This window comes from Adiantum capillus-veneris, chromosome 4 (assembly GCF_014529385.1).
Source record: "Adiantum capillus-veneris isolate H3 chromosome 4, ASM1452938v2, whole genome shotgun sequence".
Taxonomy (NCBI): Eukaryota; Viridiplantae; Streptophyta; class Polypodiopsida; order Polypodiales; family Pteridaceae; genus Adiantum; species Adiantum capillus-veneris.
In genome coordinates, this window is record NC_140934.1 from 38,826,617 (window position 1) to 38,898,705 (window position 72,089).

General features: G+C 41.2%; 1 protein-coding gene across 1 annotated transcript; it reads left to right on the top strand.

The window, feature by feature from the left end:
- The first annotated feature begins 32,803 nt into the window (after nucleotides 1–32,803).
- Nucleotides 32,804–37,338, top strand: LOC147459002 (uncharacterized). The gene is made up of 7 exons (XM_086510391.1): nucleotides 32,804–32,970; nucleotides 33,066–33,153; nucleotides 33,340–33,578; nucleotides 33,930–34,192; nucleotides 34,307–36,275; nucleotides 36,490–36,557; nucleotides 36,645–37,338. The coding sequence occupies exons 1-7, from the start codon at nucleotides 32,902–32,904 to the stop codon at nucleotides 36,703–36,705; spliced, it is 2,757 nt and encodes a 918-aa protein (XP_086366517.1). The 5' UTR covers nucleotides 32,804–32,901; the 3' UTR covers nucleotides 36,706–37,338.
- The last annotated feature ends 34,751 nt before the right edge of the window (nucleotides 37,339–72,089 follow it).

Here is a 72,089-nt window from a genome sequence, read left to right on the forward strand (position 1 = left end):
AACTCACACACACCTATATACAGTGAAATGGTAGGGATAGCCACAGTGTTTGGATGATTTTGGTAGGGTGGGTTAACTCACTATGGCAATTATGGAGAGCCAAAAAACGGCTATCATTAGCCCTCCCCCAAGATGATGGTATATTCATGTACCATCATAGAGCATCTTTTCCAAAGAGAGTGCTTCAGAGTCCTTGACGAGGTCTTCATTGTTTGGCCCCTCAGAATTTTGGTTTGAGTTACACTCATGCTTCACGGAACAATACCTACATGAGATAGCTGCCTTTTGACAGATCTTTGGTAGATCCTTTGGTAGAAGGCGACTCAAATAAGGCTTCAAGCGATACCCGTTTACCTTCCTGGAGTGCTCTTTCCCATTCAAGTCCATAAGTTGATAGTAACTTGAATTGAAAGCCTTCTTAACTATGTATGGCCCTTGCCATCTAGTTTCAAATTTGGCATCAAAACGATTGTCGAGTCGATTGTCATACCTTAGCACAAGATCTCCTTCATTGATGCCTTTGTCCTTTAGTTTCTTGTCAAGCTTCTCCTTCGCCTGCATAGCTTTCCTCTTGTAGCACTCGTTTGCTGCTTCTCTTTTCCAATCAAGCTCAGCTAAGGTAAGAAGTTGATCCATCCATGCTTCTTAATCATCTTGTGCTGCTTTGCCATGAAGTCGTATTGTTGGGATGTTGAGCTCAATTGGTTGTAAAGCCTCTTGACCATAGACCAACTGAAATGGTGTAAACTCCGTGGCTTCCCTATATGTGGTTCGATACGCCCACAAGGCACCATCCAAGAAGTCATCCCACAACTTTGTCTTGTTTCTCACCATCTTTCTAATGATGTCTGCAATGACACCATTAGCTTTTTCTACCAGACCATTGGATTGGGGATAGTAGGGTGTACTATGACGATGTAGAATGTGAAGTTCTTCACAGACCTCTGTGAGCAAGCCCTTTCTAAACCCTGGACCATTATCAGAAACAATCTCCAAAGGTGTGCCAAATCTACAACAAATGTGAGTGTAGATAAATTTGCTCACTGTCCTCTTAGTTACCTTTGCCACACTTTGTGCTTCCACCCACCTAGTCATATAGTCTACCGCCACTAGAATGTAGAGTTTACCATTTTTTGTCCAAGGGAGAGGAACCATAGCATCAATGCCCCACTTTTCAAAGGGTCCATTTGCAAGCACGATTTGCCTTGGACCATACACCAATCTTCTATTCCCATTTACCTGACAATTGTGAAAACTTTTACACCAATGTTGGACATCCACATGCAGACTTGGCCAAACATACCCCGCAAGCAAAATCTTCTTCACAGTTAACTCTTGGGCAAAATGACCACCACATGCCTCTTCATGCAAACCTTTTAGAATGGCTGGAATCTCCTTGATAGTTGGTACTCTTCTGCACACTTGATCCTTCCCTCTTTGATAGAGGGATCCTTCTAGGAAGAGATACGCGCTTGCCTTTTTCATGAGTCTCCTCTTCTGAGCCTTCGTGAAGTATTGCGAAAACTCACCCTCCAAAATGTAGCTAATAATGGGAGTCAATGACTCCAATCCTTGGTATCTCGGTTGCTTGACAGTTGCTGCCACCATGATGACCTGCACTTCTTTCTCAACACATGTAACTGCTTGTTGTGCAAGTAAATCGGCATCTTCATTTTGTTTCCTAGGAATATGATTTTGTTGCACTTCTTCAAAGTGATTAAACATCCTACGAATGGCATGAGCTTTTGTCCGTAAGCTTTCATTCTTGCATGCCCAAATGCCTAAAATCTGTTTAACAATGAGAAGTGCATCTCCCTTTACCATGAGACGTATCCCTTGGCCAATGCACATTTTCAAACCATGAAGTAGTGTGTCGTATTCTGCTTCATTGTTGCTAGTTGAACCTGGTAGATTGACCTTCTCTTTCATGACCACCTCCCCACTTGGGTTGAGCAACACTAGCCCTCCCCCTGCTTTTCCTGTGACTCGTCGAAAAGCTCCATCAAAGAACAAGGTAAAAGCATTAGGAATATTTTTCGGTGGTGGAAATGGTAGGGTCTTTATTTCAGGCACCTTATTCTCCTTCTCATGTACCCTATAAGTAAGGATCCCTGCCAATTGTGCATGCACACTATCTTCTACCTTGAAAGAGTATTGGGACTCTTGCAATTCCATAATCCACTTTGAGATCCTAGTGCTAAGATTCATTTGAGATGACACCCAAGGAAACAAATTTTCTGCAGTGAGAATTACAAAAGGTTTTGGTAGCAAGTAGGATCTAAACTTTCTCATCGCAAACATGAGAGAAAGCATCATGAGTTCTGCCTCTGTGTAGCCTCTCTCCAAATCATTCATGACCCTACTAGCAAAGTAGATGGGTCGCATTCGGGTACTATGGGGATCTTGTTGTAGCAAAACCGCTCCAATTGTTTCTTTCCCAACACTAGAGCTAACAAAGAATGTGTACTCCCAACAAGGAGGCATGAGTGTTGGTAGTTCTGACAGGATGACTTTAATGTTACAAAAGTACTCTTCAAGCTCATCAAACCATGCAAATTCTACTTGTTGTGTCAACTTTTGCAAAGGATGAAGCAACTCCGAAGCTAAGTGAATAAAGCGTGACATATACTTCACCTTTTGAATGAATGAGATGACCTCTTTGAGATTCTTGGGTGATGGGAGCTCAATAAGAGCCTTTGCCTTTGAAGAATCCACCTCAATGCATTTATAGAAACCTTGTGACCAAGCAAGATCACTTCATCCTCACCTATGTGGCACTTGTCGGGGTTGAGTTGACCTCCCATGTCATAGAGCTTCTTTAAACCTTCTTCTACCCTTTGTAGATGCAATGATTTTGAGCTATAAATGCAAAAATCATCAATAAAAACCCTAATGGACATTCCAAAGATTGTTTGAAACACCATGTTCATGAAGCGTTGGAAAGTTGCAGGAGCATTTGTCAGGCCAAATGGCATGACTCTAAAAGCATAACAACCCCAAGGAGTGATGAAGGTTGTTTTCAATTGATCTTCCAATGCGATACCTATTTGAAAGTAACCGGAGTAGCCATCACACACAGTGTACTTCTCATGACCAGCTACCTCATTTAGTATCTCATCCTGAAATGGGAGGGGAAAGTGATCTCTTTTTGTTGCCTCATTAAGTGGACGGTAATCCACACACACCCTGCACTTGCCGTTTTTCTTAGGAGTGACAACAACGGGAGAGACCCACTCTGAATTCTCCACTGGATAAATGAAACCTGCTGCTAGAAGCTTTCTTACCTCCTTGAGTAAAGCCTGCTCCTTGATGACTCCTAGCCTTCGTAGCTTTTGAGCCTTAGGTGTGGCCTCTGGCTTCAACTCAATTTTGTGTTGAACAGCATCTACTCCACGCACATCGGTGAGTCTTTAGCAAAAAGCCTCGGAAATTTCCCTAGCACACATTTGAACTCCTCTCTTTCGTCCTTTGTAAGTGTTGTAGACAACATACCTTCTAACATTCCTTCATCTTGCACATTTGGTTCTCTTGAGTACCTACCTCTTCCAAACCTCGAGAAGAGGTCTCCTGGTTGTTTGGCTTAAACCTTACTCCCATGACTTCGATGGAAGACTCCTCTTCAGTAATGCTGCCGCTACTTTCTCCTTCTGAAGTGCTATCGGTCCAGCCTTCCTCCGTCTCACTTTGAGATGATTCTTCATGGAGCTCCTCTTGACGTTGCTCCTTCATGTCAAAGACAACCTTCTTATGATTGTCATTCTTGAAAATTAGCTTTCCACTCTCCCAATCCTGCAAAGCTCGCATTTTCATTAGCCATGGTCTCCCTAGGATAAATGGATAACCATTTCCTTTGGTAGACATAACATAAAAATCCACCGCCTTCTTAATGCCAAAGGCCTCTACAAAAACATTTTTACAAATGCCTACACACCTAGCTTTGCTATTGTTTGCCATCTTGACTTTAATTTCAGGTGTCTCATGGATGTGCATGCCTAGTTTTTGCATGAGTCCCTCTGTCATGATGCAAATTTGTGCACCCCCATCCACTAGACCTTTCCTAACCAATCTTCCTTTGATGTAACAATCTAGCAGAGGTGTAATATCCTCATTCATTTTAGCATTTGCAATTTTTACAAAAGGCACACTCTCTTTTACCTTTCTCCTAGTGCTAACTGCCTTTGTTAAATCCCTCCTAACTTATGGGCATAATGCAAGAAACTGAGGCCATGTGATATCAGGACCCTTACCTCTCATGTCTTCCAACAAGTTGTATGGAGCCATACCATGTCCAAGAGGGAAGTCTTGGAGATTGATACGACGTCGAGTCCTCTTAGCTTCCTTGGTCTCCTTTGCCTTCTTACCTCGTCCATGGTCACTCTGTGATGTGACACCTTCTTTCTCCTTCCCTTTTCCACGGCCACGCTTAATGCCATTTGCTTCCATGTCAACCTCTTTTGAATTTGTCACCTCTACCACATGCACATTTGGGTCAAGCAAAGGTGGAACTCCTTCCACTCCTTGTGGAGGTGGTCTAGCTCCATTTGGGGTTGTTGACTAGTTCCTTCACCTGCATTCATCACTGGGTAATTCAAGTTAGGTCTTCCTGTCTCCCCACGGGGCCAAGGACAATTATACATCCCATGTCCAGACTCTCCGCAATTCCAACATTGTAAGACTCTCCTAGGTCGTGGATCTCGCTCTTCAGACTTCCTTGCTTGTCCTTTTGGACCTACAGCTTGTGCAAGGTGAATTGACAAGCTGATTAAAGATTCATTTAACTTCTCAATCACTTCCGCCGTTAGCTCAGGAAGCTCCCTAGATGTTGATGCTTGTGACTTACCTTTGGGTCTAAGACCTTCTATTGGAACCTCTCCCCTTAGGCACTTGAGTTTCCTATACTTCTTGGAAGCTCTAATTTCAGCTGCATCATAGGTGGTAGGTGCATCTGCCTCCACCTTTACCTTAAGATCAAGAAAGAGTCTAGCTATGAATCTCTCCTTCTTTAGAAATTCTGCACCATCACAAGGGTTAGCAACATTTCGTATCCATAGAGCCCAAAGACGTAGAAACTCTTGCTTGTACAAGTAGTAGTCATCTAAATCTTTTTGCTCATGAGAAACAATGTCTTGCCATAGTTTTTGAGTGTTTTGGGGATCAAAGAAGTATCTCTTGAAATGATTCACAACTTCCGTGTAATTCCCTTCAACTTCCTCAGGCAAAGAGTCAAACCAAGTGCTAGCATCTTTCCTACGGACCACCTCAAACATCTCTACACGTTCTTGATCAGTTACTATCCTCTTGATACGACAAGACATCTTGAAATTTGCTAAAAATAATTCTGCATCCTCTCCAGGCTCTCCAAAAAAAAGAGAGTATCCGGACATTTGGCGTTGGCTTTCCATTATTATGAAAGATTACAACATGAGTTGTAACAAGGGATACAATAGAAATTTAGAACCACTCGCCTGCAAATGAAGAAGTAAGAAAGTACCACTCTAGGTTTTCTTCTTCAGCTATCCAAGCTTCAATGAGGTCTCGATTTATTTGATCAAAACAAAAGGGTAGACTATTTATGAGCTCTAAGAAGGGTTGAAATTCTTCAAAGCTAAGACGATATACAAAAATATCTAAAACTTCATTTTCTGGATCTAGAAGAGCAACCACGTCCCAAGTAATGAATTGCACTTGCTCTACAATTCCCAATGCACAAGCGGTTTGTATAAAAACTAGATCTTCATGCTCGTCGAAGGCTGTGAGAAAGTAGCAATTGACTAGGAGCTCCTTTCCTTCGAGTTCCACATAGTCGGAATGAGGCAACCTTCTCACAATTTCATAAAGAACATCCTCCGCAAGTCCAATCAAGCTTGCAAGATTTAAAGACTCCACTTGTGCTACAAAACTCCTGGACAAAAACTCCTTAGGATTATGGTTAAATCATTCATAAGCATCAAGATATTTACAATGTCTCTATGAACAAAGTGTCATAGAAAGTAGAGAAGGATGAGAATTTATACAAATTTGCAATCTTCTCGATGCTCTCTTTATTAAGACGAGCCCTAAATAGCTCCCTATCTCCTTTGTTGAAAGTGAAAGGAAGACTATTAATAAGACGCAAATGAGGGAAAAATTCACCAAATGTGAGTCTATGAAGCATGAACTCTGGCCGCAAGTTTCCTGAAGAGTCTTCCTCAATGGTGAAATGCACTCGCCAAACACCAAATTTCACTCTATTTACCAATCTCAGGGCACACACTATTTGGATGAATGTACGGTCTTCCTTAGTGCCCAATAGCAAAAGGAAAATGGAATCCACACGCAGGACCTTTCGTCTTAGCTTCACCATCCTCTTGTTATGATGGAGACGCTTTACTACCTGCTCCTGCAACTCAATCGGTAATAGAGCTAGATCTCTAAGGATTGAATTTTCACTGCACACACACTCCTTGTTAGAACAAATGATCGTTTTTTTGTTTTTGTAACAAACGTGGACAAACAAAAAGCCAACATACACACTATTTTGTTTGGTTGCACTTCATTTTAAAATAAAATGAACACATGTACATCAAAAGAAGTGTGGTAGTTGATGAGAGGTAGAATGACAGGTTGTGGAGATGCAAGAATTTCCCCTGTTCTTTCAGCCCCAAACATAAACACCATACGCTGCTGAAAATGTATCTTTCTACTAAGTGCAATATTTATCCTAATATGTGGTGTGAAGTAAAAAGGGAAAATTTTTGGGCCATTATCCATGCTCTATACATAACCTAATCCCAAAAATAGAACAAAGATATATACATCGAAACTAAGATCGTACCTAATGAGAGGCAAAATAAAAGGATTTACCGAAGCGTTTATTTCGGGTAACCTAAGAGAACCTAAAATTCTACAAATTACTCCTTGAAATTCCAACTTAGTACTAACAATTATGTGTACCTTTTGCCTTGCAATCGGAATGAAAGGATCATACAAATTCTCGTGATTCATGCAAGCTACTTGATTATGCTAAAGGTTGAGCCTTCACAAAACATACACAACCGTCCTCCGTGGGCGCACCAATTTGAGGCGGTCCGGGGCGGGCAACAAGAAGAGTAGCCTCTAAGCACCCTTGTAGGCTCCTGTGCTGCTCAATTGGGTTGAGGTTGGAAAAAACAACAAACACACACACAAACCAACAACCTAACCCTACACAAATTTGGGGCACCACCTAGTTTTGGATGCGAACTAGGACGCGTAGAGAGAGAGAGAGAGATAGTGCTCGGGGTGCTTTGAAATGTATCGGCAATGATCAAGCAAACACAATTATATATGTAAGAAAGAGAGAGAAGAGGGAGGGGGTGCTTGTTGCATTAATACCTTCTTACAAATCTGTCATGACCGATCAAAGTGAGATTAGTATTTGTTCAACATAGCTTGAGTAAATTTCACCACGACACATCACAAGAAAAGCCACCCCAATCACTGTCTTAAGGCCAGGGGAGTCCTCTCCACCCTGTTGCCCTCTTACAATATGTGGGATTTATGGCTAAATTGATGACAACACCCAGACACAAGCTATCAAGAACTAAAAATATCACCAAGACACTTACACATCATTGTTGTCCATTACTTCACGTTGGAAGAGAGACAAAGTATCCAAGCTTAGTCCAAATCCACCCTCCTTGATTCAGCAAATGTTGGGCTTACACTAGTAGGAGGAATGATAGATTTTCCACTCTCAATTGAATGATGGCTCTCTCTCTTACAATGGCATAGAGTTCCGGTGCTAATCACCCCTATTACAACACATGCACAAGCATACGACAATGAGCTTCCACTCAAGAGCTCCTTCTAGAGAGGTTGAGCTTGGCTTCTCAAGCTATAGCATAGTTCTCTTGCTTATGGCTCTCCCTTTGTGCTAGCTACACCCTCCTTTTATAGCAATTTTGAAGGCTAGGGTTACTCCTCTAACCATGGTTGGGTTAGATTTTCAGCACTTATCTAATTTCTTTTGCTTGGAATTATCAAGAAGTTGGTGTGGATAGATGAAGAAGAGACAAAGGAGAGAAGTGGAGGTGATAGGACTTTTAATAGTAGGTTAGTGTTAGTAAATTTGTAGAGTTAGTATTTTTATTAATTTACAAATGGAATTGGATATTTACAATGGAAGTATCCATATAGGATACAAATAAGGAAGAAAAAACTCTTAATAGGTAAGAAAATATGGATTTCTTACAATGTTGATGCTCTAAGTGTCTTGAGTAGGGTCAATTTTGACGCTTGTTGACGGTCCACTAGCTTTGACGGTATGTTTTTTCTCCACTCTTGACCTTCCTTGGGAGCCAAGGTAAGTGAACATGAGTAATCAATTACCATGATGCTGTCTTTCAAGAGAAGAGGCTGAATTTTGTGGTTTCTTTTATAAATATGGGTAATATGGAAGAGAAAAAATGAGACTAGGTGGTCAATTTTGGAATGGAAGTGTGTGTAGGAGACATGAGTTCACCATGGTTTCTCTTATTCTTCAAGGTTGAGAAGAAGGTGAGTAGGGTGCAGAGAGGAGTGGTGAGAGAGGTGGGGATGATGAGTGGAGAGGTGTGTGTGAAAGAGGAAAATGGTAAAGTGGAAGAGGGAGTGTGGCTGCATAGCATGGGCAAACTGGGGTCCACCAATAAAATCATAGCTCACAGCTCGTAGCTCAAAAAAATATGAAAAAATTTGAGGTGAAATTTCAGCTCACGAGCTACAACTTTTGTTTGTATCACCTTTTCAAATTCGGGGAGCATGTGATCTTTAAAAATTCAGCAAAACCGGCTGTTTTTTCCATTGCACAAGGTCCTTGTGAGGTCCTTCTTTGGATGATTCTTTTGAATACCTCCAAGAGTGAGCTCCCCATGGTGCATGCATGCATTCCACATACCCTTGACCTTATTTGGTAGGTCTATAATTGAAGATATTGTTGAGATCATGATATAAGTGAATAGTACAACTAAGAAAATCAAATATTGAGGGGTCTAAAAAAATATGTACATGTCAAATATAAATAATATAGGTGGAAAAAATATAAAGGGGTCAAAATAAATCTCTCTCATTCTCATTCTAAGTCCCCTAACTCACACACACCTATATACAGTGAAATGGTAGGGATAGCCACAGTGTTTGGATGATTTTGGTAGGGTGGGTTAACTCACTATGGCAATTACGGAGAGCCGAAAAACGGCTATCACTAGCATACATAATAGCATAATAATGAAGATGGAGAAGATGGCAAGATCAAGCATTGAAGCATGGCTCTTGGTTGGATTTGCACTCCATAGCCAAGAGCATTGGTGTATGCTCTCAACTTCTCGAGGAGCTTGGAGAAGGAGATGGAGTTCTTGCACTTTGCATAGCACACAATGAGAGTTTTTGTGAGTGTGTGTAGGTGAGTATACCCCCTAAGCAACCCCCTAGCTTGCTTGGATTGACCCCCCTTGTAGCTCATGCTTGAAGCTCATTGGACCCCTCCAGGCCTAGCCAATCACAAGTAGGAGGAATTACAAGCAACAAGGGTAGACTTGGGACAAGTGACCCCCTTTCCCCTTTGAGAGAAAGGACTTGATAAAAGCAAAATCAACTAATTTAATCTCCTTAATTATCATTGGACCCCTTGGGTGGCCAACCAATAGGCTTCAGGCTCACCATGAGGGCAACATGAGGAGGAACTTGACAAGTGACCCTTTTGCTTTCTTTGTACCATGCATGCCTTGTGCGAGTGTGTGGGTGTTCTCTCTCATCCCCCCTCTTGTAGGGCTTGCCCCCTCCTTGTAGGGATTGAATCTTGACCTTTTGACACCTCAAGCCCCTCATGCATAGGCCCAGTTCCCACCAGAAGCTTGGCCCTTGAACACTTTAAGCTTGGGCTGGGTTCTCACCTCAAGTGCAACCCTAGCATCTCAAGCATTACAAGCATCTCATCAAGCACCTCAATCATCAAGCACCTCAAGCACCTTAAGCTTGGACCGGGTTCCCACCTCAAGCTCAGCCCTAGCTTACCAAAGGTCAAAGGAATTTTACACTAACTATTGGAGGTCTTCAATGAGCTAACCCGTAGGTCTTATGCTCCATTGGTTAGCCTTGCTCTTTGATAGACCATCTCTCATTTGGGTTGGTTAGATATTAGTTTTTATGAAAATTTTTGAATTGAGAATAGCCATGCACAGCTACTAAATCTCCACCATATCTTGGTATGTAAGCATCAAGGGTACACAATCATTCCAGGTATGCTCACAAGGAAAGGCCACACATTGGTACAGGGGTACATGATGCTCAATAGGCACAGCCTCATGCTGGTGCAGGGGGAGAGAGAGAGAGAGAGAGAGAGAGAGAGAGAGAGAGAGAGAGAGAGACATGCCAAGGACCAATGACTGTACTATCTCCAAATGGATACACCGTGATCCTCAACATCCCTCGTGCTTGAGACCGACACCAAGATAGGACTCCTCCTGCTCTTTGCTGCCAACTCAAGGGGATAAGAACATTCACTTATCTCATACAAATCCCTTAGCCCCAAATACCTTTGCTTACCATTCCAACTCCCCAATCGAGGTCATCACACTAACTTTGAACTCAACCTTCCACGGTCAACTAGTGGGAGTCCTCTAATTCACCCTTGGTTCAAGGTTACTGACCGATTTTTTTTTGTTATGACCTCGTTTCCAAGTTTGACTCCCGCTCCGTAGATCGAAATCTCTTTCCCCCGATCTTGACTTAACTAAATGGACAACATAAAATTGGGTTTAACTTTTTGGCCAACAAATTAACCCTCCAAAATCCACCCTCCCATCGAGCCGTTTGGTAAATGCACTTTTCCAAGATAGTACTATGATACTAGAAGATATTATTCTAAGCATGTCAATCCAAGAATACATTTCAAGCATTTGGAAGTAGTATGCAAACTGTTGCATACCCTTGCAAGTGTGCATTTATCAGGTCGTTCCCACCTTTTTTCCTTTATATAATATTTTACTTTGTTTTTCCTTTAGTATACTATAGTTATCTAGTTATCTTCGAAGCAATAACATATACTTCTTCAGGCATATCCCTATCCTCATCCTAGGGCTCGGGAAGCTTATCTCCTCTGCCACATGTGCAGGTGGCACCTTTACCTAATTTTCAATTCTTTTTTTTTTGGCTTCTTTGGGAAAGGCTTACAGAATTACTCTAGTTTATGTTCATTTTTTTATAATTAATCCGAGAAGTAGAGCAAATGTCCAACTGATGAGGACAATTGCGAGATAGCCCATTTAGATTCCTAGCCTTTCCAAGGTTTATTTTTACCAAACAATTAGAAAGGTTTCTTAATTAATCACATCCTTCCTCCCTTTTCCAATCCCTTTTTGGATCCACTTTCCTTTCTCCATTTCCCTCGGCATTAGGCCTACCCGGACTAGGCCGATGTCTAGACGCATCCGCGAGTCTCACCACCTGGCCGAGACACACTCCATCCAATCCCAATTCTAGGGATTTGAATGAGCCCAAGCTCAAAATATAGACCAACAGTTATCATTCCGAGTTATAATCTCTTAGTTTATATTTTCTTTTAATCTCTACTCAAACAAAATCTTAAGAAAATAACAAGTCTCTTGGAAGTTAAGGTGTCATCTTGATACAAGTTTCAAGTTAACCCTATCATAACAAATCCCATATGTTTTCTTTGCATCACTTGCCATCCATGGGACATCTATATGAAAGCAATGGGATTTTTATGTTCAAGTAGCACGGTCGTCACTTCCGTGAAGCTATCCCCTTACTCCCCCCCCCCCCCATATCGCGATTGCAAAATAAATTTGAAGGAATACAAATTTGAAAAGAACAATGCATATGCTCTTTATGATGATATTCGCTTTAGTGTGGGTCATGAATTGCAAACATAGAACTTTAGAGTGCACCAACTTACAATCGCAAACTTCTTTTTAGGGATTATGCAAGAGGCGATGCTAGATTGTAAGAGTAGAACCATTCAATGAATGATAGTATAAAAATAAAAATGCAAAGTTTCTAAGAGTGGATATGCTCGTGTAGTGAGAAATGCGTGTGTAAGGGAGTATGCATGCTTAATTAAACCTTCTTAATATGGGATTTAGGCTTACCTCTTCTACTGTGGAGAGGATTACTCACGTATCCATTAGAGGTTTACAGATTTATTTATTTTTTTCAAATTGAGAAGAGGGAAGGGAGGGAATGACCTTATGGGAAATCGTCTTTCTCAAAAAACTTCTTTTGATGATGCTAATTTACCCTAATTGCATTACTTAAACAAAACCTTGCATATATACTTTTTAGATGTTATTTTCTCATTTGAATGCATAGTCAAGAAAAAATTGTGAGCCTTTCATGAGGGCATTTTATTTTCTTGAGAAATTATAATGGATCTTTGGAAATTATGGTTAGTCCCAAAAAAATCCATAACTTGATTGACTATGGTTTATAACATTTAACTCCATTAAGTAATTCAATAAAAAGAGTAACTTGGAAAAAAATAAGAGATTGTTGTGGGGATTTAGGGATAATTTTACAAATTATTCATCAATCATCATGCACACTACTTAGATAGGTATGATCTCCAGTCACCTATGGTTAAAGAGATTGCTTTCTACTATCTCTATGTCATATTAGTCTGGTAATCTAAAGAAACTTGAAATAACATCGGGTTAGTGGTTAGAAACACGGTTAGTAAGTATTAGAAAGGAACCATAATTAGAAAGGAGCAACAAACATAAGAAGTTATGTCTTCTTCCTAAGCAAAAAGGCTTGCTTATGAAAATGTGAGAGCTTAAGCATGAATGTAAGTAAATCTCTTTTAAGAATGAGCAACAACAAGAGACCTTACCTTAGTGTGTGTGTGTGGTAGGGTCTTCTCCTTGCTTTGGAAGAGTAACAAAGAAGTGTATAGATGTAGCCGGATCTTTTTCACTTCCCTTTGCTTGAAGACCACCGATTGGCTACTTTGCAAAATTAGAGAATGGCAAAAAGGAAAGGGAATTCAAGCTATGGAAAGCTTGAGAATTGGAGAGAGGAGAGGTACAGTATACTAGCAAGTTGAATTGGGATTTTGGCCATGGATTTTTTTGGAGAGATGTGTGTGTGTAGGAGGTATGTCTAAGAAAGAGGTTTTGCTATGGCTTCATCAAGCTTAATCTCAAATTTTCACTTTCAAAAATGAGAAGAGAGTGTTGAATGAGTAGAGAAAGCCTCCTTTTATGCTTATTTTGATAAGGGCCTCAACTTATCTTGATAAGTTATTTTTACTTATCTTAACAGCCTTTCTTCCTTTTCAAAGCTTCTTCAACAAGCTTCCTACTCACCTCATCCTTATCCATATCTTCTCTTCCTTTTTCCTTTTTCTAAAAGCTAATTTCCCATTGGTTATGCCCCTATTCCCATGACATAAGCCCGAAATGGTTGGGGGATAAACTTTAAAGCTTGAAGTTGGCCCAAATTTGGCGCGAATATTTTTATTATTCGTTTACTTTTATTATTTTAATTTAATTTTTTTGTTCTTTTGAGTCAGTGGCTTAGATGTGTTGGCCATGCGTAAGGTCTAGGAGAAGGCCCTTACAAACCTCCCAACAAAAAGAAAGAGTTGTCCTCAGCTCAAAACAAATAAGAAAGGTGGTAAATCTTCATCCGCAAGTTAAAATTCTAACTTCTAGGTATTGCTAATTTAGTTTTCACTAGCTGGCTCGTCTATATAAGACGCAATCTATTCTCATTTCTTACAGTATTGTGGCCTTCGTCTTTCACTTTTCTTTCCATCTCCTTGTCAAAATTTCTTAAGGATTGACTCTTTGCTCATTACCTTACTTTATGGATCGGTGGCAAGAGTTGATTTTATCTAAGGCCATTCCTCATCTCCATCAAAGCAAGTGAATCCATGAGGAGAGATTTTGTGGAGCGATATGAGCGCCTACTATTCCCTCACTTGGGAACTTTAGTAGCTCAAACCAAATGGTGGGCGTTTTGAGGTATAACAAGGGTGACCCTTTGGGGTCGGGATTACTTTCACAATAATGTTGGCTTGGCTGTGGTTATTGAAGCTATGGGTTTGGGTCCTCAATATTACTGTGTAATGAGGTCAATGCATCTGGGTTTTTCTGAATGAGTCTTTTTGCTTGCTTAGTTCCTTCCTCATCAAAAGATATTTATTTATCCTCATTTTGGTTTACCTCTTATATGGGGACCTTTAACTTCTCACCTCATACTAGAGAAATCAGTGTAACAATGTCACATCGAATTCTTCCTATGGATGAAAGGCCTGCTTGTGATAGTTGCTTTTGTGATGATGTGATGGATGGTCTTATTGACTTGGAAGAAAATATATCTTCATTGTATCTTTTTAACAAGTTCAACGTATATTAAGATCTTGGTTATTTTCTTGAATACTTTTTTCTTTGATTTCTCTTGATGGCTACAGTTAATTTTGCTCTTAGTTTTCTGTATCTGGTATGTTGTATAAGTCCTTGAGAGAATTTTGAACATAACTAAATCTATTTATATATTTATTTTTGTAATTCCATACAGTGATCCAAGCTACAAAATTTAAACGATACTAATCTCGATATTAAGTAGCAAAAACAGTCAGGTTACATTGCTTGGAAGACACAAACGTTCAATAAAATAGAGCTTGTAGTGGTAATTACATGGGCTGGTAGGGTTCATTTTGAGCACAAAAAGAGAAAAATACTCATCAAAAAAGGTGAGGAAACTGAGAAGTAAGGTGTTCCCAATCTTTCATAGAGGCATCTTCAATGGGATAGCCCTTTCACTAGACCAAAACCTCCCAAATTGCTCGGTGTCGTAGCTTTCGCTCCTTAATGTCTAAAATTTGCTCTCGCTCCATCTGAAATTCTTCCAGTGTGATAAGAATAGTATCCTCATTATTTAGGATGTGAAGGGGATCTGCAACATATTCTTTTAACAAGCTAACATGAAAGACATTGTGCACATGCAAGTGAGGGGGTAAAGCGACTCCGTAAGATTGGTCCCCTATCCTTTTCAAAATCTCAAAGGGTCCACAATATTTATATTCTAGCTACTTATATTTTTCCAATTTGAGTGAACTTCTCTTTGGTTTGACCCTAAAGAAAAAATTTATCTCGTATCTTGAAAATCCTACGAGATCTATGCACATTAGCTTAATTCTTTTGCATGTCACTTTCTCTCTTAAGGTTCTCCCTTATTATTTGGATTTGGCAATCTATTTCAAGTGTATTCTTTGTTGCAGACCACTGGGAGACTTGGGTCGGCCATCTTGAGAGGAATGAGATAATCTTGTCCATAAAGAGCTTGGGGCATTCCTAGGCTTCTACGGTAGGAACAATTATAGGAAAATTCCACTAAGGATAAATATTTGATCCAAAGACGAAGCTGTTGACTACAATATGATCTCAACATATCTTCTATGACTTGATTAACCATTTTAGTTTGTCCATCTGTCTCTGGATGATAGGTTGAACTTAGGTTTAATAGAGTACCTAAGGATTGGAACATGGCCTTTGAAAACTTGGAGGTAAACTTGGTATCGCGATCACTAATTATCCTTGCAGGGATTCCATGTAATTTGATAATTTCTTTTACAAAAACTTGAGCAATATCATCTGCAAAGGCAGTGGTTTTGACTACGATAAGGTGAGCTACTTTGGCAAGTTTATCCACCACCACAAAAATTGAATCAAAATTTCTAGTAGTCTTAGATAACCCTATTACAAAATCCATATTGATGCACTCCCACTTCATTGTAGGTATATCTAATGGTTTCACCTTCTAGCATATCAAACACTTCTTAACATACTCTAAGGTATCCTTTTTCATCTTAGGCCAATAAAAATTTTGTTTAAGAGAAGCAAACATTTTGTGATAACTTGGGTGAGCTGTAAGGGGAGTTTCATGAGCTTCCTTTAGAATTTGCATCACTAAGCATGTAGGTATGCACAATCAATTCTTGAAGAATAAAAGTCTATCTTGAATAGAGTAGTCTTCCAGATATCTTTTCTGAACTTGATCTTGGATTTCTTGAATCAATGGACCAAATTGATCATTAGTCTGGAGGGCATTTTGAACTTCCTTTGGTAAAGTTGAATGGACTAGCAAGATGGCAAGGGCCACTACCTGTCGGCTTAGAGCATCCGCGTCTTGATTTTCCCTGCCTAGTCTAAATTTGATCTCAAAAGTGAACTCTTGTAGATATTCAACCCATCATCTTTGTCGCATATTGAGATCTGGCTGGGTGAAAATCCACTTGAGACTTTTGTGGTTGGTAACAAGCTCAAACATTTGAACTAAAAGGTAGTGTCTCCACTTCTTGAGGGCATTAACCACAACTAGTAGTTCAAGGTCATGGATGGGATAATTCTTCTGATGAATCTGAAGTTGTCACGATTTATAAGCTATGGGATGGCCTTCTTGCTGTAGGATCCCACCTATACCTTGTATGCAAGCATCCACTATCACCTCAAAGGTTTTTTGAAAATCTAGAAGTTAGAGAGCATGTTCACTGGCCAAGACCTCTTTTAATTTGTTGAATGTTGTATCTCTTTTATCAAACCAGATAAAGGGTTTCTCTTTCTTAGTGAGTTCAGTGAGAGGACCTGCAATGAGTGCATTATTTTTTATAAATACTCTACACCATCTTGTAAGACCAAGAATCCCCCGAACTTTTGAAACAAACTTGGGAATGGTCCAGTAGACTACAACTTCCACCTTAGCTGGGTTGGGAGAAAGACCATCCTTAGAAACTATGAATCCCAAATAGGCAGCCTTCTCTACAAAGAAAGAGCATTTGCTCTGCTTGGCGTAGAGTTGGGCTTTTTTGAGAATTTCCAAGACATGGCATACATGATGGTCGTGATCTTCTCTAGTATTTGAATATATAAGGATTTCATCAAATAATACTAGAACAATATCATCTAACCATGTCTTGAAGAAGTCAGTCACTCATGAAACGGTTAAATGTGGCAGGGACATTAGTCAGGCCAAAAGGCATGATGGTGAACTCATAATGCCCAAACCTTGTGTTGAAAGCTATTTTTATCCTCCTTTTTTATCCCAACTTGGTAATAGCCTGACCTGAGATCAATTTTGGTGAAATAGTTAGCACCACCGATTCAATCAAGTAGCTCATGTATGAGAGGCAAGGGATACTTGTTCTTAACAATGCACTAATTTAGGCCTCAAAAATCTACGCAAAGTCTGAGCCTCCCATCTTTCTTCTTTTGGAAGAGCATAGGAGCACCCCAGGGAGAGACACTAGGTTTGATGAAACCTTGCTTTAAAGGCTGATTCAATTGGTTCTTTAGCTCTATGGTTTCAGAAGGCAACACCTTGTAGGGGCTCCTTGCTATTAGCTGGGCACCAAGAATGAGCTCAATCTCGTGCACTAGTTCCCTAGGCAAGGGAGAACTTGTCAATTCCTCTAGAAAAATATTTTGATATTTGTTTAGCTATTTAGGCTCTGATCCTTTTGATGCGGACTCTAATTTATTGAGCCTTATAGCATAAATTGAAAGTCATTTCTTTAGCCCCTCAATTAAATGACTAGCCTTGACCACCTTCAGGGAATCTTTCCCTGCTATGCCTTGTACTAAGACTTGTTCGCCCTTTGAGTTTGAAAAAGAGATGCTTTCTTCACCACAATGGATGTTTACTTTATTTGCACTTAGCCAATCCATCCCTAGGATTCCTTCAAATTGGCCCATCTTTAGGATTGCAAATCTGTTGGGTTGAATGACCTTCTAATTGAAAGGATAGATCTACCGTCTGTTCATTTGTCAAGATGGTGGATCCAGTTGCTAGAGAAACCCATAGCTTACGGCATGTGGGTTAAAAGGTGACTTGCAATCTTTTTACAGTGTTAAGTGACAAAAATAAATGTGAGATCCCAAAATCAATAAGAAAGGAAAGAGGTTTACCCTCATACTCTCCCTTAGTCTCAAGAATGGAAAATTGTTGATTTCGGCCACTGGGATCCAAGGCAGCATAGATGTGGGCTTGTTTCTCCATCTCATCCTTTACTGAAATGAAGTTCACCGTTGATGTCCTAGGTGGGTTGTGTCTTGAATGTGTTGGATTTCTCCCTCTTGTTCAAAAGTTTTTGAATTGTACCCATTGATTGGGTGGATTCAGAAGGTTAGCATGGGGGGTCAAATTACTGGGGTCATTTCCTTTAGGACATTTGGCCTTCTTATGACCAAAATCTAGGCACTTGTAGCACTAAATATTCCTTTTACTTTGAGTGACTGGAAGGATGTTCACATGAACAAAGTGTGGTGGCGGTTGGGGTGGGGTAGCTATCTTTTGTATGAATGGTACCTTGGTTGCTTGACAGGGCTGATGAGGGTAAGAAGGAAGGTCCCGTTATTGGTTGTAAGACCTCCCTTAAAAAGGCTCTTATGCTTTGACTTGGCCCAAATTAGAGCGGTAGGTCGAAGAGACTCTACTTCGGGAGCCAAATCTCCTCCAAGCCCAAGGATGAAGCCACTTAACTTTTGTTCCTATGTCATGAGAGGAGCATATCATGAAAGCCGAACAAACTCCTCATAGTAAGCTTCGATAGACCTGTTCTTGAAGTTGCATGAAAGTAACTCATTCATCTTAGTGGTGGAGTAGTCTAGGGGGAGATAACGTTCCTTGAGATGATGCCTTAACTCTTCCCAACTCTGAGTCACCTCTGCTACTTGGCGTGTAGGAATTAGGGTTGCAAAAAAAAACACACAGCTTAAAGAAGACGAAGGAAGCTCAAGGCACAAAATAGAGAGTGTATTTCTTAGTGTGCAATGGAAAGATAGATAGCCCTAGAATGATGGGTGTATATACAATGCACAGGGGAAAAACCTCCTCGTGAGGCAAAAAATGCCTCGGCGGTCCTAAGTGTGTTCACACACATCACTGCCACATGTATATGGTAACAAATTCCCCCTAGAGTGATGCGGTGAACAAGAGCTGGCACTTGAGTAAAGGGAAGTGCCATGCCCTGAGGACATGATCAGTCCACAAAGGGGAGTAGGCCCAAAGCTTTGCAAAAAGCTTCGAGACAATGCCTTTGTGAAAGATCTGTAAGGTTGTTGTGTGTTGGCACATAAGCCAAGTTGATCCCTCCTGCTAACAGCCTCTCCCTGACATAGTGGTAATGCACCTCAATGTGCTTTGTGCAAACATGAAAACTAGGTTCCTTGCAACTGCCAATGCGCTTGGATTGTCATTGTAGATAGTGTTGGCAGTGTCATGTCGAACACCCAAATAGCCCTAAGGCGTCTAAGCCATACACACTCAACCATAGCTATGAAGACTGCCCTGTACTCAACCTCACAACTAGAAGTGGCCACAATATGTTGCTTCTTGCTCAACCATGATATACATGAACTGCCAAGCATGAAACAAAAACCACTTGTGGACACTCGCGTGTCAAAACAACCAGCCCAATCTGAGTCCCAAAAAGCATGTAAATATGGCAGCAATGATCCCCCCTTGGTATAAAACTTTCTTGACAAAACCGCGAGGCTATGTTACATAAACTTCCTCAAATATGTCACCATTCAATAAAGTAGTAACAATGTCTTACTGATGTACATCCCAATCAAAATAAGATGCCAATGCATATAGAAAACACATAGTACTCATACGACAAGTGGGAGCAAAAGTCTCTTCATAATCTATGCCTTTTTGTTGCGCATAACCCTTTGCAACAAGTCGAGCCTTATAGCGATCAATCTCACCATCCGGCTTGCGTTTTTCAACTCGTAAACCCACTTCATACCAATGGCCTTTTTGCCAGGAGGAAAATCACATAAAGTCCATGTGTCATTTTTTATAAGTGCATCATATTTTGATTGCATGGTAGCCATCCAATTTTTTGAATTCGATGAAGCATTCGAGTTGTGAGGCTGAGTAAAGGGCAGTCTTCACGGATCGATCTCACCATCTGGCTTGCATTTCAACTTGTGAACCCACTTCGTACCAATGGCCTTTTTGCCAGGAGGCAAATCACATAAAGTCCATGTGTCATTTTCTATAAGTGCATCATATTCTGATTGCATGGCAGCCATCCAATTTTCTGAATTCTTTGCTTCATCAAAAGATAGAGGTTCCTCAACATCATGTAAGCTAGACACACCCAAAGCATAACAATCCGATGCATAAGATGCATGTAGAGAGCCTGAACCAGTGTGACTAGACAAAGGTGCATCCAATTTACTGTCACGCAGAGTATGCACCAGCCATTTTGGCATACCTCTAGCCTACTCATTCTCAGTCCTTTCCTCATAAAGTACATCATGTACATCTGCATCAGTAATAGGCTGATCTATAACATTTTTAGAAACTCCCATAGGTTGTACAACTGCCTCATTGGAGTTTACTTTCGAACTTCCACCACTAAAAAGAGGCAAGAAAGTGTCATAAATGTCCTGTGAGGTGACATTATTGTCTCTAGTACATGACAGCAAGGGTTGGACCAAATCTTCCACAAACACAACATCCCATGAGAACAAGATACGCTTTTTTGCGGATGATACAACCTATAACCTTTTCTTTCAGCACTTCATAACACCAATGTCCGTATGAAGAGCGTTGAAGGTTCCTGTGAGACTCTTGATTGGTTGTTCCTCAACAAAGACGGATATCTATGACAACACCAAAAACTATCAAGTCAAAAACAAATAACAAGCGTTTACAATCAGCAACTAACAATGTTTTACGACTTACAATGTATTGGGAAATCTTTTGAGCTTCCATTCCTCAAGCGCATGGAATGCCAAGAGTACACATGTTAAACAATGGCCACTGTGCCATTGACTCTATGGTTCTTGAAACCAAGAAGTTTCCCCTTCCAATGTTCGTCAAGGTTGCCACGGTTTTGAACTCGATGAGGCCTGATAGCTATACAGGTTGCATGAAGATCCAAGATCCTTTAGAAAACACCTGCAACACACATTCCCCATCAGAATCCCTAGTGTTATGCAAGCAAACCACCTCTATCTCATCCTTTGGCTTCCTTGAAGTGGAGGAGGTTGACATGGTAGCACAAGAAGAAGAGTTGTGGTGTTAGAGAGAGAGGCATGTTGCTTCAGGAACGAAATGAGAAGGAATGGTTGAATAAGAAACAAAGGGGAGAAGTAGTTCAAATGGGTGGTGAGGATGAAAGGGGGAGACAGGTCGTGCAACTATGGAAAGCTTCCATTTGTGATGTAGCTATGGAAATCTTGGCGGGAGGGGGAGAAGTGGCTCAATGGGAAGCAAGGGGAGAAGAAGTAGTTCAAAGGGATGGTGTGGATGAAAGGGGGAGACAAGTGGTGTAGATATGGAAAGCTTCCTCATGTGCTGCAACTATGAAAAGCTTGGAGGCAGAAGGAGAAAGAGAAGAGAGAAGAGGTAGAATAGAGGGTACTGCTAAGAAATGCAGATTTTTGTCAAAGAAAATAGTTTTTTGACCATGTATTTGGTTATGAAAGCTTTTGGAGAGTAAAAAGTGAGATTTAAAGATTTTATTTTTTTTTGAAATTTTAGGGTTACTTTATGGGCGCCCATGAAAATGGAGGGGAACCCCCCCCCCCCCCCCCCCCCCCGCTTTTCCCCCTTCTCTCTCTTTCTAGGGGACAAAGCTATAATTAGGGGAACAAATATGCCCCAATGCCTCCTATTACCCTAGCTTTTGAGAGGGTATAGCTGTGGCCACCACCCTCTTCCTATTGGTCCATGCTTAATCACCCCTTAATCTAAAGGGCCCTTTTGGGGTTCATATTTTTCCTAATGTAGCACGCTACAGATGATAAAATCAACGAATCTGCATACCCGGTGAATTGCACAAGCACATAATTGAAGCTATACATGATATGAGAGAGAGAGAGAGAGAGAGAGAGAGAGAGAGAGAGAGAGAGAGAGAACATAGACACTGGGTGCAATCTCCTCCATGCAAGAGAGTGAGCATTTTACTCTTGCACGTATTTACTTATAGCTTTCTTGAATGCTCAAAATGATTATAAATTGTCCGCGCAGACATGAAGTGACCATAGCTCATAAAGAGCTCTTAATAATACAATATCAATAAACTTGGTATCCTTTTTCATTTTCCATAGACCAACCCTCACTTGCCACCTGTCACCTGAAATAATATATATATATTGCAAGGAGGACCTTTCCACGATAAAGTGATTAAGAAGCTGACTGTCAATCATATGGTTGTTCATAAGAAGTCCACTGTATAGTATCCTCAAGCCTATGGGTAGGATGAGAGTAGCAACAAAATTCTTCCAAGACTTCTCAAGAAAATAGTGGTAGGGAATAAGAAGAACTAGGACGAGAAGCTAGATTCAAGTATATGTGCCTTTAGAATACCATACAAAGTCTCAACATGATTAACATTATTCAATCTTGTATATGGAATGGAAGCAATGATCCCAATGGAGTATGTAGCTCCAAGTTTAAGTATTGTTGTGGAAAACAAGCTTTTCCTAGAGGACTTAGAAATTATAGAAATTGTTGACATCAGATCAAGATAGGATACAAGCATCATATTTGGCAGAGGTTATCCAAAACAAGAAACAAGCTTTGATCAATAGAAATGTAAAGCTCAAGGTTTTTGATGAGGGTGATTGGGTATTTCTTTACAGCTCTAAATTAGGACCAATATAAGGAAAATTAATGTTGAGATATGTACATCCTTTCAGAATCAAGAGGACATGTCTGAGAAGGAGTTTCAGAAGGCAATTAATGGCTATAGACTCAAAAAGTATTACATGGCAAAGGCATATCACATTGAAGTTGGGAAACCTTTGGGATAAAGTGTTGGAGAATCTTTAAAGGATTATTACTTGAGTCTACATGACAAAAATGATAATTATTACTCTAAGGCATATAGAGTAATGATAATTAGAATCTTTAATGGCTATAGACTCAAAAAGTATTACATGGCAAAGGCATATCACATTGAAGTTGGGAAACCTTTGGGATAAAGTGTTGGAGAATCTTTAAAGGATTATTACTTGAGTCTACATGACAAAAATGATAATTATTACTCTAAGTGGATACAACGAGAAGGTGTTTTGTGGATTTTCAATCCTTTCATGCAAGCAAGTAAACACACAAAAAGAATCTATATGTGCATTCTTGGACATGGTTAGGAAAAAGCAAGCTGTCCACAAGTCACCTAGGAACAAATAGGTCATGGTGCATGAAGACAACCCTTATGTGCTTTTGGAGGAAGAGACATCATTGAAGAAACAGATATCGACACATGCAAACTATTCAAGAGTCTTCCTAGAGTCCAAGGTAGCCATATACCTCTCCCTTTCTTCACATAGAGCATGCTTGCAAACAATAGGGTTTCTTGACTTTGCAGATCTACCTTGGGAGGCATGGAAGTAAAACCATCATGTAGGTCAGTAGTTCAAGGTTTTTTTAGAATAGTGACGGGTTCTTATCATGTGGAGTTTTTTTATAACAAAGAATTAGTTTCACATGTCTTTGACTTACCCTTGGATGACAACACAAAGTTTGACAAAGTTCTACTTGAACAATGGCCCAAGGAGTTGGTAGTCAAGAAAGGAAGGCAAAATATTTCCTCCTCATGGATCTTAAATCACAGTAGAAAGGAGGCAATATAAATGGTTTGCAAAAAATTCCTTTGCTGATTAAGGGTGACTACATGGCAAATAGAAACTACACACTCCTCTATGTTGTAGAAAGGGGAAATTGGTGTCCAAGAGAAGGATTTTCTAACGAAAAATAATCTCAAAAATAAGGTAGACAGATAGAAGGATGGTGGGGAAAAAAATCTAGACTTCTTATTGCAATCTTTTATAAAGTGAAGCAACTTGAATTTATGCATGGGGAGAATTTTCATACAAGGATAGTACCTTACAAGATCTCTTTGAAGAGAGATAACATGGACTAGGAAAGTGACAATGCAATCCTGTCAACAAGGACCAAATTGGATTCTGTAGCAACCAACATAGATCTGCACAGGATCTTATGAAGGCTAGATACTCAAGGGCTGAATAATTAGACAAGGTAGCATTGAAGCACAAGTGAATGATGAATCCCTTGTTTGTCATGGAAAAGGGTTGTGTAGGTGTTTTTAAGAGATAGGGAAGGAGAGAGCTTAAGCTCTTGCAAACACACACACACACACACACACACACACACACACACACACTTGGTCACTATACTCTACTATGTTTGCTTTATCCTTCACACACACACACACACACACACACACACACACACACACACACAAAATCTTTCACTGGACAAAAAAAAGCTTAGCTGATAAATATTTCAGGATCCCTTCATCTACACCTCTATTATGCCGCCCATTACATGATCACGCAAATAGCTGTCACAGTAAAAGCAGGTGTTTGGACGCTCAGCTAAAGGTAGTATATGAGTCGCCAAGGCTACCCCATACTCCCGAGTGCGGGGAGTACAATTAAAATATCCTCTTAGCTGATGACCATAATTACGGTACAAGAAAATCTTATGAGGAGGAAGAAACTGGGCTAGCAAGTATAACCGATCTGAAAAACCTTGCTTTATTGAATGTTCTATGTGATAATGTTGTGGCCCTAGGCCCAGTGCCTCAGTAACCATCGCCAATCGGATATTGTTTTTGAAATGCTCACGACCCCAAAGAGTCACACGCGTCACTCGGTCCTGATATGTCCACCACTTAGTTTGGGAAAGAGAGGTTCCTAACTGCGAAAATAAATGAAGTTCATAACGGTGTAAGGTTTCTCTCCGAGTAGATACACTTGACATATAAAGATGTGCAGTTGCTATGGAAAAAACCTGTTCTTGACTGTATGCCATAATTTGTTAGATACTCCGGGTTAGCAAATTAGCTGAAGATGCTAACTCCGGAAAAGTTACTCTGGACTTGGTTTTTGTAAATATATCACCCATCTTTTATAGACCCACTTTATGACTCCTAGACCAGATTGGAAATAAAATGGATTTACCAAAAATTGATTAAACTCTCACCGTTAAGATTGGCGCATATTTTACCCTAGTGGATAGTTGAATGACATAAGCTTACTGTAGAGTTGGGGAAGTAGGTGTAATCCTACTGTATATGATCATCCAAGGCTTGGTACAATAAACTCGTAACAAATTTATGGACCGGGTATTGACTACGGGAATAGATTGTTATCTATTGCAATTGGGTATGTGGTGAACAATATGAACTATCCTTGCATTTAAATTAATACTATATTTTCATTGTACAAAAATGCTATGTAGCAGGGTTGGTTACACTAGGTGTGCAAATTGGCTGGAGTTGCTTCGGAAAAGTTACTCTAGACTCGATTTTTTAAAAAACATCACTTTTTCTTTTATAAACCCACGTTACGACTCCTAGACCAAAATGGAAATAATAATATAGACTACCCGATAGTGTTTAAATCTCTCACCTTTAAGATCAACACATCCTAGTGGATAGCAGTATAACATGAGCTTACTGTAGGGTTCGGGGAAATATATGAGAAATGCTGTGCATGATCATCCAATGCTAGATGCAATAACTTGGACCGGGTATAGACTATGGGAATAGAATGTTATTTGGGCCATGGTGATGTGGCGGACAATTTGACCTGGCCTTGCATGTAACATTAAAACTATCTTTTACATCCTTTTTTAGGGTACATGAAAAGGCTCTGTAGTGGGTTTAGTACTCCCTACATTAATTGATCGTGCCTCTTGCTGCACGCTACCGCCTGTACTGGGGTGTGGGTCTACAGCCGAATAGGGTAGCAGAAGTAGTGTGATAGGGCCTGTAACAGCCGGATCTTTGGCTGGGGGTAATCCCTGAGGAAATGCCCTTATTAGCGACCTCGATTGAAAGTGACTTGTACAACTTGGTGTCGCGTCTTTTGCACATGGGCATCAACATTTATAAATGACTCACAAGGTGAGTACTCATACTCACTTAGCAGTGTTTTCCGTTTTCACCTCTGTGTGTGTGTGAGTTCAAAACTGTGTGAGTGATTATCTGCTGAATGCTATGGGCTCAACATGCCAAAAAAATCTGAGAAGACGATTGTGGAGGCTTCCTCGGCTCCTAATCTACAGGTTAACATAAATCTGTTTTGCTCTTGAGTCTGTTGAAAGATTGTCTGAGCCGAAAGATCTGGCTGTAGCTTATTTCTTTGGAAAATGAAAATTTTGAAAATTTGCTCAATCTGTCCTCTGAAAATCTGTTTCTTTCTTGTTTATGGTATTTAGCTCATATTGGTAAGAATCATTGGAATTTTACTATAGGTTTACTTAATAACAGATGTGAAGTAGTGATTCTCTAATAATGTTAGATTTTCGTGGAAAAAGCGGTGTGGCAAATAAAGTTTGGGTTCTAAAAACGGTTTTTTAGCTGAGATTACTGCCAGGTTTTGAGGGAATGACTATACTGATTACTATGGCATGGTGTCTAAATGGAAATTGGTATTTCCATGAGGTTTTTTTACTTCTCAAAAGAAGGTAAGCACTTATGTAGTGGGTACTTCAGGGCTCTAAATAAAAGTTGGAATTTCATAGAAAAATTAACTTAAAAATAAACTCAAAACAGTGAGCCTGATGGTTTGGTTACCTTGGTAAGTTGGAAAACAAATTGAATTGTAGCACTCTAGATTATGTAACAGATCTTGGATTGATTTTTTTAAGAACAAATGTCTATTTTACTGAATTAACTAAAAGATATTCTAGAATTACTGAATACTTTGGGTGTATTGCCCTAGCTTCGGATATTTGTAGGAAATGAGTCGCATCATATACATGATTGTGGTAGATATCTGGTTTCAAATTTACTTGGACTTTTTTTACCATAGTACTTCACAAGCTGGGAATATTAGTGAATGTTTCTTGTTTACTGCTCACCAAGTCAGCATATACAATGATTTTTACTAGCCATAGTTCGTTAGACCCTCAATTATTCAATAGTATTTGCTTGCCATTGACTGCTAGCTTTTTATTTTCTCTCAAGTATATATTAACTGGTCTTTTTCTAACATCTTGCTGTTTATACCACAAAAAGCTTCTAGTAGGTTGATTAAAAAAGGTGCTTGATACGATGAGTATGTCATAATTTTTCCCTTTAGCTGATCTTGGCCGGAGACTTTTAAGATATTTCTTTCTTGAGACGGTGTCTGAGTTGGCTCTAAGTGACTGAGTTGTCCGATGTATTTTGGTATACAATTTTTAGTTGACTTGGGACAACAGTATGTTGGACATGACATAATAACAAGGTTATTTTTTGATAAAGGTAGTGGATTTATCTAAGATGGGGGTATCTCAGGTATGTAAAGTGGTAAATACTTAGTTTTTTTTGGTGATATCTCAGCTTGGTTATAAAACTGGTTCCAAAAATAGGATCAATTTCAAAAAGTTGTTTATATACAAGGAAGTGGTAAGCTTAGGTCTGGCTTAAGATTGCTTGTGCATAAATCTATAGAATATAAGTCGATCCAATCTGGTTAGGGATGAAGTTCTGGTTAAATTTTGATATTCTCCTTAACTCCTAAAATCTTAAAGATTGGTAAAGAAAGCTTTTTTAAAAAAACAATATAATCAAGAAATAAACCAGATTTATGGCTGCTCTATGGGGTTTGTCACTTTCCGTATCAGATTGGTAGAAAAGCCAAGAAACTTTTTTATATAAAAGAACAAATTACAAGTTAAGAACTATGTTTTTTTTATGGTGACATGGATAACAACTGGGACGCCCAGCATCACCTGCGTACAGTCACGTGCTAACGAATTGTTTTCTTGTGGCTATGGGTGCAGGTGAGGGCTACCTTCCTTGATTAAAACATTCTGTTCTTAACATTTGGAGGATCTCTTAACGTGAAGCAAAATTTCCTAGACTTTGGGTTTGCGGTTTCCCAAGCTATATTCTGTTATCTTCATTACCTTGTACAAAATTTATTTTCAACTGCAAATAAATTATTGTACAAATCCATTGTACTTTTCTAAAATTGTTGGTCTGTGGACAGTTAGTGTTCGTTTGCGTATATATATAGATTTAGAACTGCTACACACACACACACACACTATATATATATATATATATATATATATATATATATATATATTGATGTATCTATCTTAAACTACAACTCACTTGTTCACGTGATGGACCTAATTAGTATACTGTTTTGTAACACAAACCTTGTGAAGGTTTGTGTTATTGCTATACTTATCAGACCTGATGATTTTATCACCATAATTCATCACCTGCGTATAATTTTGGTTGATTTGCAATTGGCATCATCTTCACTAATACTTTTGGGATAATTCTCTCAATAGAATCTTCAGGTTTAATGACTCACTCAATGTGGCTTAATATGGTTCTAGAAGTCTGTTGGCTTATGTCGGGCATAACGAAGGTTGGATCGGATGGGACTTAACCCTTGTAGTTACCTACTATATTAATTAACCTTGGTTCCCCCAAAAAAATTCTCATTTTTTATGCACTCTCCCTGCATACTTTGCGTTGGGTCATCCTCACTCAATCTCATTCTTTTGTGGATTTTTTCTAGGCATATCCCGTGGTGGGTCATTCTCACTAAAGGTAATGATCTCTTGATCAAGTAGTGTCCTAAGTTGAAGGCCAAAGAGGCTAAGAAGAAAGAGGGTGGTTCCACTGCAAATGCTGGTTTCACTCAAAATGCAGCTATTGTTGAGTCTTCTGTGAAAGGAGACTATGATGTTGATGTTGATGCCTAATGGGATTTTAGTGCATAGTGTACCTATAATCCTGCTGTCCATGATGCATGCATGTCAGTTGTTGTAGATTCACATGTGTGGTATTTTGACAGTGGTGCTACAAAGCACATTACCTCACATCGTGATTTGCTCACCTCTCTTGAGTCTGTCCCTCATGGGAATTCAGTTACTTGTGCCAACAATGCCTCTTATCCGGTTCAAGGAGTTGGAAAGATTGTGCTTACTGCTGCAAATGGCAGTTCTTTCACAATTGTTGATGCACTTTATGTACCTGGGGTCTAGAAGAATCTTTTGTCTGTATCTGCACTTGCTAGACTTGTTCTTGTAGTAAAATTTGTGGATGACAGATGAACAATACATGATCTCAGTTTTGATGATGAAATTGTTGCATCTGGCATTTTATGGCATGGGCTATATAAGCTCACTTTGTATGACAAATGTGGGCAAAATGTTGCAAATGCAGTTGTGGACTCAAAGGCTATTTCAGATGCAAAACTTTAGGATACACGTTTTGGACATCTGAATTTTGCCAGTTTTCTGTGTTTGCAGAAATCTGATATGGTTGCTTCTTTGCCGCCTGTTGAAGCACCTCAAACATGTTTGTGAAGGCCCTATTTTGGGTAAGATGCAACGTTCAAAGTTTCAAAAGGATGGTTCAGTTAGGGCCACATGTAGATTGCAACTTGTGCATAGTAATGTTTGTGGACCCATGCAAACTCCATCCTTGGGCAATTACCTGTACTTTGTGACTTTCATTGATGATCACTCCAGGCATGCATGGGTAATTCCGCTTAAAGCAAATTCCAAAGTTTTTATGTGCTTCAAACAATTTTTGGCTATGGTTGAAAATGTCTCAAAATGTACTATGGGCACCCTCTGTTTTGATCGAGAGAGGGGGGGGGGGGGGGGGGGGGGGGGGGGTATATGTCGCATAAATTTAATGCATTCTTGGCTAGTCGTGGGATAACACACCAATGTACAGTGCCTTATACACCTCAGCAAAATAATGTTGCTGAGAAGAAAAACATGTCACTTATGAAAATGGCACAATGTATGGTCAAAAGTCAAGCTTTGTCGCATTCGTTTTGGCTTGAGGCCATCATGTGTGCCACTTATGTACTTAACAGGTGTCCTACAAAAGCTTTGCAGTCTATTACTCCATATGAAGCATGGAATTTGGCATATTTGGCATATTTGGCATATGCTTTGGTGCCACAAACACAACGCAGAAAATTGGATGATTAGGTTGTGAAACATATTTTTGTTGGTTATAGTGCTTCCCAACTCGCGTTCTAAGTAGCCAAACAATATGCAAAGTTTTAAGATGTGTTTCAAGAGCTTATTGAAAAAGGTGTTGTTTGGACATCCACTTCTCCATCTACCACCATAGATTGTGCTCCGTATGCTCAATCTACGACAAGACCCAAGCATGCATCGCAAAAAGATGTGGATACTTCATGCCACAATAGTTAACAAAGCATGTCCCCAAAGATTTTCACGGGCTATACTTTAGAATGTTGAAGCCAATAAGTGCACCTGGCCTTCCCACACGCACTCGGTACATGCACATGTGTCTTTGACTTAGCAAGATATTGCATAATAGCTTGCAAGGCTCATGACCAATACACCAAATATAGTAGTAAAAAAAATACAACTCACCTATGGAAAATGCCTTTGCAAAGCTTTGGGGGACATTTATTTGGGAAAACTTGAAATTTTATAGAAAACCTACAACCCAAAAATTTTAAAGGTGATTTGACTATACATGAAGGGTTTACTCTAAATTACTCCTAACTCTGTAGATGCTCTCACACTCAAATTTAAAATTGGTTATAATTTTGAGTACAAGAACAATATTCACATTAAAAAAATTAAATTCACATCCATGTCTATTTTAAACCCCGCAAATCTCTCATGGTCTTATAGTTAAGCATAGCCCCCAACAACCATTTATCTAACATATCAACACACACCACTGTCAAACTCAAGGTTTGGCTTATTGTAAGAACATAATGCTATTTCATTCTACATTATTAAATCTATGTAGGTAAGCACTTATAGTTTGACATTGTGAATATAGATGTGATAAACAACGTTCTATGCATCCAATTAATCATCCATCACTGCAACGTCTTTCAATGCCACCTAGTTTCCTTTCCTAGTATTAAATTGATATAAAACATATCTAGCTATTTATTTCATCTTAAGAAGGGCAACCCTCTACCAAGACATTCACTTGTCTTCGAACTAAATATAATAATGTTTATATCCTAAGTATTTACAAGTTGGATCATGCCATCAACAAATTAACCTAAGGAGAAACTATAAGTCCTCTTCTACCTTTCTTTTCTCACAAAGCTACTTAGAATCTGTCTTTGGTGACCAAATACTAGGACACTATAGCGGAATATTATCTGTTTTCTATTATGACCAATGTCATCAAAACTATATACAATCTTTATATTACATTTATAATACATGTGTCACACTCTCCTTCTTTGATGATCGGAGTTCAACTACATTAAAAGCTTTTCATATATCCTTGATTTTCAAATATTTTAAAGTTAATTATCAACTAATACTCTTGTTTGTGATTTAATGATGATTCTAGGTATATACATTTAAAAAGATCATTCTTGTTTTGTTCATTGACTTCAAACGAGTGGGATAGTTTCTGACAAGGTTCAACCATACCACTGTCCTCTTCCTATTGATTTCCCTTTACAAAGTCATTTACTATATTGAGGTGATACTTCGCTAGCAATAGTCTATGAAATTCAAGCATGATTTTTTTACTTTTTACATAATCAAATATCTAAAATAATCTATAATTTAATAATGAGTTGGTTGAATATACTAGCTCTCTCTTGTACAAGACAATGCCAAACCCTTAGATGTGCCTACTGATCCCTTTTGGGCTCACTTCTGAGTTTGACCACTAGCTATTTATTCAGAGAACCTCCAAGTATGCAATTTCTTGATGCATTTAATGATATACATCTAACAAGATTCTTTGAGTTATCTTTAAAGGGTCACTCTCTTTATGTATCTTTAGGCCCAGATACCACATATAATACTCCATCCTAGTGCTTATTCTACTTCCTTCTTTATCTTAAGATTTACAAGATTTGCACCACCACTTATAACATCTTCTTATACAACAATCCCCCAATTTAATATACTCATATGATAAATGCTCATTTTATTTAATTTCTTTTAAGTGACTCTCTTTGTAGATATACCCAAGGGGCAAAACTCAAGCAATTTTGCAACAAGGCAGAATACCCATGGACACTTTTAAAAGGTACGGCTCTTTTACTTACTTGCATTATATTATGAGTTGTGAAATCAACCATCTCTATTATCATGACTTGTAATTGCACTCACTAGAATTACTCTTGACACGATCAATCATTAATCTATAAAGCTACTCACATGATCTCAGATGATTGGGATGATAGACAACACTTTGTACGTACTTGATTATTCCAACCTACACCAAGCTGGTGTTAAACAGATGGTAAATGTTTTCTATTTTTATGCCTTGTTTAATACATTGGTCACATGCACACATTGTACAAGATTGCACCAAGGCAATGTGTACTGTGAACCCGCTTTAATGCTACAATTTACCAATGTGTGCATGCCACGAGGGATTGGCATGTGCCTACTGAACCATGAAATAGAAATAGAGCCTGGTCGCATGCAGCTACGAAGCAGCCTTGCGGTCTCGTTTTTCGATGGCCAATATGGCCCATTATGAATGATCATTACAATCGGGTAGGGCTGGTCAATAGCTCGGTGAGATGGGCATGAAAAGCGCTTGCTATTGTGGCAGGGCTGCTGTCCGATAGCTACATCTCGTCAAAGGTGATCACAACGATGAAACCACGATCCCACCAATATCGAGGGAATGCAAACACAAAAGCTCGTCTTTTATGCGATTTGATGGAGAGTTAATGGGTGCATTCTCTCTCTACATAACCGGCTGATGACCAGCCGACTGAATAGCAGGGTACCACTGCATGCGACCAGGCTCATAGAATTCCTATTTTCAAAGGACGGGAGAGAGTTGGGCGGACAAGAGCTGGTCGACCATCTTTTGAATACTAACGGCTCTCACTCCACTCTCTCTCTCACTTCTCTCACACACACATACACACGCACGCACGCACAGCAGAGATGGATTGGCTTTTCGGGTGCTTTGGAGGAGCAGGCAAGAAAGCTCGCAAGCCCGACGCTTCTCAGAAGGTACAAATTCGGCATATCTCAACTGGTTATTCGTAATGGCGAGTTGCGGTGTCCAGCAAATAAGTAGCTTAGCACCTTCATTTCTGGTTCCACAGGCTTTTCAAAGATCCTTTCAGCCATTGCCTGAGAAGGTTCTTCCTGCAACTTCCATCTCCATCACAGGTTTTACTGCTAAAGAGGAAGGTAAGAGCGCTAACAAGTGCCTCAGGAAGGCAATAGCTGTGGTACTTTTGGTGTGCTTGTATGCATGTCTTTATTTACGATGCATTTACTGTGTGCTATGCGCTTGTTTTCTTCTGTAGCATCGGCTACACTGAATTTTTTATAATGGTGAACAAAATGGGAGGTTTCCTTTCATCTTTTTTGAAGGGATTGCTTGTGGAATCACATCAGCCAATGGAAAAGATTCAATTCAAGCAGGAGACTGTGCAAGCAGTGCGCTTGCCAAAGAAGCAGAAGGAACTATCCAAGAAAGCTCAGAAAGAACACCAGAGAAGCCCAAGAAAGGTGACCCATGGTCCCAACTTGAGGATCTTGAAGAAGAGCTTGAAGATCTTCGGAAGCAGATTGAGATAGAAGCACTTGATGCGAGGAAAATCAAAGAAGAGGTTAGGCGTGCCATCTGTCTTAGCATAGTTTGGTGGTGTTTGAAATCCATGTTTTTTAAGATCTACAAATTCGTGCATTAGATTTGCACATCCGCCAGAAGGATCTCGGTCTTCTGTACATGCAAGCTTGCATATCCTATATTTGAGCACTTGTGTGGTTATGAATTTCCATTTCTGTCTAGCCTTTGCGAGTTCATGTGTGTAGCTATATTGCAGAAACCTATGTAGAATTTAGCAGATATGCCTTGTGCAAAGCCCAGTGCCCTTTCACCACTAGAGTAACCTAGATTGAGTCTTTACTGTGAAAGAGTACAAAAAATTTATATTTTTCTAAAACTGCCATTGACACAGGTCACATTTCTGCGTTCATGCGGGACACTTCTGCAGACCCCCGCAGAATTGAGGAAAAGAGACAAAACTCTGGAAACAAGGCAAGATGAGACATCTACAAGGGGATGGCATTCCTGGCTGGTACTGTCATCTCCGTCACCTTCAAAGCAGCTATGCACCCTGCCTTCAAATTCTCAACACGCAGTGGAACCTATCCTTTGTCCTGCTGATCCCACTCATAATGTGCCACATGATGTGCAATCACCCATCATTGAAAACAAGAAGTAAAGTCTAACTCCAGTCTAACATGTGTTGTGTGAGCTAGAAGGATGACCAGCCCTGATGTTGAAGGTTTTATATTAAATCTACATGTCTTTAAGTTTACATTTTGATTGCAGGAACAGAGTCAAATCTACCTTTGGGTCTCCTCTTATGCTCGAGCATGGCCTTATGCCCCAAAATATTTGGCACATGCAAGAAAAAGCTGACAAAAGTATCACTCGGTCTCAGAATTCAGTCGGCACATTAGGGCACCAGTTTGAAGATCTTGACTTTGCCTCACGTAACAACAGACCAAGAAGTCCATGCAAAGGTCCAATTGCAGGAGTTCCATCTGCACTAGCAAAGCAGTGCTTTGCAACTCCAAGGAATGAAAACTTCAAAAGTTTGGGAGGTGCTGTAATAGCTTCTACCAGAGATAACTCTGAATTGCATGTGCGGTGCACAGAAAATCCTTGTGAATACCGACCTTTTAACCTAAAAAATTTTGAGGTCTCCAAGGCCACATTGTCAGAAAATGAGACCAAGGAAAGCATTTCCACGTTGGATCATGTAGAACAAGCTCACAATATCAATGCTGTTCGTGCCCCTTGCATATATGGAGAAATTGCTGCTCCTTGGAACGATGTGCATAACACAACTTTTGAAATGCAAGGAATGCCAAAATTGTCAAAGCACCGATACCAAATGTATGAAAGTAGTGATTGTGCTCCATGCACGGTTTCTCAGAGTATATCCACTATGGAGATGACAGAAAATGAAAAATGCCAGTCTTCTTCCTTCCATGATCATGTTCTTATTTCAGATCAAAAACATCACAAGATGGAGCATGAAGAATCAGGAGACTGGTCTACTTTTTTTCAAAACGAGGATTTAAAATTTGACATCGTAAGGTCTACTTTCTCTATTTCAACAGACAGTGAGGAGACCTTGACTGACTTAAGCACCACTGTGGAATCCTTGGTGCCCTCAGAGACCCCGCAAAGCCGTCTTGAAAGCATTACTAGCTGCGAAGGTGAGGACAGGTCATCAAGTTTTTATGCAGAGGAGACAGCTTCTTCATCACTTTATAGCCATGGTTCAACGCAGAATTCAGTAGCCCAAGCTTGCAGGAGGACAGCACAAGCTGCAAGATATGATTCAGAGTTCTACGAAAGTGAAGATAATCTCTTGTTTGCCAACTCAACCTCTCACGAAATGGCGTTGTGCAGCCATTTGCACAATGCGGAGAAGAATGAACAGAAGAGGTATATAAGCCAGGAAAATCAAAGTCTAACAAAGACTCCTTTTAAGGTGTTGCACTGGGAAGATACCCCTGAACCACCAAGACCCTTTGGAGTGAGAAGCAGGCCCACGTCCCCAGTTTTGACTCCTGTGAAGACTGCTTTTCAATGGAGACACCTCAAGAGGAAAGTGGGAAACACAGAGAATGCTTTCGAATCAAATGATATGATTGAAGCCAAAAATGGAACACGCTCGCAGTCTCATCCTGTTCATGTATTACCAGATAGATCAATCTCTGAGTCCACCGAGGGCCCAAAGTGGAAAGAGGGCTGGGATGAGAATGAAGAGCTGGACGTGTGGGGAGCTGGAGACTGCATGTCTGCTCAAAATGCGCGGATGGAGATTTGCAAGGTTCCTCGAGAAGCAGAGATTACGCCTAACAATATGAGCTTATCAAACTGGTTGATGACACCCCAACCAGTGAAAGGAGGTAATCCTGAGAATTCAACTACCCTTTTGCGATCTAGTAATGTGGCTCATGCTGAGACAGAGTCCTCACCCTGGGCTAGAGAGCATATAGATGATCTATGTGGAGAATTTACACAAAGCTTCAATGGTCCCACTGAACCTTGCCCGCCGGCTCGTGTAGATTTGAGCTTGTCAAATTGGCTCGATGTGCCCTTCAAACAAAATGAGGCAAACGGCTGCACAGCTGGGTTGGCGATAGAGCAATCTCCTGCAAGACGTTGGAACGAGAGGCCTATTTTGGGACTCATAACTGGAGAAATGAACTCAAATTCTGTGACCAGAGAAGTCCATTGGGATGGCAAGGGTATACCCAATACAACAACCAAATATAAGGAGGTATGCCATGTTAAGCTTGTCTCAACTCAATTCGCTCATTGTTCTTTCCTTGAAAATTTGGAATCGGGTCTTCAGGCTTACTGTCCAATATAGGTGGTTAATGCTGCATGGTTTCTACTTGATTTGGACTGGGTGCTTGATGGGTTTATCTCATAACTTCGCTCACGTTTAAGTATGGTTGCATTGATGATTGTGTGGTGCTGGGCTTATGCAGGATCAAAGAGTCAATTGGCATGCTACCCCGTTTGAAGCTAGGCTAGAGAGAGCACTAACCAGGCAAGGGTATGTCCTCCATTGCAGAACATCATCATGTAAACAAGACCGTTATGAGTAAGGTATTGAATACAAGGACTTTGTTTGGTTTTGCAGGAAGCTTATTGAAGAGGCAGAAACAAGCCCTGTGCCAAACAGACTAAAAAGCTTACAATGATTCTCCAAGAGGAAGATCTCCTTCCTAGTACAAAAATAAAACCTACCTGGGGTTGTGTACTTGAAACAGTTGCGTTGCGGCTAGTGCAACTGGAGCCTGGAGGCTTGTTTTGGCTCAAATTCTTGTATAGAGAGAGAGAGAGAGAGAGAGAGAGAGAGACTAGCGCAAGAGCCTGTCTATCGCAAGGACCCACCATCATGACTATTTGGGTGGGAATGATCTCAAAAAAATTTAGCAGATTAGTCTCTACAATGAACTCAAAGCAAGCTGAGGCAAAGTGAACTCTACTTGAAGTCAAAGTGAGCTCAATGGGATAGCAAATTTGTCTCAAAATGAACTGTTTGACCATATCATTACTTTTTTGTGTCAAGGAGCACGTCATGACTCAGTGGTAGGGCTTATGCCATCCAAGGTGGGGATTGTTTGTCATCAATGATGAGTCGTCCCTTTTGAACAACCTCAAACCTCTCGCTGTAGGGCTTCGTGAAATCGTTGCCATTTTTGTTCAAGTTATATACTATCTGGCTCGAGCATGTTTAAACGGGATCTACGGTTGAGAGCATATGGGCCATCCGATGCACATTTGTAAATTCGGAAAACTTTGTAAATACAAAACAAAAGTGGACTTTGGTCATTTTGCACCCCGTATGACTCCTCTGTATCAAACCATGTGCAATAACCACTATGCCAGCATGCATTTCTAGAAATAGGGGATTTAAGGTTGGGCTTAGATTGTTGAGGAGGCTACACTATGCAGCAAAAGTTGCCTTGGCACCTCCTGACACTGCACAACACTTGCCACAGTGAGATCCAATGAGTGCCCTCTCTCTATCTAGTGATCCAATGATGATCCTCTTTTTGTGCTTAGAAGACTACTACTCTTCATGTTTTCGGGCCTCAAGACTAAGTGGCACGCGCATGGGAGGGTGGGATCTACGGGCGAAGCATTGTGGGCCATAGATCTCGATGGCGACGTCGAAAGTAATTTAGGGTACTCTAGATAACTATCGAATGTCGCTCTTGTGCATACATGTTTTAAGTAAATTAGTACCCCCATGTTTTAGAACGCGTCTCTCATGGGTGAGGTCATGCGTTCAAAACCCACGCTCGCGAAAAAGGGGTACCCTAGATTACTTTCTAAACATGGGTACCCTAGATTATTTTTTTCAAAAGTAATCTAGGGTACCCGCATTCCAGATGATCTACGACCCAGAATCCCCCGATCGTAGATCCCACCCTCCCATGCCCATGTCACTTAGTCTTGAGGGTTTCAGGGGTGTGGTTGAGGGTGTCGTTGAAGGGGTGCAGTAAGGCAGGGCAATCGAAGCCGATTGTCGGTCAAATGAAACTGGCTGGGGCAATTGACCAAAAGGTCAATACATTTCTTCTGTATAGTCCCTGAACTACGCTACTACGCACGTCTGGGATGGATATGCAGCATTGCAACCTGCCTTAGCCATCTTAATAATTCACAAAAAAAAATTGCCCTCCCAAAAAAGCCCTGCTACTGGTTCCCCCGACTAGCTCCACCTACGCATACCTATGTTGGCCGATATTAAAGGCATGGTAGCGCCATGTGGATTGCCCTACGTCAACTTGTAATGTGGGCCAAGTTTGAGACTCCCTCACAATCTATGGGCACCCTCATTTTCGTCTCCACCTTTACATATGAACATGCATGTGCGATATAGTGTTGAGGAACAAAATGATCAATGATCCACATTGCGCATTTTAGGTGATCGATCCCTCTTGAAGATGAGGCTCTAAATTAGTCCCATGTCTTTCTTCCCTACGGCAATGTGGAAGTTGCACCTATGTATGTAAATTTCAAAGCAACTTTCATATTTTGATATTCCCATAAAAAAGAAAGCTTTTGGTTAAGTCTCACAAGCCTATTCCAGAGAGCCAAGAAATATATTGACTGTAAGATAAATGATTGGTCAAGATGTGGTCATGCAAGCACCATTCGTTAAATGAATGTGATTGATGCAACTTCGCCAAAAACAGCATACTTACAAAAAGAATTGAGATAGGCACATGATGAGTGCACATGTGAGGGAGTGCATGAGGCATAGCCATCCATCCTGAAATGTAGTTTGATAACTATGCTTTGCATGACAAACTTATTGAATCCAATGACTTATGCAAATTGCAAGGGATGCAAATCATAATATATAAGTAAGGTTTAGAAGAGAAGGTTGCACGCGGAAGGGAGTTCGGAAAAGATACATTATGTCTCGTCTACTAATAAGTGCAACCTACTGGCCTACTCCTACCACATTCATTTCTTCGTGAGATTCTTTGGAATCTCTGAACCTCGAAGAAAAATGTGTCACCATCATCCCCATAACCTCTCTGACCCGGTCCCGCACTCTCCAGTGCCAGTTGCCCTCCCCCGTCTACTCCCTTCTCTGCCTGCCTTGCTCTACGGACCGATCGATGCCTCTTCCAAGGAGATCAGCGACGCCAGCCAATACACAAGAGCACCCACTTGCTTCATGTCACCTCTGCACGCCAGTGCAACTCCCATCTCCCCTCACCTCAACCATACGGGTCCGACACAGGTAGAGCGAGAGGGTGGCCCATTGGGCCCTTCCGCATCTGAACACACAGAGAGGTTTGCCTCTGCACACTTGCATCCAATCTCTTTGCAACCCGTGCACGTGCGCGCACACACACATAGAGAGAGAGAGAGAGAGAGAGAGAGAGAGAGACTATGCGACTATGCAAGAGTCAGCAAGACATAGAGAATCAAGCATCTGCTCTGTGCATCATAAAGAGCCGGGCGCCTCTGTCTTCCCCCCCTCGCGCTTACAAAACATCCTATGTTGACAAGATCTCTCTCTCTCTCTCTCTCTCTCTCTCTCTCTCTCTCTCTCTTCCTGGCACGTGCCACGTTTCTTCTTTTTTATGTTAAAGCCATAAGCGAATCCAACGAGATTCCCCTTAATAAGCACTTTCAAAAAGATTGGCATGACTTTCAAAAAGATTAGCACGACCTATTACCTATTCGGTGCACTTTCACTTAATTTAAGAGAATCTTTTAAAAAGATTCGCCCCCTACCTTTCTTCTGTGGCGTATTCCCACAATATTCCAACGTAGGGGCTTTCGCCTCGCCCCCCTCACATTCCTGTTCCCGCACAAACACCCCTATCCATCCTAGTCATGTGTCCTGCTACAACTCTTTCTTGCGTGGACGATGGACCTTACCCTCCCTCTGTTCAACCTCGGGCGGAAAGAGTCTTCACACCACTTTCTCTCGGCCCCATCCAACTGCACCAGACAGACCACACAGATTTTTCTACCTTGATACTCTTCTTGATACGATCACCTCCACATGTCGGACTTGCAGAAGACAAGCAAATGAGAGCAGAGAGAGAGAGAGAGAGAGAGAGAGAGAGAGAAAGCATCAGACCGAATTCATACCTGCAAAGAAGCAAATGTGTGTGTGTGTGTGTCTGTGAGTGAGAGAGAGAGAGAGAGAGAGAGAGAGAGAGCCGATTGCAGCTCCTGTTCGGGCCTCGCAGCTCAACCTGATGCAATGTTCCCTTGCATGGCGAACTACAGGTGCTCGAGCCTGGTGCCCTCGCTAGCCCCGTGTCTCCTTGCATCGTCCGAGAGAGAGATAGGTAAAGAAGAGAGAGAAAAGAGACAAGAAGACAACAAGAAGTTTCAATACCTGCAGAGAGGGGAGACCATGGCAACAGGGCCGCTACTTGAAGTGATGACGTCTAAATTGCAACATACAACCGAGGACACAAGGAAGGCATCCCTATTCACAGACGTGAGGACATCATCACACCGAGATGACACAACACACACAGCCTCCTGTGGCCTAATCCTCTGCAGGTAAGTGCAGGCCCACTTTACGCTTCAGAGCCCTGGTTGTGTCTCCCACCACCGCCTCGCCACCATTTGCACCTCCTCTAGTCGATCCTCCCATGCCTATCTTCTGCTCCTCCACCCTTGCCTTGCAAACGGACTACCCCCTCCCCCTTCTCTGTGCGGATTCTGCTACATGTGTCCCACGGCTCTCTCTCTCTCTCTCTCTCTCTCTCCACACGGCGTCCCCTCCCAAAAAAATCTCTCCCACACGTTGTTGCCAAATCAAAGTGAAAGTGCGGGCTATGAATACGTTCGCTTACCACATGCCACGAGTGCTTTAGGAAGGTTGAGGTATGTATGGCTGACAAGGAACCCCGTGTGTTTGAAGCAAGCCTTGAGGTGGCAAGCTTCGCAGAAATTATACAAGAAAGCAAAGTGCTAATATGGACGCTCGGACGCAAGCAACACTCGGAGGATTGGTCTAGGACTCCTTGTGCCTTGTTGACAGCAGAGGGCATGCCTAGGACGGGGAAAAATCTTGGCTATCGATAATTAAAAGATCTCAGAAAAACATGATAAGGGACCCTATGTATCAAGGATAAGGGGGCGAGTTGGGTGGGATGGCTACCCTAATAGCCGATGTAATTATGGTCCCTGGATGATGTCATGGCTCAACACGAACATGACAAGATCTTGTAATTATTTGGGTTGATAAATATAATTCACTCACAATTGTGAGTTTTGCTATTAAAAAAAAAAAAAGGAAAGTTGCGGTAAGCCATCCTAACCATGCACAAGGCCTCCGTTCACTCTTAAACAAAAGTAAAAAGTTGTCTACTTCGATCCTTTCCTACCCTTCCTTTTCCTTCATAGAGTAATGAGCCCATTTTTTTATTCAATAAAGATTGCATTATTTGTTAAGTATAGAGCCTAATTTATCTTTGTAATTTTCTGTGGTAAAAGCGCACATTTGTAAGGCTCCCATTATGAGGAGAAGCCATCGTGCGTGAAGGAAAATCACTTCGTCGAAAACCAAAATTTTCACGGCCAAAAATCAGGGGCAACTTTAGGGGCCTCGATGGCGAAAGCCCTCGAGACTTTTTTTTTCCCTCGCTGGAATATTCCTTTTCGTCGGAATATTATGGCCGGACGGCAGTCGGAAACTGGTCGGAAAACAACCGTCGGTTGGCCGGTGGTGGCCGGTTGGTCGAAAGTCAATGGCCGGTTGGCCGGTGGCCGAATTCAAAAGCGGACTTGTCTTTTCAAGGGCAGCCACACAGGGGCGGATTCGAGGGTCCGATTTGAACTTATCTACACAAGGGCGGCTATACATGGCTGCCTCTCATGAATGAGGGCAACCCTTTTGGCCTATAAAAGGAGGCCATTTCTACACACATTTCATAGTGTGAAGTTGATGCAACAAGGTGAATGTGAGGTGGTGAGAGTGAAGCAAGGCGGGAGCTCCATTAAGGGTATAATCCCTTTGTAAACTACTTCTTGTTTTGAAGTACTAAAGCCATTGAGTGGCTGCTTTCCCGTGGACGTAGCCCCCATTGGGTGAACCACGTATATCGTGTGTACTCTCTCTCTCTCTCTCTACTCTATAATCTCGTGTTTGTAAATCTGTCTCTCTCCATTAAGTAATCTACTCAATTATCTATTTAGCTACGTCTTATTTCCTAACAATTGGTATCAGAGCAAGGTTTGCTCGTAGCTAAATTATCTCAAGGAAAGGATTCCTTGAATTGAGTGGGAGTTATGGCGGAGGAAGGGAAGCTCAAGATTCAGAAGTTCAACGGCAAAAACTACCAACATTGGAAGATGCATATTGAAGACTATCTCTACCAAAAGGACCTCTATTTGCCACTAGGCGGTCTTGCAAAGAAGCCCGCAACAATGGCAGATGAAGCATGGATTGTCCTTGATCGAAAGGCGCTGGGAACAATCCGGTTAAGCTTGGCGTCAACGGTGGCCTTCAATGTTTTGGAGATGAAGAACACAGAGGACTTGATGAAGTCACTTGACGACTTCTACGAGAAACCATCGCCATCCAATAAGGTATTTCTTATGAAGCGCTTGTTCAATCTAAAGATGGCAGAGAATTGTTCAGTTGCAGAACACCTAAATGACTTTACCACAAACATAAGTCAACTTCGATCGGTCAAAATTAATTTCGATGACGAAGTGCGAGCTCTCCTTATACTATCATCTCTACCGGATAGTTAGGACAGCCTTGTGATGGCTGTAAGTAATTTTATCTCTGGTACAAATACTCTTAAGTTTGATGATGTTGTGGGTGTTCTCCTAAGCGAGGAAATACGAAGGATAAGCACAGGAGAATCATCAAGTGCTGCATTGTCAGTGGAAACAAGAGGAAGGCCTAAGGAGAGGTTCAAAAGCCAAAAGGGTCGTGATCGCTCAAGACGGAGCAAGTCACGCACAAAGTCAGTTCTTGAATGTTGGAACTGCGGCAAGAAGGGCCATGTCAAGAAGGATTGCTGGTCCAAGAAGAAGAAGGAGACTGAGTCTCAAGACAACAAGCCAACATCGGAGGCCAATGTGGCAGGTAAAGTAGAGCAAGATGCTCTAATTCTCTCATTAGACAATGTGTCTAATTCCTGGATAGTAGATTTCGGGGCTTCATTCCATGCGACACCACACAAGCAACATTTCCAAGACTACACCAAAGGTAATTTTGGGTATGTATACTTGGGAGATGATGAAGCTTGTGAGATTGTCAGCAAAGGTACAGTTTCTGTCAAAACTGCTAACGAAAATGAATGGAAGCTTAAAGATGTTAGGCATGTTCCTTCTCTTCGCAAAAAATTGATCTCTACAGGACAATTGGACGATGAAGGTCACAACATTGCATTCGAAAACAAACGGTGGAAGATCTCAAAGGGATCTTTGGTGGTTGCCAAGAGAGAAAAAGTCGATACACTTTACTTGTGCACTGTTAGCACGCAACCTTCAGCTTGTGCAGCAACTACAGAAGTTGACAGTGCGGTGTGGCACTACCGACTTGGGCATATGAGTGCCAAAGGAATGCAAATCCTTCAAACAAAGAAGCTTCTACCAGGTTTGAAAGAAGTGGACTTAGAGTTCTGTGAAGATTGTGTTTATGGTAAACAAAAGAGGGTAAAATTTCAAAAATCAGGAAATGAACGAAAAAATAAAAAACTTAAGTTGATTCATTCTGATGTTTGGGGTCCTGCAAGTACACCATCACTTGGTGGCTCATTGTACTATGTAACATTCATAGACGATGCGACTAGAAAAACATGGGTTTATGTCATGAAGAATAAATCCGATTTATTTTCCATATTTCAAAGGTGGAAAGCCTTTGTGGAGAATGAAACAGGTACCAAGGTTAAATGCCTCAGATCCGACAATGGAGGCGAATATTGCAGCCAATCTTTTGAAAGCTTTTGTGCTAGCAATGGCATTCGGAGGCAAAGGACAACCCCAAGGACACCTCAACAAAATGGGATTTCGGAAAGGATGAACAGGACAATCATGGAGCGAGCACGAAGCATGCAGCTACATGCAGGCCTATCGCTTGAGCTTTGGGCGGAAGCTGTAAGTATGTCTGTGTACTTAATCAATCGGTCATCCTCAACGGCATTGGATGGGGGAGTTCCAGAAGAGGCATGGACATGTAAACCGGTGAATTATACATTTCTCAAAGTGTTTGGGTGTGAGGCTTTCATGCACATAGATAGAAGCCTAAGATCAAAGCTAGATGCAAAGTCCAAAAAGTGTTTCTTCATTGGCTATGGAGAAGGTGACTTTGGGTATCGCCTATGGAATCCTGAAGATGGTAAAATCTTAAGGAGTAGGGATGTAATTTTTAACGAACAAAATATGTACAAAGATTACTTGGAAAGAAAACAAACAAAAGAAACAAGTGATAAGTACATGGAGCTTGAGCACGGTGAAGACTCAAGGACTGCAAACGGTGACAATGTGCAACAACGTCAACCAAATGAGGAGCCTCAACCTATTCCCCAAAGATCTACAAGAGCAAGTAGACCTCCAGAAAGGTTTGTTCCTTACTTCAACCATCTCTTGATCTCAGATTCTAGAGAGCCAGAATCATACGAAGAAGCTATGCAACATGAATCCAAAGAAGAATGGATGAAGAGCATGCAAGTGGAGATGGACTCACTACATCGCAACCAAACATGGGAGTTGGTTGAGTTGCCTAAACGTAAGCGGGCACTTCAAAACAAATGGGTGTACAAGCTGAAGGAAGAAGAAGGTGGGAAGAAAAGGTACAATTCTAGGCTTGTGGTAAAAGGGTTTTCTCAAAAGGAAGGTATTGACTTCAATGAAATATTTTCTCCTGTTGTAAAAATGAACTCAATTAGGCTTGTCTTAAGCCTTGTGGCTGCTCATGATCTAAATCTCGCGCAAATGGATGTAAATACGGCATTCCCTCATGGTGACTTAGAGGAGGAAATCTACATGCTTCAACCAAAGGGGTATGAAGTAAAAGGTAAGGAGAAAATGGTTTGCAGATTAAAGAAGAGCTTGTATGGTTTAAAGCAAGCATCAAGACAATGGTACTTGAAGTTTGATCGATGGATGTTGGATCATGGATTCACAAGATGCAACTCGGATCACTGCGTCTACACGAAGAATTTGGGAGATGGGAAATTCATCATCCTAATGTTGTATGTTAATGACATGTTGATTGCAAGTGCTAACATGCAGGACATCAAAGACCTAAAAGAGGAGCTGTCTAAATCTTTTTCAATGAAAGATTTAGGTGCTGCAAAGAGGATACTTGGTATGAAAATATCAAGGGACAGGACAAAGAAGACAATAAAGCTATCTCAAGAAGATTACATCAAGAAGGTACTAGAAAGGTTTGCAATGCAAAATGCAAAACCAGTTTCTACACCTTTGGCTGGTCATTTTAAACTAACGAAGGATATGTGTCCAAAGACACAAGAGGAGATAGCCTATATGTCTAAAGTTCCATATGTTGCAGCGGTAGGTTCTCTAATGTATGCTATGGTCTGGACAAGGCCAGACATTCCACATGCAATGGGAGTTGTGAGTAGGTTCATGGACAACCCAGGTAAAGAGCATTGGCAAGCTGTGAAGTGGATACTTAGGTATCTAAAAGAGACAACAACAAATGCTTTGTATTTTGGAGGAACTGATATTTTTCTAGAAGGGTATGCTGATGCAGATATGGCAGGTGACAAAGATACTTGAAGTAGCAGTACTGGCTATGTGTTCACGGTTGGAGGCACAGCAGTAAGCTGGGCTTCAAAGTTACAGAAAGTGGTTTCACTTTCCACCACGGAAGCAGAGTATGTAGCAATGACGGAGGCAAGCAAAGAAATTCTGTGGCTTCACAGATTCTTAGAAGAGCTTGGATTCAAACAAGATAATTGTGTCTTGTACAATGATAGCCAAAGCGCTATCCATCTTGCAAAGAACTCAGCCTTTCATTCAAGGACAAAGCACATTGAGGTGAGATATCACTTCATAAGCACTCTTTTGGAAGAGGGACAACTAAAGCTAAGAAAGGTGCATACAAGTGAAAATCCTACAGACATGTTTACAAAGGTGGTCAACAAGGAGAATTTGAGCTTTTGCTCATCTTCAATCGGCATTCAAGGATAAGAAGCCAGAATGGAAAGCAGTCACAGGTTTGGTTTGGAGATCAGTCTCCAAGTGGGAGATTGTTAAGTATGGAGCCTAATTTATCCTTGTAATTTTCTATGGTAAAAGCGCACATTTGTAAGGCCCCCATTATGAGGAGACGCCATCGTGCGTGAAGGAAAATCACTTCGCCGGAAGCCAAAAAAAAATTTCCTCGTCGGAATATTCCTTTTCCTCGAAATATTATGGTCGGACGGCGGCCGGAAAGTGGTCGAAAAATAACCGTCGGTTGGCCGGTGGTGGCCGGTTGGTCGAAAGTCAATGGCCGGTTGGCCGGTGGCCGAATTCAATAGCCGGTGGCCGAATTCAAAAGCAGACTTGTCTTCTCAAGGGCGGCCACACATGGGCGGATTGGAGGGTCCGATTTGGACTTATCTACACAAGGGCGGCTACACATGGCTGCCTCTCATGAATGAGGGCAACCCTTTTGGCCTATAAAAGGAGGCCATTTCTACACACATTTCATAGTGTGAAGTTGATGCAACAAGGTGAGTGTGAGGTGGTGAGAGTGAAGCAAGGCGGGAGCTCCATTAAGGGTATAATCCCTTTGGAAACTACTTCTTGTTTTGAAGTACTAAAGCCATTGAGTGGCTGCTTTCCCATGGACGTAGCCCACATTGGGTGAACCACGTATAACGTGTGTACTCTCTCTCTCTCTCTCTCTCTCTCTCTCTCTCTCTCTCTCTCTCTCTCTCTCTACTCTATAATCTCGTGTATGTAAATCTGTCTCCCTCCATTAAGTAATCTACTCAATTATCTATTTAGCTACGTATTATGTCCTAACATTATTTGTGTGTGTATATATATTCATATTTGGGAAAATTATCAAAATACTTCTCTAATTTGTGGAAATTCCCAAAATATCCCTCAAATTTCAAAAATTCTCAAAACACCCCCAATATTTTTTCATAAATTCGCAAATTCCCTTCAAATTTTCCAAAATTTCAAAATACCCCTGGTTGCGAAATTGAATTTCTCCAAAGATTAGAAAAATTGTAGCTTTTCATAAGAAGACTCATTGCTTATCGATATAAGATGTTGAATCCACAATTTGAGTAATTATGTAGGCTGTGGAGATGAATTGCTTCCTTATTCTATAGACATAATTGCTTTTTTTGCGAGGTAATTTGTGGCAAATTACATGTTAAGCATTCAAAAACGGATCTCAATTATTAAAAAGGAATAAAGATTAAAAAATCTTGAACAATCCAACCAAAATAGATACAAGGGTATTTTGAGAATTTCCACAAATTAGAGGGGTTTTTTGGTATTTTTCCCTGTATATAAACATAATACGACGTAGGGCAGTGTCTTTTACACGTGTCACAATCTACGAGATGGAAGTTAAATTTCAAAAAAAAGAGAAGTTCTTGTGCATGCAATAAAGATGGAGAGAGAGAGAGAGAGAGAGAGAGAGAGAGAGAGAGAGAGAGGCTGCCAAAGACGACCGATCATGTGTGTGTGTGTTTGTGTGTGTGTATCTATATATATATATATATATATATATATAGAGAGAGAGAGAGAGAGAGAGAGTATATATATATATATATATATATATATATATATATATATATATATATATATATATATATATATATATATATATATATATATATATATATATATATATATATATATATATATATATATATATATATATATATATACACACACACACTAGTACAACGACGCCGCCTTCGGCGGTTTGTGTGCATATATATTCATATAAGGGAAAATTACCAAAATACTCCTCGAATTTGTGGAAATTCCCAAAATACTCCTCAAATTTCAAAAATTCCCAAAACACCCCTAATATTTTTTCATAAATTCGCAAAACGCCCTTCAAATTTTCCAAAATTCCCAAAATACCCCTGGTTGTGAAATTGAATTTCTTCAAAGATTAAAAAAATTGTAGCTTTTCATAAGAAGACTCATTGCTTATCAATATAAGATGTTGAATCCACAATTTGAGTTAGTTATGTAGGCTTTGGAGATGAATTGCTTCATTATTCTGTAGACATAATTGCTTCTTTTGCGAGGTAATTTGTGGCAAATTACATGTTAAGCATGCAAAAACGGACCTCAATTATTAGAAAGGAATAAAGATTAAAAAATCTTGAACAATCCAACCAAAATAGATACAAGGGTATTTTGAGAATTTCCACAAATTAGAGGGGTTTTTTGATATTTTTCCCTTTATATAAACATAATACGACGTAGGGGAGTGTTTTTTACACGTGTCACAATCTACGAGATGGAAGTTAAATTTCAAAAATAAGAGAAGCTCTTGTGCATGCGATTAAGATGGAGAGAGAAAGAGAGAGAGAGGTTGCCAAAGACGATCGATCATACTTGTGTGTGTGTGTTTGTGTGTGTGTATCTATCTATATATATATATATATATATATATATATATATATATATATATATATATATATATATATATATATATATATATATATATATATATATATATATATATATATATATATATATATATATATATATATAGAGAGAGAGAGAGAGAGAGAGAGAGAGAGAGAATATATATATATATATATACTCTAGTACAACGGCGCTGCCTTCGGCGGTGGCACTGCCTCCGGCAGTGCTATGTGGATTCTCTCTCTCTCTCTCTCTCTCTCTCTCTCTCTCTCTCTCTCTCTCTCTCTCTCTCTCTCTCTTTGCGTTCGCACTTGACGCCTAGGAAATTCAACGTCTCTCTCTCGAGTCCCACCATTCTGTCGTCTCGCAGGTGCTTATCCACCCGCTCACCCCATCCCATATGGTTGTGTGCCTCTTTCAGTGGGCATGCAGCTCTTCGCCCTTCTTGGCTCGTGAGCTGTGACCTCTCCATCTCGAAAGCCCCGGCCACCTCCCTTACCCGCCCACCTCAGCTCCTGCACCTATGGACGGCCCTGCGTTCTCTGGAGTTCCCGCCTCTCTCAGTACCAAGGTGAGGTGGGCCACAATGGTGAGCTAGAGGAGCAATGCGTCTTTTCAACGATCGCGTCCCCTTAGGTCTATGTTGCGTTCAAACTTCGAGGGTAGGCGGGCGTCGTCAAAGGTGGAGCTTGCCTCTCTCTCTCTCTCTCTCTCTCTCTCTCTCTCTCTCTCTCTCTCTCTCTCTCTCTCTCTCTCTCTCTCTCTCTCTCTTTCTGTGTGTGTGTGTGTTCGCACTCGGCGTGTGGGACATTTCGCATGATGTGTCGTTGTGTGGCCAGGGATTGCAGGGCACACAAACCGGATGCAGCGGTCGCGCCGCCTGTGAGACCGCCACTTTCTGCATCGTCGAGTGACCGGCCAAATCCCAACCACCACCACCAGACCACCATCCTCAGCACGTGTCGTTGATATGCACATGAAGGCCTTCACGTTTATACCCTACCACATACAACGGCTTCAACGCATTTGGCATGTGGCTAAGGACGCATGCTAGAAAATTTATAAAGGCCCAAAGCAGTCAAAGATTTAATGAAAGGGTGAGAGTGCAATTGACGCCTTGATGTTGACGGCCAGTTCAGCCCCTACCCGACGCCAACCGCCCACAGCCCGCTCCTTGATGATCCTCAAAATGCCTGCGGTATTGCCTCTGAGTTGCACTCCAAGTCTCTCTCTCTCTCTCTCTCTCTCTCTCTCTCTCTCTCTCTCTCTCTCTCTCTCTCTCTCTCTCTCTCTCTCTCTCTCTCACACACACACACACACACACATCTAACTGTCTCAATCTCATGGCTCCATTCTCTCACTCTACAGCATGAAGGCTTACATTTGCTGATTTTGCTCCTGCTTCCAAGTTCCAACTCATTAGATGGAAGCGATATAAAGCCCTATGGCTGCCTTAACTCTCTCTCTCTCTCTCTCTCTCTCTCTCTCTCTCTCTCTCTCTCTCTCTCTCTCTCTCTCTCTCTCTCTCTCTCTCTCTCTCTCTCTCCTTCGACCATTGTTCAGGAAAAATGTCTCTCAGCTTAATATGTGTCATTTTCAATTTCCAAATGTCAATTGAGGGCAAGGGAAAAAGGAGAAAAATTGCCCCAAAATAGAGAAAAATAGTCTTAAAATTTCCTATTGGCAAATTCAAGGAAAGGAATTTTGTATGTTTGGAAAAATAATTTTTTCGACTACTGACTCTCTCTCCCTGTCTCGTGAGCACCGTCTCTTGTGTTGCATCCCCCAAGCTCCCAAGAATCCCAACGGCGGCACCCTTCTCTCTCTCTCTCTCTCTCTCTCTCTCTCTCTCTCTCTCTCTCTCTCTCTCTCTCTCTCTCTCTCTCTCTCTCTCCCCCCTTGCCTACAACACGCCTCATCGGTTATTTGCTTGAATGTTGTTATTCGCAAGACCTTGCTTGCAGATTGACCAGCAATGCGTGCTCTCTCTCTCTGACCCCCCCCCCCTCGCGTCACATCTTTGGAAGGCTTCTCCGGCTTCAACAAATGCTCCAGGCTCAAGCTCTTCTTCAAAACTACTGCCCAAGTTGCACACACACGCATGAGTTGGCATCACCATCAGCATTAATGAGTTCGCGAGTTGCATTGGTGTTCGTGCAATGCCTGAAAGCTATCGTTCTCTCTCTCTCTCTCTCTCTCTCTCTCTCTCTCTCTCTCTCTCTCTCTCTCTCTCTGCTCTCGCCTGTCGACTGTGTGTGTCACCTCGCATAGGACATACTAGCCTGAAAGCTGCCGAAAGGCGCCAAACAAAGCTAAAGCTACCACGTGTCCGGCGGGAGAGAAATTCCCAAAATACCCCTTAAATTTCAAAATTCCCAAAAATATCCTTATATCTATTTTGGTTGGACTGTTTAAGATTTTCTAATCTTTATTCTTTTGTGACAATTAAGATCCGTTTTTGAGTGCTTAGCATGTAATTTGTCACAAATTATCTCCAAAAAAAAAGAAGCAATTATGTCTAAAATTAAAGACGCAAGTATGGGGTCCTAATTTTTGCAACAAGACACATTAATTGGAATCGGGCGAGATCCGCTCTGTTTGACCTCAACCTGGAATCGAAAAGAAGCATCGAGTGCGACGTGGCGCTCGCCAGTGTGGGTGCGGACACATCGCAGCAGGTGGAGGACCTCGAATTGTTTATGTAAGGTCGAAGGTGGCCATGTTGCTTGTGTTGCAGTGCTTCGGAGGACTCACGATAGGAGGTGAGTGCAATGGCTCTCTACGTTTTTTTTTTGCAATAGCTCTGTGGCCTATGTCAAAGCCTGTTGTGCTGGGGTCGTATTGGGTTGCTGTTGCATTGTGTGTCAGTCTTGGCCTGTGTCAAAGCCTATTGTGCTGGGGTCGTATTGGGTTGCTGTTGCATTGTGTGTCAGTCTTGGCCTGTGTCAAAGCCTGTTGTGCTGGGGTCGTATTGGGTTGCTGTTGCATTGTGTGTCAGTCTTGGCCTGTGTCAAAGCGAGTTGTGTTGCAGTCCTAGTCGATTGTTGTCCCTTGTTGTGGTAGTGGGACGGAGAGTGGCAGGGAGTGGTTACAAAGATTATTGATCCACTCTTGTTGTGTTGCTTACTGGTGGTACACAGAGCAGCAGTGAGTAGTTACATAGTGACTCTTTGCTCCACTGTGGTTCCAATGGCTAGATTGAAATCCGAAGCACGAGCAAAGGCCAAGCAAGATGAATCTATTGTTCCAAATAGGGCAAAGCGTACCAAGGAGCAGCGACCGACTGCTAGACGACCAAAACCTGCTAGCAAAGTCATGGAGATTAGTGTGACTGTCTCCGTAGGCGGCGGTGACATAGATGTGAACTTACTGGAGCGCATGCAATCCTTTCTCGAAAATGAAGCTATTGTTGGCTTGTGCGAAGTAGAGAGGGGAGGTGCTCTTTTCCACCTGCACTTCCAAATGATTGTGCGTTTATGGGCCCCGTCGTTGGTTGCAGTCAACAAGAAGATCAAATCTTATTTGGGCTGGGATAAAGAAACGCCCGCAGGTGGGATGGTGTTGTGCCGGGGATCGAAGCAACAGAAGCTACACACTTTTGAGAGAATGGTGGGATACTTTTTGAAGGAAAGCAGTAAGGTGTACTTCCAGAAAGTGATGCACAACATCACTGCTCTGACGATGTAAACAAAGGCATAGAACTATATTGCTTGTATGGTGCGGACGAGGTGAAAAACAAGGTCTACTTAACGCCAGCAAATATCTTTGATAGAGCACTAATGTTCTGGAAGTTCAAGATGCGCCACCCAACCGGGAATGATTTCTTGTCCACGCTGCATAGAATGGTGAAGACGGGGAGATACTACCCGTCGTCTTCATGGATAATTCCATACCAAGGATGAAGGATGCAACTAAGGAAGATAAAAGTGCTTTGGCGCTGTATGGTGCATCCAAGCACTGCTAGCTACCAGGACATCGTCAATATCTTTGTCAATGATGAGATGTGCGGGACAACACATCCACGATCGGATTGGTTCCTGTCGCATTGGCAAGAAAGACAAAGGTAATGCATCAACTTTGCGTTCTTGGCAATTGAAATAGCATCTCATTGTCGATATCTCTAACAGACCAAGATGTGGAATTGTTGATGATCATAAGGCTGATGTTGATTCGGGAGATCCAAACACACCGAATCCAGAGATAGGGGACGAGTATATCCCGTTGGTGCATGGAATTGGTGTCACGACAGTTGCTTAGACAAGTATTGCTAGTTGCTATGTTGTTGGTTCACTATGTTTTTGAGTAGGATGTTCGTCTGAGTTTGTATCTTGTGTCTTGCAGGTGAAAAGATGGATGACGTAGATCAAAATGAAGCAATACTGCAAGAGGAGACACAGGCAGATGAAGACCTACACATAGATAGAATCGAGGATGTGTTGGTTGCAATTTTGAAGGAATTTCTTGGAGATCGAACAACGAGCCAACCATCTCTGTCAACGGTGCTTCTTGAAGCAATCGACACAATCAAACAAAGCATCAATAGCTATAACGTCCACGTTGTTGATGTCCAAGTGGCGAAATTAGAGGAACAAATCTTTTTGTTACGCAAAGAGGTTACCATTTTGAAAACACAACTAAATCGCCTGAATTCGATTGCATCCAGGATGTCAAATGTCTTTGCTAGGCTCCCTATGTAAGACTTGTTCTCCACTTGGCGGTGAAATCTATGTATGTGACATTGGAACATTATTTTTGCTGAAATGGACAGTTTGTACAGCATAACCAAAGCAAGTTCTAGTTTTAGCATCTTGATGAATCGACGATCAGCCTTCTTATGCTTCTTATGGAAAGCTACAATTTTTTTTATCTCTGGAGATATTTAATATCATAACCACTCTGTTGCGAGCTACCTACATCTCCTGTAGGATGTACTCTCGAATGTCCAGGCCACCTCCACTGCAAGACTAGTGCAGGCTGAGAGAGAGAGAGAGAGAGAGGAGACCCTGCGTACTACGTAGGCCACCTTCGCTGCCATCCTCTGATCTGGTGCCTCGAGTAAGAGAGTTTGAAAAAATATTCTTTTCGAGCACTGCTCAGTACTCAAGAGTCAGCGCGCGAGGCTTTAGCAATACCTAGGCTAGACAAAAGGTTTTCGGGACTCTCTCTCTCTCTCTCTCTCTCTCTCTCTCTCTCTCTCTCTCTCTCTCTACTGTGTCACCTTGCACGGGGCGCACTGGCCTGAAAACTGTCGAAAGGCACCAGAGTAAGCTAAAGCTGCCACATGTCCGGGGGAGGGGCCAGAATCCCTCCCCCTATTATTATAGTGTGTGTGTGTATATATATATATATATATATATAGAGAGAGAGAGAGAGAGAGAGAGAGAAGAGGGGGGGGGGGTTTGTATAAAGGATATACTTATTTTGCCTATCAAATATACATCACCCTACCATGGAAAGCTTATCTACTATCCATAGAAACATAAATGGAACTAGTATGTGACCCGCGCGTTGCCGCGGCTACATGTGCATCACTTGAAGCAACCATTGTTCTCCTTCCCTTCATAGGGAGGGCAAATGTGGGCCAATGCCTATGATTCTCATGTAAGCTTTTATAGCTCTTTAATACACTTATGTATCAACCACCACTATAACTACTTTCTAGATGACAATGTATCACAACACACAAGGTCTAAGTGCCCTCCACATTCACACCAACCAAGCACAAACCTATCTTTTGGATCAACACTATGTCTACCTTTTCGAGTGTAAGATCGAAAAACCAATAAAGTGTAGTTACTCTCCACATTCTTGTGGATTGACCAAGGACAAATCTCTTCTAGTTGGTCATGCCAAGCTCCAACATACTCCTCCTAATCATGGCAAGTTTGTCCCTCCCCCCCTACTTCCCCTTCTCTCTATTCGTGTGTGTTCGTGTGTGTGTGTGTGTGTGTGTGTGTGTGTGTGTGTGTGTGTGTGTGTTGAGTCAAGAATTATCAGGTCAATTTGAGGTCCCTTGGGAATGAGTTAAGTAATGGGCTCCCTTTACATGATGTCTTGTCTTAACATCCTATGTTTCTCTCTAAGGAGGCAACAAATTTGCGATTAGGCTAGAGACGTCCCCCTCACACAATTGATATGGGACCCTTGTGAGTGGTAGTGGCCCTCTAAATAGAGAGAAATGAAGTGTTGTTACTCTCCACACTCTTGTGGATTGGACCAAGGACAAATATCCTTCTAGTTGGTCATGCCAAGCTCCAACATACTCCTCCTAATCATGGCAAGTTTGTCCCCCCCCCCCCCCCCCCCCCCCTCTTCTCTCTATCCATGTGTGTGTGTGTGTGTGTGTGTGTGTGTGTGTGTGTGTGTGTGTGTGTGTGTGTGTGTGTGTGTGTGTGTGTGTGTTGAGTTCAAGAATTATCAAGTCAATTTGAGGCCTCTTGGGAATGAATTAAGTAATGGGCTCCCTTCGCATGATGTCTTGTCTTAACATCCTATGTTTCTATCTAAGGAGGCAACGAATTTGCGATTAGGCTAAAGACGTCCCCCTCACACAATTGATATGGGACCCTAGTGAGTGGTAGTGGCCCTCTAAATAGACTAATAAAGAGCCTCTAAATAGACTAATAAAGAGCTGGTATCCTTCTTTGGATATAGTGTTTGCATTGAACAACGAATCCTTTAGATGCGTTAGCATCCCCTCTGGCCATCTTTACCAATCAAGGCATTGGTCATGATAGCAACTCTCCCATGCTTCTCTCGTGTAGTTTCGGTCTTGCATTTGGGGCATCAGAGTCAACTAAGTCATCAACTGCTATTTGTTGGCACTTAGGATGCATGTACCAGCCATGACCCAACATGCCAACATTACACCACATAGTAGTAGAAGAAACTTTGCCATTGGTATGCACAATTGATTTGGTGAGTAGTGTGTCGTTTTGCTTCTCAAAGGCAGTATTCATGATGGGTGTGTAACCTGGGGGTGATTGCATAGCTATAGCAACTTTGTCTCTATATGTGGGTAAATTTCAAAATTTACAGGCTGGATTTCACTCAATCTAGCAAGCATGTACACTTGCATCTACCAAGACTTGTCACATGGATGTTGAGGTCTCTTGCAATTGACCATAATCATGTTAGTAATATAAGTGGCATATTGTTTTTTATGTACATTTGGGCACCATTGGCACCTTCAAATGTGAGTGCAATGAAAGTAAAAAAAGTTCACTCAATCATTTCTCTTTGCAAGAGTTTTGGGCATCATGCTAAAAGAAAGGGCGTGCTGTAAAATACACACACACACACACAAACAAACATACACACATGCATGTTCTTCTTTGAGAGAGCAGACTGTATTCAACCATTCACATGGTTGCCCTTACCCATATTTTATACCATAGCAGCCAATTGGCGCAGCTCCCACTCCCTTAAATGTGAGACAGAGCATTGAGGCACTACATGGAGGAGACTATCTCTCTGTACGCGTATTATATCCCTTAACAATTTGAGAGTGCGATCATCATACCCTACATGAGTTCTCAGCTTTTGATCACATCAAACTTGCTTTACCCACATTTTAGCCCATACCATGGCCTACATACCTTTCTCTCCTAGCCACCTCATGGATTCAACTTGTCAGTGGCCACCCTTATATCCATAGTCTTTAATCATGTTCCATGTTGTACTCGGTCCCATAGGTCAATCTCACCTTTAAGGATGATCTCTCTCTCTCTCTCTCTCTCTCTCTCTCTCTCTCTCTCTCTCTCTCTCTCTCTCTCTCTCTCTCTCTCTCTCTCGTGTTATCGCGTTACCCTTTGAGGTCACTGTGTCCCCCTCTCCTTGTGTAAGTAGGTGAACATGCAATCCCTCGAGTTCTAAAATCAACGTTCATCGGCTAATATTTTTAGGTCTATTGTGATCTTCTTCTTCTCCTCTCTCTCTCTCTCTCTCTCTCTCTCTCTCTCTCTCTCTCTCTCTAACTTGCTATGCAACATACGACTTGTTGGTAACAATGTTTGGATTGGATAAGGTTTGTCTAAACTTAATAGCTGAGAGTCGAGATTAGTTGGTCTCAAGATTAATGGGTCTCAAACCACGTTAGCAGGAAGAAAAACGTTTGTGTGTGTGTGTGTGTGTGTGTGTGTGTGTGTGTGTGTGTGTGTGTGTGTGTGTGTGTGTGTGTGTGTGTGTCTAGTTTGTAGTATTAAAATGAAGCATGTGAGAGGCGAAGAGCCTGGTTGTGTGTACCAATGAGCCTACTTTCTGCTCGGTCACGAGCCGGCTCTTTTCTCTCTACCTATCTAATTCTGGTGGTTAAGAGCCTCAAAACGGGCATAGCCTTTCACATGGTTGACTTTTGAGACCCTCTCGGTTAGCAAGAACCTGCTCAAGATCTGTCTCATCACTCAATCAAATCAAGCATTTATCTTCGAAAAGCCACCAGTTTTCTTGACTTGCAAACAAAGATGGAAGGCTATTTAGCCATTCCAAAGTGACCAGGCTCTAAATGTAAGCAAAATGACATGGAGGCAGTCCTATAATGGAGGCACCTGCACGGAGGTAGCCCTACAATAAGAGACCGGAGTCATCATTTCTAGAGGGAGGCCACATTAGGTATGTAACACCAAGGAGGATCCAAATGAGCAAACGATTGCTAACTCCAAGACCAAGGTCAATACCCTCGACTGGAAATGATCATCCTCTAATGCAATCACGTCAATGTTCTGGAAAAATCATTTTTTTTAAACGTACAAAATTGCTTTCCTTTAATTTTCCAAAAGAAAATTTAGAAAATTACGTTTATTTTGAAGGTTTTTACACTATTTTTCTCTATTTTGTCCTTTTTCCCTTTCCCTCAATCAGCATTTTTGAAATTGAAAACAACATGATATTAAACTGAGACACGTTTTTCCCAAACATTGAATGGAAGGCCCGCCTTGCACGACCATTGTCGTGAGCACTGTTGCGGCAAGCAATGCCACTTGTCCCCTTTGCAGAACCCTTTTTTTCTGCTATGTCAGGAGTTCGAGATGTGAAAACTTGGGAAAGCTAAAAAGCCTAGATGGTCACGTTGGAGCTCTCAACATTGTAGCATCCGTTGACTGGCCAAAAAAAGACGAAGAAAGTGTGGAGACGAATGTGGGACTCTCTCTCTCTCTCTCTCTCTCTCTCTCTCTCTCTCTCTCTCTCTCTCTCTCTCTCTCTCTCTCTCTCTCTCTCTCGCGCGCGCGCGCGCGCGCGCGTGCTCGCGGTGTGGAGGGTCGCAGCAAGGCAAAAATGGAGCTCGTCGGGATCAAGGGTGGCAGACAGGCAACGTTTTTGGAGTAGGTGGCTCAGCAAGCGCTTGTGGCGAGTGGGACATGTATTGAATCCAGAGTCTTGGCGTCCCGGTCAGCAAAGGATTGAGTTTGTATAAGGGTGTACGGCTCGTGGCGGATCAGTTGTTGGTAACCAGGGTGTTGATAGAGGAGACTATATGAGACCTATTGCAGCAACATTTGAGAAGTTATACATGAAGTAAATAGCGGTTTGTGTTCATGATCAAGTTTAGGGAGGGGGCGGGGGGGGGAGGAGCATTCTCTGTCAAGCGCCAAGGCCAATTAATGGCACTCTCTCTCTCTCTTTCGAATGGAAATAGACATACACACTCCTCAGCAGGACTAAATGGGATTGGCTCGCTCTCTCTCTCTCTCTCTCTCTCTCTCTCTCTCTCTCTCTCACACACACACACACACACACACACAGCTACAACAAATAATGAAGACATCTCTTTCTCTCTCTCTCTCTCTCTCTCTCTCTCTCTCTCTCTCTCTCTCTCTCAGACCTACGACACACACGATAGTGCCGTAGAAAATGAAACCTAATCTCTCTCTTTCAGACGTGCAATGTGTTCTCTCTCTCTCTCTCTCTCTCTCTCTCTCTCTCTCTCTCTCTCTCTCACACACACACACACACATGCATATTCGAGACGAACCGACTTATCGATATGTGACACATCTCGTTGCTCGTTATTTTCCCAAGCTACGAAGTAGAGCCACCCTTTACAAAAACAAAAGTAATCACCCTTCAAAATTACCCTTGAAAATTGAAAGCTGAAGTGAAACTCCATGGCCTTGCTAAAGACTTTAAAAAATATAAAAATATATATGGTATTAAGTACTGTGACTTTTTGACAAAAGAAATCAAAACTGAGTCTTTTCATTTTCGACCATTACTGTACTACTTACCCTTCACTTTTACATTTCAAACCAAATGATTTTGACTTACCCTTCACTTTTACATTTCAAACCAAATGTTTCTTAAAGTAAATTCTTGAAATGAAGGAGAGAGTGACACAAGGATGCCCTCTCTTTCCTTGAAAATTTTAAGCTCAATTATATATAGTATAGATGCTTGTTTGGTTGGGGAGTTTTGAAGTCATCTCACCCTTCCCTAAAACACTCCTAAGGTTAAGTGGAAGGCTAAAGGTGTTACAAACAACTGTGTTTTTCTTCCGTGCTTGAAACTCGGGCTCTCTACATCAGATATCTCTCTCTCTCGTTATACATACTTCGAACTTTCAAGTCAAATTTCCTCTAACCTCCCACGTCTACGAAGCGGTAGAAAGCTTCACTTCCCTCCTAACACACTAGTTCTCTCTATGTCTAAGGGCAGGTTCACAGTGGTGGGCGGCGGCTGGCAAATCCATGTGCACTGGCAGCCAATAAATCACACATATGTCAACTCGCTTGTTCATAGTGCACGGCGACAACGTGCTGCACCAAGTGCTAGGGCATGGAAGAAAAAGCATGCATTGCTTCCCCCCCCCCCCCCAAATCTTCTCTTCCACCCTCCACGTATGCTAGAAATGCCATGCTAGCAGTATCTTTTCATTTGGTATGCCTTCTTTTCAAATAAAAAGAAAGTCCTTTTTTTGCATCGGGTGACGGAAGACAACACCCATTTTCTCTTCCACCCTCCCCATTGTGAACACTTAGCTAGTGGAAGAGTGGATAATCCACATCCTCCACCCGGAAGATGGCCTTTTAGGGGTTATCCTTCCGCCTCCCCACTGTGAACCCAGCCTAACATTAAGTAGAATTTACTTAAAATTACCATAGCAACTTCTTCTCATGCGAGGAGAAGAAGCTAGGTGATAACCAATTGGACATTGGTCGAGACACTAGTCGGTTGAGGTCTAGTCCGCAAGATGTCATAGGCAAGGGGTGCACAATTATGGTCAAATGCAAGCTTTGTTCTGTGGCAAACAAGGTGACTGCACACTTGTTGCTTGAGCCTGACAGTCACGTTTGATTTTAAGAGGAGGGAGCTTCTTCAGAGAGCTTTAAAGTATGAGAGCAAGCAGCTCACAACTTACACATGTACTCTCCTCCTTCCCTATTAAATGACAGCTAGTGCAAGTGCAACAAAATATACCTCCATCAAGAAACCCATCCTCTTATCGAATTGAGATTGAATCCATTGCACAATGTCAAAGCAAATGCTTCTGATGTTTTGTGCAATGTTATAGAACGTAACAGATCAAAGTGTATCAAGGAGGAACTAGTGGCAAGGATGACCATAGTCAAAGAAACATCAATGACAGTTCAGTAGAATAAGGAAAATGTGATCTTGTATACTTAATTCATGTCTTAGAAAAATGGTGGTGTACAAATAACGACCGATTTTGATCAAGAAGCCCTTGAACATTTCGGAAAAAAATTTAGTGGAAGTCTTTTTTTTTGGGCATAACTCACAAATGTGAATGAGATTAATCAAAGAAATCAAAAAATTACATGCCAAGCCCTGCTCATAAACCAAGCCAGGGCATCCAACATACCATAGAGAATCTCAAAATAAAACTACCATACACAGAATACCGTCAAGAGGCTGCTAGAGTTTCCATCAAAGCTGCTACCCTTGAAGGAAACCTGCTCAAGATGTCCAGAAACAGCATGAAGACAAAAACAGAGTCATGGGCTTTTACACGGAGCCCATACCGAGTACAATAGATAACCAATCAAACGCTAATACAACCGGATAGGAAACATACCACCGTAATAAGGGGGGAGTTGATGCTCCATCACCATACGTAGAGACTCCATCAAGCATAACGCACCTAGTAGGAGTCATATCGGGAGGCCACCATAGTGCCAACATAGAGTGAACCACAAGCATTTGTGGGGAGCTAAGCGCCATCGTCATACCTGCAGTTGGAGACCCCCACACAACCAACGTAGAGAATTTTATATAATGGAAGTCTTAAAAATTCCCTATGCTCTCTAAATGGTCTGATCTTTTTCTTCTTTTTGGTGAAATGTAGCAATGCATTGACTTTGGAAGCTTATCATGGTCAACTAGTCAAGATCTATGAATGCTAATTAGCATAAAAAGTGGTGTCTTAGCTTCAAGCTCAAGTAAGGACTCTCAAAATATGACAGCATAGTCCTATTCAGGTTACCAACCTAGTATTAATGTTGCACGATGACATGTTATTACCATGATCATTGGGTTGGATAATATTATGCACAGTGTAATAAACAAAGAGAGAGACCAACAAGATGACATGTTATTACCATGATCATTGGGTTGGATAACATTATGCACAATGTAATAAACAAAGAGAGAGACCAACAAGATGACATGTTATTACCATGATCATTGGGTTGGATAAAATTATACACATTGTAATAAGCAGAGAGACCACCAATAGGGTTGCATGGATTATTGTGGAGTGCATGTATCCTTACATTAAATTTTTGTTTGGCAGATTGTCTTGAGATTATCTTAAACATCTCAAAGGAATTAGGAATTTGTCTTGGATCAAGCCAAGAATCTTGTGGAATCATTGACCTAGCATTGCAATTGTAATGAAAAATGTGGAAATGCCACGCTCTATATATTTTGCGTGGCCCTTGAGCACTCCAATGCTTGCCTCTCCATTTACAAAGACGATTTTGTGCTCGGCATCATTGGCATGTGCATTGTTATCATAGTCATTAATAGCGATTGTGACAGCAATGCCCATACCGACTTTATTACAAATGGGCTAACCGATGGTTTTGTACCAACGCTTTTACAAAGATTTATACCAAGACATAAAGAACATGGCTCAAACACATTGATATTTGGGTGTTAAGTTTTAAGAGTCCCTTTTAGTGTATGGGAGGTTCCAAATGATGTCATACAACCCACAAAAGTGAGTGACATCACTAGTGAGGACATGAAACCATAGAAGAGAGACATTGAGTGGTGAAGAAAAGGTCCACCAAAACAATTCCCACAAACTAACTAGGATAAGAATCCACAACACGAGAAATCAAGCACTCATGGTGTAACTTGGCTCAATGAAGGCATGAACATGAGGTTGTGGAAAACAATATATGACTCAGCTTGGCATAGCCTATTGGCATTGTTTAGATCTTTCACTATTCATTTACATTTTTAAAAATAAACATAAAAAGTGGATTATATATAGCTGCTCTCTTTCAATTCAATAGGCATTCATCTAGGAGGAATAACCATATCCTCTTACCTAGCACACTGGTTCCTTTTGTGCATATAAGCGCTAGAGGTCCACTTTGTAGGATCCTCTTAGCACACTGGTTCTTTTTGTCCATATAAGCGCTAGAGGTCCATTTTGTAGGATCAAATTGTGATGTCCTTTTCTGAATAATAACAAGGGAGCCTAATGTAGACATTGGGAATAGCCCCTAGTCAAGAATTCAGACTAGCGATTGAACTAGGAATTATCGAGATCAATTATTGCGGTAATTTCAAGTGGACATACAATTAAAGGCCCAATCTGGCAGCTATAAATAGGGACCATTACTCCATTTTATGGGATATTGTGTATGGCACTATTATATTGTACTCTTGTGTCTAGTATCATTCCCGGAGCTCATCTCGCTCTTGTACTCTTTTGGCTATTAGGCTCAACGAAATCCTTTGGCTCATGTTGTTGTACTCTATTCCAGTTGTATTGATATCAAGTTTTAATTCCACTATATTTATCATTTCCATTTCACTGCCATTCTCTCTATCTGATCTTTGAGTCTGCTTGCCTGAACAGGTTTAGCTATTTCTACTAACTCAACCTGAAATAGCTGTGTGAAGAGACTAGCTCATTCCATTTTGGCACCCATGGTGGTGATCTGAATTGCTCTTGTTAGAGAACCACTCTCCTAGTTGGGTTTTTGATTTATCTTATTTCAGTTATGCCACCCAGACGAGTTGCCTGAGGTAGAAGGCCATCAACTAGATTCACAAAGAATTTTGATCGTGTCAGTCCAATTTTGGAGAATCCAAAATTTTGCTTTGACACTAACACGGAGGATGGTAATGAAACTGATCCGAACTTGGATCAGCAAGAGGCTGAGAAGTAAGAAGACTCCCAGCACTCTACAAATTCCAAGCATTAGTAGTAGCAGAGAGACACTCTTGATTTGGTGGGTCTCCAAAGAAGGATAACGACAAAAGCAGAAAGCACACAGATGAGAGTGAGGATAGAAGAAGGAGTCATGGATCAGGACATCAAAAGATGGAGCAAAAACTAAACATAAATATAGTAATTGAAATGGATGATGATCACTAGTGGGAAGAAAATACTAATCACTATAGCAAGAAGAAGACAAGAGAGCACAAATTTATTTTGAAAGAAAAAACCAGGTACCACAAAAGATCCACTGATTTGAAGATTGCCTTTCCAGTGTTCAAAGGGGGAAAGAAAGATGACCCAAATGTACACATTCAAACCTTCGAGCAATATGCTCAACTCAAGGACATTGACGAAGACGAATGGGAAGAATGTTTTCCTCAGACATTGAAGGATGCATCTCAAAAGTGGTATTACCATTATTCATCGTGTCAACTCAGAACATATAGTAAGTTCGTCAAAGCATTTAGGCTTGAATATTTGGATATAGAGGAGATGAAGATATCCTATGTGAGATGACATAATAAAATAAGGTAAATTGTTAGTTCATAGCTACATAGAGAAAATTAAGGAACTAACCTGATAGTTACACGGACCCCCATGGAAAAAGAGAATAAGGGTTTTGTCAGGGGAACAAGAGGTTCCATCCTTGACAAAGAAATTCAATGATCTCATACAGTGTGCTCTAAAGGAGAAATGCCACAAAAGCATAACAAACTCCAGTGATTCTGAGACAACAACTAAGGAGTATGATTCTACCTCTAGTTCTAGTTCATCTGATAGCGACTCACATGATAAAGCTAAGAGAAAAAAGAAGGGGTCATGGATGAAGAGGATGAGAAGATGTCCAAGAAAATTACTGAAACAAAAACTAAACTGGAAACCTGGTGTTTGAAGTGCAGATCAAGGGATCACATGTCAAACGAATGCAATCAATGTACATATTGTAAAGAGTATTGCCATCTCTGGAGTAACTGTGGAATAAGAATTCACCACTTCAAGAAGGGAAAGGACTTGTCTATGATTGCTTTAACTAATCCAGAAGCTACGAAAGGGGATGAAGAATTTGGTTCCAAGGGAAATGAGGCCAGTACCATTATTGGTGTTGGTAGAGGTAGATACTAGGGAGGCAATAGGGATAGAGCTAACTCTGAGAAGAGAGATTTTAGTTGCTACACCTACGGAAAGTACGACCATTTTGCGGCTCACTGTCCAGACAACACAAAACCATAAGGATCTGAAGAGAAGCAACCTGAACTAGTGCCACTGAGAGTGGTCACCAGAAGCTAAGGGAAGGTGATCGAGGAGATTTCAAATGAATCTGAGAAATAAGTGAGGCAAGCTGCTGAAATGCAAAGATGGGAGCAACAAAGGGCAACGTGGAAGGAGAAAGGAAATTCAAAGATAGTGGACGAGTGGCACTGAGAGAATACGACAAAGTCAAATCACACTTGACCAAAGCTAAAACTACTAGCATAGGGACGAAGAAGAGTGAAGAGCTAGTGGGAGATCCATCATTGAGTTAGCCAGCAACTTGATGAAGGAAGCCAATGCAATCACACTGTGAAGATAGTCAGCTGGAAGGAAGGTCTTCCACCTTGAAAAGAAGTTATAGTAATGAACAAAGTGAAATATGTGTTAAAGTCTATGAAAGGATTTATAAGCTCACAATCAAACTAGATGACATTTTAAGAACTTTACCAAAAGCTTAAAATTTTATCAGAAAGAAGAGGAAGGTAGAGGCAGATGCCAGACTGGTAGATTTGGCTGCAGTTAGGGATGATATGGTTCCAGTATTTAAGTGGGCTATAAGCTCAGGTTGCAATGGGAACCGTTGTCTGGGGTCATATTGGATAGTGGTGGAGTTGGTGTCAATATTATCAGAGAAAATTTGAGATAGAAGTTGAAAATTCAAGACCTCAAGCCAGTGCCATTTCTAATGATTCAAATGGCCGATCACAGTGAGAGCAATGTTCTTTCAATTGGGGCATCCAAACCAGAACCAATGAACAAGCCCTCACAAAATACTCATGAATGAGCACACACACCACTTGGGGCACCACCTTCTTTTGGGAGTGGAGAAGGGAACCAGAAAAACAACACATACACACACTCACTCAAGCAATGCAATTTGAGAGCCCCTTACTACACACGTTTTGGACACTTGACACCCCCAACAAGTAATAAACACAACATGATGCTCAAAATGAAACTATGCAATTTGTGGACTTATTTTTACCTTCTCCCATAAGAAAAACACATCAGATATCTTAAGTACACATCAAAAACCATATACACAAGGCTTGCCTCTCCAACAAAGAAATCAATTACAACAAACTAGCATGCTTTGCATAGAAAGATCATCTCCATCTATGAAATACCACGACGAATACAATCACAATAAGAGTGATCCACATGCATATGTGATGAAACAAAAGAGATTTGGAGGAAGACCTTTCCTTAAACTAATCGCATAAGTGTGAAGAAACAAACCAATGGCAAATTGAGAATAAAGCACTTACTCAATTTCCACACAAATTGAAGAGAAAAAAATGCTTTGGAAAACCATCATGAATTGCAAAATGCTTGATTGTCAAGGAGAATTCAAGGCTCTTTTAATTATAAGCATTTGAGAAATTTTGATGTCTTTAGATATTAGTGAAGTGCTACAACATATATTGTATTGATGGAGTAAGAGATTGTAGAATAGAGAGAGGGGAGATAGCATGGCACTTCCTCCAAAGAGGAGGCCTAGGATGGAGGGATTTAGATGTGAATGAGAGAGAAATGGGGGTTACTCTACTATTGGTAAAGACCAAAATAGAAAATGGAATTGGGATAGGTGTGTGTGTGTGTGTGTGTGTCTTTCCAAGAGGGGCTATTTATTGTTGTGCAAGAACCGCATTAAGTTACACTGAAATAGGGTGAGTGATAAGCCCTAATTGTGTGTCCCTTAACCACTTATTGAATGACGGACATAAAATGGCTTATATAATCATGAAAAATAGAATTTGAGGCCGTGAAGGATCCATGGGGTGCATAATGTATGTGGGCCCCACCATGCTGCCCTACGGGTAGCTCCAGCAGGGTGACTCCAACTTGTTTGTCCTTGCTTGAGAGCATCTCTAAAGTAGATTCCTTCACATGCATATAACCTTGGACTCCCATCCATCTCCTAGAAAGTGGATAAGGGTAGGAGAGAAATCCACTTCTTGATTTACCTACTGATAAGAGTTTCCACTTGCCGTAACTGTGAGAGTTGCATAATGTTTTTACAACAACTTTTGACTCATAACTTAGAATCAAGTTTTGTAAAAGGAAAATTTTACCTTTCCAATGTGATTTATCTAATTTTGGAGTCTTCTACAAGTGCATGCATGAACAAGTTCGGTTTGGAGAGTCCAAAATAGCCTAAAACACTTTTTGCCACAAATTCTTCTTAGAGAGACCCTTCTAGCATGCATCCAAGGTGTAGCATGCTTTTCAAAAGAGGAGCAAAGCTTAAACAAAGGAGTGGGGTCCAATAATTTTTCTTCACAAGATATACATTTGGCGTTTGATGGATTTTTCAACAAAGTAAACAATATATAGAGATTCTAGAAGATATTGGGTCACATGGCGGGGAAGAGGTGTCCTACAAGAATATATCCTACCCCTTGGTAGAAGCTGTAGAGAAAATGTTTACTCAATTATATTTATTTGCATGTGATGGGAAATAGATAGGCTATTTGTTGCTAGTTATTTACAAGAGGGGGTGTGGTAAGAAGGTGGGAGACTAGATACTTGCTTACCTCCTTCAAAGCATTCAAGTCCACCAGAGAGCGTTAGCATTCCTTGACTTCTTCTTCAAGTTGCATCAAACATGTTGTTTGCATAGCAAGTGTTCTCTTGAGATTCTCATTCTCAACCACAAGAACCCTTAGCATGCCATACTTAATTGCAAGTGCCCATAAGGCTTTCCCTTGTTTTTTATAGTCTCTTGCAACGATACCAAGTATGCTATGATCATGGTTTTTGATGTTGTTGGTTGAGTGGTTGTGTTGCTATCTCCACACTTAGGAGATTTTGGATCATTTTCTACAATGGTTGTGGACCTTGTTGAAGAAGAAGAACCCTTGCAAGCATCGGAAGGCATTGTATGTAAAATAAGAGATGAAAGTCAACTTTTCCGAACCTATTCACTTTAGAAATGCTATTGCAAAAACACCTTCCATAACTCTGAAATTTTGTATTTTTACATCAATGTGTAGAGGTCATCATGCTCTTCAATTGAGGCTATAGATCACCCAAATTAAAGTTTGGATGAAGAAGTTTGGATGAGGCTATAGATCAAAAGAGTGAACTACTATCTACTCGATCAAAAACGGCTACACCAGAGAGAGAGAGAGAGAGAGAGAGAGAGAGAGAGAGAGAGAGAGAGAGAGAGAGCAAGGGGTAATTACTTTTGCGAGCACCAATTAGGCTTCCACAGGCACCAATGACTCTGGCTCTAGGTATGGGTAGCAGGTTGCAAGCCGGATGGAGCGACATGCACACACACACGTGCACGCACACACACACAGAGCAAGTGCTATTCAATGACCTTTCTCTATCATCTGCAAATAGTTCACTAGCCCCAACCCCTAAAGCCATCCTCAATAGCTCTATCTCTACCTCAACACCAAACTTTATAGCTTGCAAAATTGGAGGTATGTAGTGTTGTTTTCCCCTTAGCTTTCATTAAGTAGTTTAGCATGAGCTTGTGGAGATGTTGCCAACAGTATTGAATTCGCTGCAATGCTAAACACAAGGGTCCTTAGTTGCGCGCGCGCACGCACACACACACACACACGGTCAATGGCCTTGTTGAAGTCAATTTAGTGTGAACAAAGCATTGTTATTGTACCTATTCTAATATGAGTGGAGTAATTATGGTTGTCACGGAGCCGTAGATGGAGGACTAAGGGGAGCGAGGTGCACACACACACACACATGTAAGGATCGAGTGAAGCTCAAACTACTAGACTCAGCAGTTTGCAGAATTCAATCACAATAGCCTGTCAAATTCAAACTCAGTAGAATGATTGTACTGTAGAATCGACATAACTGTAAAGCGATGGAGATGCACACATATAAGTTAGAGATGGAGAGAATAGCTTCAACACAGTGTTTACAAAAGAGTTGTACCTCTTTACGTTTTCCTGATAGATATAGTGTAGGATTATACACCCACCCGATAAGGGTGCGTATATACAACCACCCAATAAGGGTGTAAATGGGCATGTGGCCCTTTATTCCAACATTCTCCCGCCTAAAGGCAACATGGCTGAAGTGGAGAAATGAATCATCTATGTACAAAGCTAAAATACTTATATCTAAGGCCCATCATATGTTGGCAATGAGCAAACTTATCAGCTGGAAGACCCTTTGTGACAAGTCTGCAGGATTATCATCCGTATGTACCTTGATGAGATCAAAGCTCTTGTTGTCAAGTACTTCCTGGATAAAGTGATACTTCACCTGTATGTGCTTTGTCTTTGCATGAAAAATAGAATTCAAGCTAGCATGATAGCACTCTATCACAATGGAGTAGCTACCTCTGTTGTAAACAATGCAACACACTTTTGTAGCCTGGATATCCAAGAGACTGCTCCCCTTGTGAACATGAAAACATACCTTGAAGTAGATTTCTTACAGTCCGCATGACCAACATAGTCTACATCCATAAAGCCCGCCATAGATGTCTTATGCTTGCCAAAGTAGATGCTCAAATACTTTGTGCCCTTGAGGTATCTCATAATACCCTTCACTGCTTCCTAATGCTTTTTGCCAGGATTTTCGATGGATCTACTAACCACTCTCACCACAACTGCAATGTCGAGACATGTACCCACCATAGCATACATCAAACTACCATTAGCTAAAGCATACAAAATCATGGCCATTTCAGCCTTTTCATCATCAAATGCAGGAGGCAATGGTACACCAATTGCTACCCCCCCCCCCCCCCCCCTCATATGGAAACATTCCAAAATCTTGCATATATATTCTTACTACGATAGATAAAGGAGACCTTTTGTCTTATCCCTGAATATACGCATTCCGAGAATATGATTGGCCTCACCGAGATCCTTTATATCAAATCAGTTGTGTAGGATTTTCCTTAGCATGTCCAATGCATGAACATTCCAGCCTGCAATCAGCATATCATACACATACAAAACCAAGATAATCAGATTGTCGTCTGCTGCCCTCTTGGTGTACAAGCAGTGATCAATCTGACTCTTGTTGAACCCTTGAGATTGCATGAATGTATCAAATTTTTTATACCATTCTTGAGGTGCCTGTTTCAGCCCATACAAACTCCTTTTGAGTTTACATACCATCTTTCCCTTCCCTTTTGCGACAAAACCTTCAGGCTGCTGCATACAGATTTCCTCATGCAAATCACCATGTAATACAACGAGTTTTACATCCATCTGTATGATTTTCCAATCCCCTGATGCAACCAAGCCCCAAAAAATTCTCAAAGTAGTCATCTTGACTGCAGGAGAAAAGATCTCATCAAAATCAATTTCGTGTTTCTGCTTGTACCCTTTGAAATTCAATCATGCCTTGTACTTTATCGAGGAACTAGAAGTGACTCTCTTTGTAAACCCATGGCAAAACTTTGTGCGCTTTTTGGCAAATGCACCAAATCCCAAGTTTCGTTCTTCTCCACAAATTCCATTTTTGATAGCATGGCCCTATACCATTTCTCGTTGTTCGGACTAGCAATGCTTCCTTGAAGCAAGATGGTTCACCACAATCTGTGGCAACATGACATAATCAGCACCAGGAACAAATTTCTTTGGTTGCCTTGATGGTCGGCGGGTTGACCTCCGAACCAAAGGCTCCATATTTTCAGCTTATTTTCCAGCTTGCAAATGTGTAGCTTGTTGTCTAGACATTTCAAATTGACCAAATTCAAACTGACTAGCTGATCGAGACTGTCCAAAGTCTAATTGTCCTACATGACGTCATGCATGCGAGTTTTCCAGTTTTGATCGCCATGATTTGTGATGCTCCAACTGTAGACTACGATGGACAACTTTTGGTTGATCATTTTTAGCGCCATTCCTTGCACTTTTGGGAACATTATCAACAATATGTTGCTGACCATTGGGCATACACTATTGTCCAAAAGGTACATCTTCCCGAAAAACAACTCTTCTAACTCCTTCAATCCTTTGAGATTGTTTGTACATGCAATTGTCCCGGAAGATACATCATGGCTGCGGCAAATTCTCCTCTTTTTGGGATTACATAATTAATACCCCATTTCACCATCGTCACCATATCCTAGGAATACACACTTACCAACTTGTTGCGGTCTTCCTTTCATATGTGCACAAAAGCTTCACGTCCAAACACTCTCAAATGAGCATACGAAGGTGGCTTGCCCAACCACGCTTCTTGGGGAACTCCCCACCCAAAGACCATTATGGTGATAGATTAATTAAATGTACGGCTATCACAATAGCCTCTGCCCAAATACCATGGGGTAACACAGCATGAGATAGCATACATTGGATTTTTTCTTGAATAGTTAGATTCACCCGCTCTGCAACGCCATTTTGGGGTGGATTATGAGGTGCAATCAGCTTCCTCTTTATCCCTTTACTGTCACAAAAGTCCCGAAAAGACTTTGACACATACTCACCCCCATTGTCAAAGCGCACACACTTGACCTTACAGTTGACCTAATTTTCAGCAAGTGCCACAAATTGTTTGAACTTATCCAGGGCCTCATCCTTATGCTGGATCGGATATACCCACACCTTGCAGGTAGTATCATCCACAAAGGTAACAAAATACTACTCTCCCCCTAGAGATAGCCCTGACATCTGACATACATTGAAATGTACCAATTCCAAGGGAGAAGTTTTCAATGAAAAGAATTCTTGTGAGGAGTTTGAGCATGCTTGCCATATATACAATGATGACAATGGTCAAAATCAGTATACCTCAAACATGGTAAATGCCATGTGGTGATTTAGGCTCTTCTTGATCTCGGGTCCATGCCTCACATGATGCAATGTAAAATCTGAGCCATGCTAAAATTTCAAGTGCACACTGTTGATTCCTTCAATATCACATGCATGGTTGTCCCCCAAATGAACAACACCTTGTCTGCCAGCATTGCAGCTAGAGATCAACCATTCTCGATATGGTATCACTTGGAATGAAGCACGTATTTCCAAAATTCAAGGGTGCATGTCATCATTTGGATCAACTGTAGACATGTAGTAGTGTTAGTGTGTATACACGCTTCACCAGGGGCACTTTTCTCCCACTGGGTTTTTCCCCCTGGACATCCGGTGTGAAAGGACACCTTATCTCTTAGGGTTTCATATAAGCTTTGTAGCCCTGAGTTTGTATACACTATTATTCTAATACAGAGAGAGAGACTACAGAGATCTCGTACGCAAGCTATGTGTCTTCTCCTTCTCCATCTTCTTCCTACTATGAGGTGTTGTCTTCCTTCTGTTTCGTGTTTCATCATCTTCAACAATTGGTATCAGAGCAAGGTGATTTCCAGAGCCTCTACTTTCGTTTTCGCGTCCGCGCGCGCAATCGCAGTTTTCAGGCAGTTTTCGGAAAATTTGCTCGTGGGAGCATCCACGACGTTCCGGGAGTATTCTGACCACGCGACCTGGGATATTACCCCCCTTTCGAAGCCGTTCGAGCCCTCAGAATTTTGTTCTGAGCAGCGTAGTAGAAGTTACTTTTCGGAGGCGTTTAGATCAAGAGGGTGTGCTTTTTGACAGATTTTCTTCAGGTAAACAGTTCTTTTGGGAAGCATCTTGTCTTAGCTTTGTGCTGAGATTTTGTGTAGAGTTTTTCTTGCATTGGAGAGGAGATTTGTGAATCTCTTGGAGGTTCTTTTGCTCTCTTGTGTGCATCTACAGTATGGCTCAATCTACGGAGAAAGAGATTTTTGGTGCGTTTACATCCGAAGACAAATTGGATGGTACCAACTATTCTCTTTGGTCTTTTATGGCCAAAAATGTTTTGGTTGGTAAAGGATTGTGGGATCATGTATCTGGAGATGAAGTTCGTCCA

Bases quoted from the DNA above. Each gene is read 5' to 3' on its own strand.
- LOC147459002 (XM_086510391.1), top strand. From the start codon at position 32,902: ATGGATTGGCTTTTCGGGTGCTTTGGAGGAGCAGGCAAGAAAGCTCGC. The intron at 33,579-33,929 runs GTTAGGCGTGCC...CCATTGACACAG, and splicing joins CGAGGAAAATCAAAGAAGAG to GTCACATTTCTGCGTTCATG. The intron at 36,276-36,489 runs GTATGCCATGTT...GGGCTTATGCAG, and splicing joins CAACAACCAAATATAAGGAG to GATCAAAGAGTCAATTGGCA.